We start from the raw sequence: 68,714 nt of genomic DNA, 5'->3' as shown, positions 1-68,714 counted from the left end.
CAGGAGTGAAGTAGAGGTGTCCCTGCGGGTCTTCAGCCTCCCAGCCCTGGCTCAGGAATGCTGTAGGGCACCACGCCTGGCAGGGTCTGTGACAAGTGCCGGTCTTGCTGTCACCCTGTCCACAAGCATGTCCACCCATGGGGTGGATGTCAGGGGGCCCAAGGCAGGATGTGTCCCTGCACAGCCAGGCACAGGGAAGACATGTACATCAGTGCCTGGGGCCCATTGAGGGGGGCCTGGCCTGGCCTGGCCCGGCCTGGCCCTAAGCAGCTGGGGTCGGTGGGAGGAGCCAGTGGCATGGTGCCTGTCAATCCCCCCACAGGTCCGTCTGTGCCTCCCCAGGCTGCGTCTAGCTGGCTGTGTCTCATGCCAGGCAGAGCGACCCAGACCCTGTCAGATCCATCCACCCCGCAAGGTCTGCCCCGCCCACCTGCAATGAGGGGCCACAACCAGCCCGGCTGATCTGGGGAGGAACCCCGCTATGTGGGGCCTCTGGCAGGGACTGAGCCCCAGCCATGCCCCAAACACACCCGCCTTCCCCCATGTCCCCATTCCACCATCTTCCTGTGGTTCCTCCCACCCCATCTCAGGCTCTACCCCTCCCCTGCTTGGCCACACCCGTCCGCATCTCAGCTCCTCCCCGGATTGCCCACTCCCACTGCTTCCCTTTGCCCTCCATTCCTCATGTCACCCCCCACTCCTCTCCTGCTTGGCCCCTCCCATTTCCCCTGTCATGTTCGGCCCCTCCCACTTTCTCTTTGACCTTCCTCTCTCCTCTCCCGCTTGGTCCCTCCCACTCACTTTCCCTTGCCCCGCCCCTTCCCTGGGCCCCTCCCCTCTCACCTGTGCACATGTGGGAGTAGAAGCCCTCATGCTTGAGCATGAGGAGCAGGGAGCCCCAGCCCAGCAGCACAGCGGAGAAGAAGAGGTTCTCCAGTACGGCGGTGCTTGCCATCCACCAGCGCCGATGGTACGACTGCTGCAGTGTCAGCGCCATCCCGGCTGCACTGGGGCCACGGGCTGAGGACACAGAACGACTGGCTCATTCTTTGCCCCTCCCGTCCCCTGCTTGCCCCCTCTCACTTTCTCTCCTTGCCCCTCCCCTCTCTAAATAAATGGCAAAGCACAGGAGGGGAGTGCTGCAGAGATCTGGTCGTATTTAACCTCTGCCGTTCCAGTCTGGAAGAGGGAGTAAACAGCACAGTATCCATCTGTCGAAGAGACTTACCTGGCCTGTCGTGTCTGAGCCCCTCCATGCCTTTGTATCCTCACAGAGACAGGCCAATTATCCATTTTGTACAGATGGGGAAAACTGAGGTACAGAAAAGTCAAGTGTTCTACCCCAGGTCTGTGGCAGAGCAAGGAACTGAATCTAGGTCTACCCAGTCCCAGGCTAGCACCCTAACCACTGGGCCATCCTTCCTCCTATTGAAAGTCACAGATGCTATGAGCCAGGCCAGGGAAATACCCACCAGGGCTGGGAGAGCTAGTCCACCTGGGCAGGAAATGGAGACTGGCTGTTTTTCTAGATCTGCTCTAGCTCAGCCGTGTTTGCAGGGTCGCTGTAGCTGTGCTGGTTTCTGTAGAGCTAGAAAACTGGACAGAAGTTGGTCCAATGAGCAGGGTTACCTCACCTACCTGGTCTCTCTCTTTCAAACACAGACTCGGTCAGGGCAGCTGGAGGTCAGACAAGCGGTTCGCAGTGGGCTGATCTGGCCTTGGGATCTGTGACTCTCAAATACCAACACGGGATTTCACATGGGAAAGCCAGTGCTTGATTTGTAATGAAAGAGTTGCCGGGGCTCAAGCAATTGTTTTGCTTTCTTAACTGACATGGCAAAACTCAGAGGTGTGGGGGCTATGATCTGCCAAGCCCAGCAATGTAGGGGCTATGATCTGCCAAGCTCTGAGGTGCACTGGGAAAAGCGGCAGCCAATCCAGTTGGAACAACCCGATCCCAAAGCCAGGCGCACCTCCCCACCCCGCCGGGGCTGAAGGCAGAGACTTTGAAAGAGACCAAGATGGGAGAGTGGGGCAGCACGCCATGAAATGAGGCACAAGTTTGGAAGCTGGAGTGAAGAGGCCGGAGCAACATGGGGCTGGAAACCACACCATCCCAGCCAGGCTTGCCCTTGGCCTGGTGCCAGGGCTCATTTCCAAGGGGAGACAAGATGTTCGGGACTCTGTTGAGTTTGCAAATTTCCAAAGATGGGATGAGAGAACATTAAGAAAGAGGAATTTAGGTGGGAAAATGGCTTCAAAGGGGAATAGCCCCCTGCGGGAAGGGCCAGGAGCCCCGTCGCTCCCTCACAGGGGGATGGATCCAGCCAAAGATTTGTGCCCTGGGGGAAGATCAGCCCCTAGACCAACCCATGTACCTGAGGGGCTTGCCCTGCCCCTGGGCTGTCCCACAACCCCCTGGCACGAGTGGAGGTGCTGGGCCTTCGCCAGCTGCCAGGATTCTCATGTCAGGCTTCTCTGACAGCACTCTGGGGTACCCCCATTGCAGGGATCTCCTCTTTGGTGCCCCCGTATCCCTCCAACATCCCAGCTCAGTAATCGACTCAAGCATCCTCTTCAGCATGGCCTCCCGCCACCCAGCAGCCTCCGTGAGTCCCCCTCACCTTTTCTTCCTGTTCCAGCACAGCCAGCCACATGGCCCTACCCCTCCCCAAAAATAGCCCAGAGTCAATACAGGGCTGAGCTGGGCTGGGCTGGGCCTGGCTGACCTGCCACGTGGACCGCACAACAATCGCTTTGCCCCAGTCACACATGTGTGACACACTCCAGTCCTCTTGGCCCAGCTGGCCCCCTCCCCAGCCACCGCCTCCCTTCACACCACTCCCCCTTGTCACCTCCCGTCCAAACTTACCCGCCTGAAGAAAGGGGTCGGGGCCGGGGGGGGCCCAGCTCGGTGATCCCGGGGCAGGGAGGGGTTGAGCGAACTCTCCCTCTGCCTCAAGCCACTGGCTAAGAGGGCTGTTTTTTCGCCTGCTGTTTGCCAACAGCTGGGGTTACAAACGGCTGCTCCGGAGTTGAAGAGCGCTTGTGTGTGTCTAGCAGTGCAGGAAGTGAAAAGAGCATGTGTCTGTCTGCTTTATAAGGGCATCAACTCTGCATGTGTGTGTGTGAGAGAGAGCAAGAGCCAGGAGAGGGATAAGAAGAATAAGGAAATATGAAGGAGCTAAAAAGGCAAAGAACAAAATAAAGAGGGAATTGAAAAATGAATAAAAGAATGAATGAGTTAAAGAAAGACTGAAGGAATGAAAGAACAAATGAGCAAAGAAAAAGTGAATTAAAGAAAGATCAAATTAAAAAAAGAACAGGCAAAAAATGAATTGAAGGAGGAAAGAAAGAATCATGAAAGAATTAAAGAAGGAATGAAAGACGGAAGAAATGAAAGAACAAACTAGAGAGGGAAAGAGAGTGAGTTACAAAAGGAATGAATTAAAGAAAGAACAAAAAAGACATGAAAAAAAGAATGAACTGAAGAAGGAAAGAATGTATGAGTGAAAAAATTAATTAAAGAAAAAAACAGCAACGAAGAACAAATTGAAGGAGGAAAGACAGAATGAGCAAAAGAATTAAAGAATGAATGAAAGAGAAGAAATGAAAGAACAAACTAAAGAAGGAAAGAATGAGTGAAAAAGAATGAATTCAAGAAAAAAACAAGCAAAAAATGAATTGGAGGAAATTCAGTGTTGATAAATGCAAAGTAATGCACATGGAAAACATAACCCCAATTCTACATATAAAATGATGGGGTCTAATATAGTTGTTACCACTCAAGGAAGACCTTGGAGTCATCATGGTAGTTCTCTGAAAATATCTGCTCCATGTGAACTGGCAGTCAAAAAAGTGAACAGTGTTAGGAACCGTTAGGAAAGGGATAGATAATAAGACAGAAAATATCATAATGCCACTATGTAAATCCATGGTAAGCCCACACCTTGAATACTGCGTGCAGCTCTGTTCGCCCCATCTCAAAAAAGATACATGAGAATTGGAAAAGGTGCAGAGAAGGGCAAAAAAAAATTGCGGGTCTGGAACAGCTTCCACCTGAGGAGAGATTAAAAAGACTGGGACAGTTCAGCTTAAAAAAGAGGTGACTAAGAGGGAACATGACAGAGGTCTATGGAATCAGGACTGACATGGAGAAAGCGAATGAGGACGTGTTATTTACCCCTTCACATAACAGGAGAACCAAGGGTCACCCAATGAAATGAATAGGCAGCAGGTTTACAACAAATGGAAGTATTTTTTTCATACAATGCACAGTCACCTGTGGAAGTCGTTGCCAGGCGATGTTCTGAAGGCCAAAAGTACAACTCAGTTCAAAAAAGAATTAGGTAAGTTCATGGAGGACAGGCCCATCAATGGCTATTGTCCAAGATGGTCAAGGGTTCAACCACATGTTCTGAATGCGCCTAAATCTCCAACTGCCAGAAGCTGGAACTGAATGACAGAGGATGGATCACTTGATAATTTCCCTGTTCTGTTCATTCCCTTTGAAGCATCTGGCACTGGACAGTGTTGGACAACAGGACACTGGACTAGATGGGCCATTGGTCTGACCACTCTGGCCAATCTTATGTTCCTGTGAAAGAATTAAAGAATAGACAAAAGATAGAAGGAACAAAATACAAAATGAACTAAAGAAGGAAAGAAAAATGAGTGAAAAAATGTTAGAAAGAACAAAGGAATGAAGGAAAGAACTAAAGAAGGAAAGAAAAAAGGAAGAAGAAATGAATGAGAAAAAGAATTAAAGAATGAACTATAAAAATAAAAGAATGCATTAGAGAAGGAAAGAATACAAATTAAAAGGGGAAAGAAAGAAGAAAAGAAAGAAAGAGTGACGGAAAGGAAAGAATGAATTGAAAAAAGGTGTGAGAGAGGAAGGAGTGGATAGAGGAGAGAGACTGGGAGAGAGCAGAGGGAGAAGGATGTGGGGAACAACAGACTGGAGATTTCCAAATGGGACAGAAGAGAAGAAAGTGAGGCAGGGAGAACAGAGGAAAAGACCAGGTTGGCTGGAGCATATACTAGGAGCACGCAGATCTCACCAGTGGGGGTTGCCCTTGGGAAACGCCAGGATCACATTTGTGCAGGGCATGTCTCACCCTTTCCTTTATGTCTCCCACAGGCCTCTGGTGCAGTTGGAGCCCTTCCCCCTCCCAGTTTCTCATTGGCCACTGACTAGCCTTTAGCTGCTGTGATGGGTCCAGCTGCGCAAACACAACTTACAACTCGACCTTTAACTCCCTGGGTGCCACCCACAGGTGCCCCCTCCCCTGGCTGGCCTACGTGGTTGTGCTGCATGTGCACATTCATACGTGTGTATAGTTGTGCTGGTGGTTGTGTGTGTGTGTACATATGGTTGTGCATGAAGAGTGGGTGTACATATAGTTTTGCACAGTGGGTGGTTGTACATGGTGTTTGTGTGTAAACATGCATATGTGACTGTGTGTGAGGTTGTGCATGTGTGGCTGTGCCTGGTGTGTGCGCACATGTGGCTGTGCCTGGTGTGGTTATGACAGCATGTATGTGGCTGTGCAAGGTGCGTGTCCCTGTGTGGTTGTGCTGTGGGGTGTTTATGGTTGTGTGTGACACTGCATGATGTGCAATTGCATGTGTAGTTGTGCATAGTGTATGTATGTCCCTGTGTCATTGTGTGATGTGGATCACAAGATCAGTGCTACACCCCCAGCTTTGGAACAGTCTCTTGGAGGAACCCTTCAGCGTGCCAGACCCCCGAAGGGTCTCACCTTCCTTCAGGGTAGGCCGTTGCGCCTCACCACCTCCTGTGACTGACCCTCCTGCCTCTCCCCATGAGCTCAATTCATTGAGCCCAGCTGGGACAGACTCCGGGCACAGCCTTGTATGCTCTTAATGCCCCTCAGCAGTATTTGCAGTGAGACTCACTGTTGTCCAAACAGCCGGGTTCAGTAGTCAGCTGTTGCACAGCATAGGAGGGCCGTAGATGAGCATAGAGAAGCAAAGGTTAAAGCATGGCCCAAGTCCGTCTTGCTCAGCCCAGAGCCCAGCCAAGCTGTGGTGAACCCCTTGTTTAGGCTCTGTCTCAGTCTGACCTTCGTGGTCAGTTCCCAGGTGAGAGCCCCGACCTCTTCCCACAGCCAATTCCTAACCCCACCTGCTGCCTTCCTGATCTTTTGTTCTCCAGCTGCGGGGTTTGCTCAGCCTCCCAGCTGAGAGGTGGGGAAATCCATCCCCCTCTGGGGCACAGGCTGCTAGGCGTTCATGTCCTGGTGTGTGGATTTGTTGTCTTAAGGGGCCGCCCTCAGCCAGTCCTTCCTTTTTAATGATCCACTCAAGCAGCCACATAACATTCACACTGAGGTCTCCCAGCCTGCCCAGAAAGCAAATTGTCCTTTTTCCCCATTGGGTAACAATGCAACATAAAAGGGGGTGTTTGTGACATTCTATACCTAGGGGGAGCATGCTGTAACCCCCATATTCCTCATTTTCATATAATCATGATCTTATGTATAAAGCATGCCTTGTAAGGTATCAGGGGAACAGTTATGATCTGCTGAAAGTCATTTCTCTGTCCATATATGTGTATCATTAATGCATATGAAGTTATGAGAATTGTGTTGTATGGGGGTCACTAAAGCATGCTGTAACTTGGGGGAATCAGCCAGATATTAGCTCCCCAGAGGCAACAGCAAGGAACCAATGCCCTGGTGGGGTGTCAAACAACCCATCAACAGCTATTGTCAGCAAGAGGGCTACAATACAATGACTCACCTGCATGTGGTCTCACCAGAAGAACTGCTCAACCTTGCTTGGAGAGACTCCAAGTAATGCTCATCTGACGCTGAAGGGGGTGGCAAAGGAGAGAACATGACAAAAGGAAGAGACATTTGCGATTTTCTTCCTTTATCTTCCACCTACATCTAAAGCAGGGATCTCAAACTCAAATCACCATGAGGGCCACATGAGGACTAGTACATTGGCCCGAGGGCCATATCACTGACACCTTTTCATACAAAGATACAAAAGCCCGCTCCCTGCCCCCGGCCGCGCCCCCACTCCACCCCTTCCATGAGGCCCAGCCCCTGCCCCACCTCTTCCCCAAAGTCCCCACCCCAACTCTGCCCCTCCCTGCCCCTTTTCCGACCCCTTCCCCAAATCCCCGCCAAGACCCCACCTCTTCTCCACCTCCTCCCCTGAGCATGCTGCATCCCCGCTCCTCTCTCCCCCCCCTGGAAAGTCCTATGCACCACCAAACACCTGTTTGGTGGCAGGAAGCGCTGGGAGGTAGGCGGAGAAGTGGGGATGCAGTGCTCTCAGGGAGGCGGGGAGCTATGGTGGACCACAGGAAATAACTCTGTGGGCCACAAGCGGCCTGCGGGCCATGCGTTTGAGACCCCTGATCTCCAGACACCACCACCAAGCAACTGAAGTGCTGATCAAAGGGGAGAGCCTGGCTGAAGAGCAACCAGCCAGCCTGTGGTGAGAAGCATTTAAGTTTGTAAGGACATTGAAAGCGTTAAGATCAGCTTAAAATGCATTTTGCTTTTATTTCATTTGACCAAATCTGACTTATGTTTTGATTTATAATCACTTAAAATCTATCTTTATAGTTAATAAATTTGTTTGTTTATTCTACCTGAAGAACTGTGTTTGGTTTGAAGCATGTCAGAGACTCCCCTTGAGATAACAAGCCTGGTACATATCAATTTCTTTGTTAAATTGACAAACTCATATAAGCTTGCAGCGTCCAGCGGGCATTACTGGACACTGCAAGACAGAAGTTCCTAGAGTTGTGTCTGGAACCAGAGATATTGGCTAGTATCATTCAGCTGCAAGTAGCTGGGAGCAGTTTACATGCCAGAGGCTGTGCGTGAACAGCCTGGGAGCAGGGTTCTCACAGCAGAGCAGGATAAGGCTGGCTCCCAGAGTCAATGATTGGAGTGACTTAGCAGATCACCAGTCCAGATAACACCAGAGAGGAATGTCACAGTGTTTAAGGGCTATAGGGGGCGGGTTCCCCAGTCCCATGACCAGAGACACTCAAGAGTATTAACTGCTAGGAAACAGACAGCTGTCCTTCCCAGGACAGCCTGTGGAACTCCCCGCCACTGGATTCCAGTGGGTTAAACGCTGTGGTGCGGTTTGTGGAGGAGCTGGGGAATGCTGTGAGCAGAAAACTCCTGCCCTGTAGTCTCAGCTGATGGCTGGGTTCAAGTGGGAATGGCCCATGGGTGGCATAAAATAGCTGGCAAGGTGCTCAGCTCCCAGATGGCACTGTCTCACCTGCAGGCATCAGCGCTATCCTGCAACAGTTCATGGCTCAGAGAGCATCCAAGTGGCCGTGCTGGGAGACTGCTCCTCCCCAGAGCCTACTGCACTGGAGCCAGTTAGTTCTCCTACCCCCTCTCAGGGTCTGTATGAAATCACCCTGGGGCACAGCATCTCCAATGCACCAGGAAGACTCAGAGACTGTCCCCATTACTGGGGCTGGCTCCCACAGCCGCCCACTCCTGTTGGGGCCTGGCCCTCTTGTCCCCTGTTCCCTACCCCCCCCCCACACACACACACACACCATCCTCCAAAGTAGACTTCTTTCCCTTGGTCTCCCCTCCCCACCACCGCAGCTTCAAAGCCCTGCTCTCTTCCCTCCTGGGTCTAATGCCAATGGCCTTAAGCCAAAGCAAATGAGGCTGGAACTAAGGGACTCATATTAGGCCATTAACCCTTGGTGCCCACTGAGTCACAGGACAGATTCCCCATCACTCTGAGCTCTCTCTTTCTCTCTCTCCAAACGCTCTGCTCTGTCTCCACCACGCAGGCAGCTCTGGCCTGGGCTAGCCAGGTCACACTCACAGATCACACCGCTGGCCTGGGAATTTAGGAACTCTGCCCCTCCACCCATCCAGCTTCACGCTGCTCCCTTGCTCCCAAACTGCCAGCCGTTGGCATCATTCCTGCAGTGCCTCCTTCTCTGTCCCTCCCCACAGCTGTTGCCCTCCTAGGCCGGCTCCTACACGTCCCGGGACAGAATAACCATAGCCACATGGCTGCCAGTATTGTTAAACCAGCACTACCCTCAGAACAGAGAGGTGCCTTACACCTGTACAACTTAGCCCCCTTCCTCTATAGCAGAGGTCCCTAAACTGTGTGGTGTGCCCCCAGACGTTCGGGGGGGCACAGTGGGCTAGGACAGCCCCCATCGGGTGCAGCGAGGGAAGGCCACCCAGCCCTGCCCTGAGCTCTGCTCCAGCTCCTCCCCACCCCTGCTGCATGCCTGACCCCGTCACCAGCGCAGCTCCGCACCTGGCTGGGGCCCAGCTGCTGCTCCGATTCCAGCTCAATCCCTAGCCACAGCTCCAGCCTTCTTATCCTGTCCATGCCCCACCCCCACAAGCCACAGACCTGCTCCTGACTGTGGCTCCAGGAGTGCACAGACAGAGGGAAGCGGGGCATGACCCTCAAAAGTTTTGCTCTCCAGGAATCCTATCCCAGTCTAAGCACCTTTCCACCACTGTAACTGCATCCACCCATCATGGCTTTGTACCACTTGAAGCCTGGTCTACACTTAACGCTTGCACTGGCAGAGCTATGTCAGCAGGGGTGTGGGGCAAAATTTTACTGGCATTGATAAGTCTTAGTGTAGACACACACAGACTGGGGAAAACATCCTTTTGCCAGTACAAATTGAGGATGCAACCCTGTGTCATAGAGCACCTTGAGATCCACTGATGGCAAGTGCTACAAACGAGTTAGACGTTAGGATTATATTACACCAGCAAAAGAACACTTTTGCTGGGTGAAGCTGGGTCTCAGCCAAAGCCCCACCGGTTTAATCTATCCCAGCAAACCTTTTATAGTGAAACACGGATTCACTCTACGGGGAGAGCTGAAGGGTCAAACGGGGTGTGTGCAAATAAGGCTGCTTCTGCTACCACTATGAATGCTTGCTTTGTCTGGCTGTCCTCCCACCTCAGGTGTGTCTGTCTATCTGCAGACCGTGATCAAAGTAGGGCAGGGACTATCCCTTCCTGAACATTTGGGAAGTCCCCAGCACACAGGGGTGTTTCCACAATCTAGCAGCCAAAGATCTAACAAGATGCAGTGACTGGAAGTTGAAGCTAGATAAATTCAGACTGGAAACAAAGCACAAATGTGAACAGCGAGGTAACCCCGGGAACAATCTACCAAGGGCTGCAGCAGATTCTCCATCACTGACAATTCTTCTATCAGGATGGGATGTTTTTCTAACAGATCTGCTAGTTCAACCAGGAGTTAATTCAAGGAAGTCCTCAGGCCTGTGTTATGCAGGAGATCAGACTAGATAAGCACAGCAGTGCCTTCTGGCTTTATAATCTATGACTCCTCGTTATTACAGCCCATTCCTCTAGCATTTTCCCCACCAAAGAGGCCAGCACCCAGACAAGATGAACAAAACCTCAAGTCAGTTAAAAATAACTCCCAGCTGGTGCCTTTTAATCCAATTCTGATCTCTAAGTAGCTGGGATGGGAGAATTCAGCCTCTGGCAAAACAGAGCTGCCATGTAATTAACCTGCAGTCAGCACTCTGAATGAGACAAAGGCAGGGAAACAACCCAATTAAAATCCTGGGTTGTTAAACATGTAGCACAGCCTGGAGCTGTTAGACCAACATGGTATTAAGGGCCATGTGCTCTGCAGGGAGTAGCACGCCCCCTGGTGGGCACACAATGCACCATCAGTCCACCGTGCTTGCCAGGATGAGTTGACTGAAATAAGAGACAAACTCTTTACACAGGCATATGGGGATCTGCAGCCACCTCTGGGGTGGGCAGTGATTAAAGGGGAAGAGTGACATCCCTCTACGAGGAGTTTCGGACAGGAAGTGAAAGGTTAACTGCAGGGGTGGGGAAGTTATCCAAACTTGATCAGGATCCTGCCATTCACACACTGATCCCAGTGACAGTACCAAGGATATTTAGTGTGCACAGCAGAAGAGGAGCTGAGCTTTACAGTGCACCAGGAAGATAAGCCCCTGCCCCAGCAGCACAGCACCCCCTAGAGCTACACTGGGGTACTAAGAGGAAAAAACAGCCGGATATCAACCTGGCCTCCTGCAGAGCTGCTCCCCACGCAGGAACTGACCTCCATTAACCCATTCCTCCCATGAAGTGGTAAAAGGAAAGAACTGGGCTCTTAGCCCCACCCAGACTGGCCTGCTAAATGGGAGGGTGAGCTGGACAGGGCAGAACTGGGATCCTATCCACTCAGGGATGGAGCAAGGTGGGGGGCAGGAAAGCGGAACATCCCATTGGTGTATTCCAGCCCCTGCTCTTTGAAATGTCCTTGCAGGAAAAGACCTAGCTTATACACAACTGCAGAGGTTTTATTGATGGGGGTCACAGGGTTGAGTCCAGGATGCAATGCTGGGGCCACTGGGCCAATCATGCATGCTGTCCATGTTCAAGAGCAAACCCCTACACTGGCCCTGCCCCCTGCTGCATCCTCTTCATCAGCTCCTCATCCTGAATGGAAAGCTCTGTCAGTTTCTTGCCCATGCGCTCGTGGATGTCCAGGTACTTGGAGACGCAGCGGTCCAGGCACACAGACTCCCCCTTGGAGAGCTCTGCCTCCTTGTAGTGGGGAGGGACGCACTTCCGGTGACAGGCGTTGGTCATTCTGGGCCACAGAAGGGGAGAGCATGAGAATCCACAGGAGCCCCTGTGACCCCAGTCCTGCCTCCTCCCCACAGACCCCTCTATTATCCCAGCCCTGAATTCCCTCCACACCCTGCCCACAGTTCTGCCAGTGCCCCTGAATCCCAATCCACAACCCCTGCTATTGCAGTTCTGGGCTCTGCCAATTCCTCTCAATCCCAACCCATGGCCTTTTGATGTTCCAGTCCTCAGCTCCAGCACACCCACAGCCCATCAGTTACCCTTCATTGTGACCCACATCCCATCTTGATTTAAAACTCATCACTGATGAAGAATACACCATGACACTTGGTAAGTTGTTCCAATGGTTAATTACTCTCACCATTAGAATCTGATGCCTTATTTCCAGTTTAAATTTATCTAGCTTCAATTTCCAGCCATTGGATCATATTAGACCTTTCTCTGCTAGACTGAACACCCCATTATTAAATATGTTTCGTTTCCCATGTAGGTACTTACCAACTGATCAAGTCATCACTTAACCTGCTCTTGGTTATGCTAAATAGATTGAGCTCCTGGAATCTATCACTAGGCGGCATATTTTCTAATCCTTTAAACATTCTTGTGGCTCTTCCTCGGACTGTCTCCAATTCGGATGAAGACAATGATCCCTGCTGGCTTTCAAACCTATGACACCTCAGAAAGCCGCACTCTGCGGGGGGGAGGGGGGGGATGCAACCCTGCCCTTGACAAGGAGCTGCCGCAATGGGGTCATTACCTGTTGTACATGTCAGCCATCATCTCCACCTCCAGCTCAGCTGCCAGCTGCTGGGCCCTGAGCGGATCCATCGCGCCCCAAGTGACCGAGTTCCCGGCGTTGGGGTGGGAGGCAGTGACTTGCTCCTGGAAACACACAGAGCCTGTCAGAGCTGCCACTCCCGCCCCCTAGTGCGGTCCCCCTCATGCCCCAAGATCGCAACACCCCCCCCCCGCCAGGGCTGCCCCTGGCCCCCCACCACTACACAGCGCACCCTCCCAGGGCGGCATCCCCCCCCCCGGGCGGCACCCAGCCCCCCAACACCACCCTGTGCAGTCCCCTCCCACATCCCCAGGGCGGCAGCACCCCCCGGGCGGCCACCCCCTACACACTCCCAGGGCAACGCCCCCGCCCCGCCGGGCCAACCGACCCCAGCCAATGCACTGGGGGGGCTCCGGCCCGCCGAGAGGGCTCGCCCCGCACCTCAGAGCTGCCCCCGACCCTGTGCGGGGACCCCTCGGGGGATCACGGAGCCCAAGGGTCAGAGGTCAGGCCCCAGGCCGCCCCCTTTCTCCCGGATATAACGTGACTCGCCCCCGCCCAGCCGCCAACCGGAAACACGCCAGGAACAGGCGCTTCCGGCATAATGGGCCCCTCTCTCCTCCAAGGTACAATAGAGTCAGGTTTGGGGGGGAGAGCGGTCCACTTCCGGGATGTGGCGGACTCAGCTACCACAGAGTTACCCGCAAGAGAGCGGGAGAAAATAGGCAGGCGACTAGAGGGGCCAGTTCCAAACCATAGAGATGTGCCGGGACTGGAGCTAGAGCGGAGAGGAGCTGCCGCCGGAGGAAGGCGGGGAACCCAATTAGAGCATAGAGCTGGGGCCGGACCTAGGCTAGAACATACCGGATGGGAAACGGGACGATGGACGCAGCCATGTTACCATAGAGATCTAGCTGTTGCTAGACAAGCTAGGAGGTCTAATGACCCTAGACTAGCTGGAGGGTCAGTGGCCCACCACAGGGGGAGGAGAGGGTGTAGGGGCTCAGCCCCAGAGAGTGCAGGGGAGGGAGAGAGGCTCCTGGGTCACCTGCCTCAGGCTGGGATCCCGCAGGGCTTCGGGGACAGCGGGGATGAGAGCAGCTGGGAAGAGTGTGGGGTTGGGGGTGATCACAGCGGGGGCCTGTCAGCTAACAAGGGCTGTGGGAGACACGGGGTGGGGGTCATTGTGGGGTCTGTCAGGCTGTGGAGGTTCCAGGGCTGGGGGATGATCACACTGGGGGGCCAGCGGACAGGGGGGCTGTGCTGTTATTTGCAATATGCCCCCAGAGTCCCCTGGAACCAGGACAGGAGGGGAGTTGCCAGAACCCAGACACAGCCTGGCTCCGCCAGCCACTGTCTCCATTTGACCCCAGGCAGCACCTCCCGCCATGAGCCCTTGGGAGAAGTGGCGGCACCACAGTGTGGGACCTGGGACCGACCCCACAGCCAGTGGGGCTGGAGCGGGCCCTGTCCGATCGCCTCCCAAACACATCACAAAAACGTGCCCTACCCTGGCTGCCAGTCTTACCACCTGCCTGCCACTTACGAACGACCTGGGCTCAGTGTCCCTGTGGCAGTGCCTGTCTCTGCTGCTGATGATTTTACATGGAAAGGGGCATCTGCCTCTGAGCCAGTGATGGTCTGAGCCTCCTGCTAAACAGAGCCAGGCAGCTCGTCCTAGGCAGTGTGTATGCCCAGTTTGTCACACCCCACCACCATATTACACATGGGGAAATTGAGGCACAAAAAGAGGCAGAGACTTGCCCAAGCTCAGAATCAGGACAGAACCCAGCTCTCCTGACTCCCAGTTCCTGGCTCTACCCGTTAGAGCACATAGCTTTTGCCTTTAGAAGGGAGGCAGCAGCACAGTTGAGCCTGAGATGCCAGGGGAGGCAAGGAACGGCTGCAGGGGAGCCACCCAAGGCCTGGATTAGGTGGGACCTACCCTGTCTTTTCCTTCTGCCTCATAGATGATGCCCACATGACTACCTAGCACCCCAACATCTGGCTGGGTTGGCATGCCAGGCCCCAGAGCTGCCCTGGGGACTGAGACAGGTTCTACTACATAGAGTGGCCTAGATGCTCCACAGAGACATTCATGAGGATTGGGAGGTGGGGCAGTCTCCTTCCTGGTTGGCTGCCTGTGCAGTGGGGAGCAACCCCCAAATCCCTGATGCTCCAGCAGCCAAGTGCCTGCATCTCACGGGCTCAGGAGGGGGACCCTGCCCAGTATTTGGGCACCCCCAGCAGTGCAGAGAGGAGATGCCCTGTGGTCCCCCTTGCACTCCCTCATGGCTCTGTTAGCTTCAGCCCTGGGATGCCAAGCTGAATGGCTGGTACCCCCTGGAGCAGGGACAGTACCCTGGGGTGGAGGAGGGAGGGGCTCCAGGTGCTGTCAGGGTGGGATCCCCTGTGGCTGTTTGTCCTTTCAATTCACTCCCCATTTGCTACCTCTCAGCATGAGAGTCCCCTGCCAGGGTTAGTGGCTGCACTTCCTGCCTGGTGAGGTCCCCCCTTAGCCCCTCAGGCTCATCCCAGGGGGTCTCACCAATGTGACCCTGGGAGAGTGAAACACCCCCTCCCCCAGAGGACCAGGGGAGCTGGCATTGTGGAGGAGTATAAATGAAAGTGGCATCTGTTCCTCTCCTGGTAAAAATAGGCTGTGCTGCCCCGAGAGTGGGGCTGTGCCAAGGGCGGTGACACAAAGAGTGGGACAGACGGGGACCGAACCCAGAACCAGCCCGCCCCATGGAGCAGCCAGCAGGTGGGTGCAGCCCTAGCCAGAACCCCATGCCAGGGAGGGCCCGTAGCAGGTGTGGGGGGGAAGTGGGGCATTGAATGAACCTCTCTGGTAGGGGGAGCTGGGTCAGGCTGGAAACACCACCTACCCTGGCTTATGGGACTCAGAGTGCAGGTCCACTGCCCATTGCCCCGGCTCAGGATCCCCCTGGAATCCCCCCAACCCGCTTTCCTCTCTCAGGCACTGGGGGAGCCCCTGGAATCCCCCCAACCCGCTTTCCTCTCTCAGGCACTGGGGGAGCCCCTGGAAACACCCTAACCCTCTTTCCTCTCTCAGGCACTGGGAGAGACCATCTGAATTAAAGGCAGCTCATGGGAGCCCAGGTCTGGAATAACAGGGGCTGCAGGTTGGGATCACAGGGCTGGACTAGCAGGGGGCAATGCGGTGGGACTGAGGGGCACTGGAATAACTGGGGGGAGCCTGGGGCTGGGTAGCTGAGAGAGGTGGGTCAGAATAGAGGGGCACTGGAAGAACTGGGGGAACTGGGTAGCAGGGAACATCTGGGTGGAATTGGGGGGCACTAGCAGAATGGGGGGAGCCCAGGGTGGAGTAGCAGGGGGCAATGGGGTGGGATACAGGGGCCCTGGCAGAGCTGGGATGGAAGCCTGGGGCTGGGCTAGCGGGGGCAGTGGGGTGAGATTGAGGGGCACTGACAGAGCTGGGGGGAGCCTGGGGCTGGGCTAGCAGGGGATGGCAGGTTGCAATAGAGGAGCACTGGCAGAGCTGGGGTGGAAGCCCGGGGCTGCAGGTAATTTACCATGAGGGGGGTGGCAGGTCCGTGGTTGGCAAATCCCCCATTCCCTGGGTCTGGCAGAGCGGTAAATGTCAGGGGTATATTTAGCTGCTGAGGAGGGGGTCACCTGCCCCATCTCCAAGGTGCCCTCCCCTCACTGCAGGTTTGGAGCCTGAGTCAGAGGCCTGTTCCAGCCCCTGGGGATTGTTTAGGAGGGGTTGGGGGGTGGGGCATCTTGCTTTAAAGGGCCAGCATTCAGCCTGGCCTCCTATTTCACTTGAAAGGGTTGACAGCACAGCCAGCCGCAAGGGCACTCTCCCTGGCTGCCTCCCCAGCTCTCTCGGGTTTAGGTAGGTCCTACAGTATTTACCGCATAGTCATACCTCGCTGGTGTTCATTGCATGAACCAGGGGCTCCCGGCACCCCTCCATACCCCCCCACAAGGTCCCTGGGTGCAACCCTCCATTGCAGGGACACCCTGCAGCTCCCCTACACCAGGGGCTGTGTGTGCCCCCATTTCCTCTCCTTCCAGGTTTCCCCAATCTCTCCCCCACACCAAGGTGTCTGTGTGCCCCCCATTCTCTCTCCCCCCCTCAATCTCTCCCCCAGGCTGTATTCCCTTCCCCCCACCCCCAAGAAAAAGAACTGCATTGGAGCTGATGTAAGCTGCCTACTGCAGGCCCCACAATGCCATGGTATGGCCAGCAGAGGGTGAGCCGATGCCTCCTGCCCCCCCGCCCAAACTTGGCAATGATGGAGCTCAGGGGTGGGAGTAGACAGAGCGCTGGGGGGATCTGGTAGGCCGGTCCCTAGGCAGGCCAGTCGGGGGGGGTCTCTCACAGCCCCTATCCAGGTCTCTGCTGCCCCCATCTGACCCACATGCCTCTTGTCTCCTTCCAGAGATGGAGGTGCAGGAAGGCGCCCCTCGCCCCAGGCCGACAGCAGAGGAGCCCGGGGCTGTGGCTAAGGAGACTGAAGGGGTGGCTGGGACTGGAGCCAAGGAGGTGGCTCGGGATGGGGATGGGTTGGGGGAGAAGGGGAGAGCAGGGGATGCTGGGAGTGATGCTATGGGGGGCGGTGAGGCTGGGAGAGCAGGGGATGCTGGGAGCGAAGCTAAGGGGGGTGGTGAGGCCGGGAGAGCAGGGGATGCTGGGAGCGATGCTATGGGGGGCGGTGAGGCTGGGAGAGCAGGGGATGCTGGGAGTGATGCTAAGGAGGGCGGTGAGGCCGGGAGAGCAGGGGATGCTGGGAGCGATGCTAAGGGGGGCAGTGAGGCAGGGGGAGCAGGGGATGCTGGGAGCGATGCTATGGGGGGCGGTGAGGCCTGGAGAGCAGGGGATGCTGGGAGCGATGCTAAGGGGGGCAGTGAGGCAGGGGGAGCAGGGGATGCTGGGAGCGATGCTATGGGGGGCGGTGAGGCTGGGAGAGCAGAGGATGCTGAGAGCGATGCTAAGGGGAGCGGTGAGGCCGGGAGAGCAGGGGATGCTGGGAGCGAAGCTAAGGGAGGCGGTGAGGCTGGGAGAGCAGGGGATGCTGGGAGCGATGCTAAGGGGGGCGGTGAGGCCGGGAGAGCAGGGGATGCTGGGAGCGAAGCTAAGGGGGGTGGTGAGGCCGGGAGAGCAGGGGATGCTGGGAGTGATGCTAAGGAGGGCGGTGAGGCTGGGAGAGCAGAGGATGCTGGGAGCGATGCTAAGGGGGGCGGTGAGGCCGGGAGAGCAGGGGATGCTGGGAGCGATGCTAAGGGGGGCTGTGAGGCCGGGAGAGCAGGGGATGCTGGGAGCGAAGCTAAGGGGGGTGGTGAGGCCGGGAGAGCAGAGGATGCTGGGAGCGATGCTAAGGGGGGCGGTGAGGCAGGGGGAGCAGGGGATGCTGGGAGCGATGCTAAGGGGGGCGGTGAGGCAGGGGGAGCAGGGGATGCTGGGAGCTATGCTAAGGGGGGCGGTGAGGCAGGGGGAGCAGGGGATGCTGGGAGCGATGCTAAGGGGGGTGGTGAGGCAGGGGGAGCAGGGGATGCTGGGAGCGATGCTAAGGGGGGCGGTGAGGCAGGGGGAGCAGGGGATGCTGGGAGCCATGCTAAGGGGGGTGGTGAGGCCTGGAGAGCAGGGGATGCTGGGAGCGAAGCTAAGGGGGGCGGTGAGGCAGGGGGAGCAGGGGATGCTGGGAGCGATGCTAAGGGGGGCGGTGAGGCAGGGGGAGCAGGGGATTCTGGGGCTGGAGCACAGGAGAGGGAAGATGGGGGGCAGGGGGCTAGGGCAGAGGAAAGGGAGGCAGTAGGTGGGTCTGGGCCTGAGCCCCAGGAGGGGGCTGGAGGGGCCGAGCCAGAGAAGAAACGGACTGAAGCCGAGGAGGCCAGCAGTGCCGTGGCCAGAGAGGTGAGTGTCCCCCTGGGTCAGATGCAGTAATGGGAGGGAGGAGGGAAACCCCCCCCCACATACCTCCCCACAGGGCCAGCATGCCCAGAGGGTGCTGCGGGTGCCCATGTGCCCTCCCTGATGCTGTGGGGGCACAAGCATGCCCAGGCCATCACAAGGAGCGGCTCAGGGCTCGGGATGGGCTGTGGGACTCAACCCCGGTGGTAACCCCCAGGGCAGGTGGGTTCAAATATCACCTGAGGGGGTGGGGAGGCCATGCAGGGGAGGACAGGAGCTGGGGCTAGCAACAGGGGTCTAGGATTTGGGGGGCAGGGGTCTGTTAAAGGGCTTTGTTCCCTCCCAGGGGCATGGTGGGAGCACCTCAGAGGAACCACTGTCCCCAGAGATGGGGGGCGAGGAGGAGGCATGGGATGAGCCTGCACCCAGCTCCCCCGGCGAGGGGCTGGCCAGCCCCACAGGGGACACTGCCTTTGGGAAGGAGACTGGGGCCCCCCAGCCGGGTAAGGCCAATTGAATCAGGGAATGAGGGTGGGGGAAGAATACAGGGAGGGGACACCCCCTCACCATAGCCCCGCAGAGTCCCCCCAGCACAGCCCCCCAGTCCCCCCTCCCACTCACACAAGGTCACCCCCCCAGCACAGCCCCCCAATCTCAGATACCCAGTTGAGCTTGTGGTTTCTGTTTTTAACATCAAAACTTTGTAAATTCCTTTCAGGAGGCACCTCCCAAGGCCGAGAAGCCACTCCAGGTGGCAGCGCCAGGTGAGAGCACCCGCAGGGGTCCCCAATACCAGGATAAGGGGCTCCTACCCCCAGCACAGCACCCCCTGGTGCCAGGCAGGGAGGTGGAGGCATACAGCCAAGGATGGGGAGAGCCTGCCCCCCACCTCGCCACAACACACCAACCCCTCTCTTCCTGGCCCATTCTCTGATCCGCTTCCCACCTCTTCGCAGCACTGGAGGGACAGCCCACCAGGACAGCGGACAGAGCCCTGCACCTGAAGGAGCTGTGCCCCCCAAAGAGAAGCCAAAGAGACCAGCGCTGGATCGGAGGGAGCTGACCCGACCCCGCCTGGCACCCAGGGCCCAGTCCCGCAAGGCCCTTGTGGAGAAATTTGGGGGGTGCGCAATCCCATATTAACCTTCCCCAGGGGCTACGAATGGGCTGGCCTTCACACGAGTGGGCGGAGCTTGGAGCATAGGCCCTGGTCGGTCAACCAATGGAGAGTGCCCAGTGCCATTAAAGAGAAACATGCCAAGAGAGGGTGTAGGGAGGGGCACCTAGTCACCTGTGGAACTCACTGCCACTGGACATTAGGGGCAAAGTGCTCAGGGCAGCTCTTGTGGCACCAAGGGTACCATGGAGGTTAACCCCTTCAGCTCCTGACCCCATGCAGGCTCAGGGGCTGGTGGGACAGGGAGGGAAGGCCGAGGGATGCGGGAGGGAGGGGACCTGGCCAGTCACTGCCCCAGCTCTGGGGCTCTGCAGCAGAATGCGCATTGTTCCTTCTCTCTGTGACACTGGCCCCTCCATCCCCCCTCCCCCCTGCAGGGCAGCCAGCGGCCCTGCCCCCAACATCAAGAAGACAGGAGGTGCCAACGCCATCAAGAACATGCTGCTGGAGTGGTGTCGTGCCAAGACGCGCGGCTATGAGGTGAGAGCCTGGCAAGGGTGAGGTAGGTGCCTTTGTGGGGGTGACTAGACCTGGCCCCGGGGGGAAAGATGGCAAGGGGAGGCAGCTAGGATAGCCCCTGGGAAGCATTGGGGCAGGTGGCTGGCCCAAGGGGTACAGCATGGGGGGTTCTACCATCCCCGGGTGAGCAGCTCTGCCCCAAGGCCCTGGGTCACCAGTGCTGACTACAACATGGAGAGGAGGAAAAGCAGGAGACCGCCTGCGTGCAGCAGGCAGGCCTCTGCCACGTTGGACACAGCGCTGCCGCCCATCCACTGTGGAGATGGCTAGAGAACATAGCTGCCAGCTTTCTGCCCCAGCCTCTCTTCCTAGTGCATGGGAGGGGTGGGCAGCCCATAGGATCGGGCACCCCCAGACCCTGCAGTGCCCACAAAGAGACTAGAGGGGAAGTCCACCCTGTGCTAGTGGGGCTGACTGGCTCTCCCTCCTTGTGTCCCTACTCTACTGCCCGGCTGCCAGCATGTGGACATCCAGAACTTCTCCTCCAGCTGGAGTAGTGGCTTGGCCTTCTGCGCCCTCATCCACAAGTTCTTCCCTGATGCCTTCGACTACACGGCTCTTGACCCAGCCAACCGCAGGGAGAACTTTGCCCTGGCTTTTGCCACTGCTGAGTGAGTGCACCCTACACCTCACCCCCCAATGCCCAGGGTAGCCAGCCCCACCCAGGGAAGGGCTTCTGCCATCCATCCGACATGGGGCTTGGAGGCAGAATAGGAATCTGCAGTTGCCCAGTAGGGGTGCTGTGACACCAGGGATGGGGAGGAGCCTGCACTGTCCAGCCCCACCCTCCCCAGCAGCGGGCACTGGGTGTAGCACCCCACCCTACGTCAGCTGGTGTAGGAGACCCTGCTGGGTACTGCATCCAATAATTGAGGCTGTTAGCTAATTAGCGGTACTCCCTCTGCAGCTTGGCCACCCTGTGGCTTCTGGTAGCTCTGCCATCGCCGCCGCCCCCCCCCCAACTTCCTGAGGCCAGAGCACAATGACCCTGACAGCGTGGGCCCAGCTTCACAGCCAAACCCAATCAGGGCAGGGCACGGCCCCGCTGGGACAGGGCTGGAAGCAGCTCCAGGAACGCACCCTCCAGCCTGGACTGGACGTTGAGCCCTTCCCTAGGGCACCAGCTTTGTGGTCCCTTCCCATCCCGTCACAACAGGCACATCCCGGGCCACTTTCCCTTTGCCCACTGGCATCAAACACTGCCTGGTTTGCAGAGGGGTCATGGCTCAGGGTAGGGGGTCTTTGGCCGGGGAGGTCAGTGGGACAGCCATGCCCAGGGGACACATAGAGCAAACCAAGGGTGCCAAGCTGAGTGGCCGAGGGTAGCGCTGCTGTGCTGACCCCTTGCCTCTTGCCCCACAGGCAGCATGCTGACTGCGCCCCACTGCTGGAAGTGGAGGACATGGTGCGCATGAGCTTCCCAGATTCCAAATGTGTCTACACCTACATCCAGGAGCTGTACCGCAGCCTGGTGGACAAGGGGCTGGTGAAGACCAAGAAGAAATGAGGTGGGCAGGGGGAGCAGCCAGCTGGGGAAGCAGAGAGAGTGCCCGGCAGCATGGGTGAGGAGGGACTGCCCAGACATTCAGCCTGGCACAGGGGGCATGGGTGAGGAACTGCAGGGGGTGCTACCGGAGATGGGAGCGCTCATGTGCCCAGGGGTTTACATGTTCCATCCTTTCTACCTTCCATCTCACTGCCTACATGGGAGCGAGGGGCTCCCTGGTGCCTGGATATCACCTCCTCCCAGAGGGGCAGATCGGGCTAGGTATGGGGGAGTGGGGTGCTGCACCCACCCCAGCAGTCCAACCCCACCAGGACACCACCATGGGGCGTGTGTTCTCCCTGCAGGCCCATGTAGGATGGGGCACCTCCACCCCCGTTTGTCGGCCTAGCCCAGCCCCTGGCTGAGCTGGGAGCCTATGTCTGAACACTCCATGGGGGCAGGGTAGATGTGGGCATGGGTGGGGAGAGAGTTTCCTGCTCTGGAGAAAGGCCTTACCCCCCCCCACCCCAGAGCATGATGGGAAGGAATTATCCCCTCCCTCCCCCAACCTCCTGAATAAGAAGTGCAGGAAGCTCAGCACTGCCCCTGTGGTGGTCCCCTCCATGAGGGGGGGGGGGGGGAGGGAGAGAGAAGATGGTCCAGCAGGGCAGGGCAGTTCCAGGGGCATCTTCTCTCCACTGCCCAAGATAGGGAAAGGGGCATGGGGGGGTTACAACCTTTTCTTTCTAGTGGCCTCTTTTCAACAGAGCCCACCCCCCAGCCTGGTTCAGCCTTGTGCGCAACGACTGCTCAGCAGACCCGCTATGGGCAGGATACGCGGGCCTGGCCCCTGGCCCCTCTCCCAGCCCCTGGAGTCCTTGGCTGAGGATGCCCCAGTTAGTGGGAGACAGAGTAAGCTTCCAACAGGTGCCACTAACGCCTCGCTGGGGTGTGTGGTAAGTGGCAGGGACCCCTCCAAGGCAGAGTTCCTGAAACAAGGCCCCCGTCAGGCATTCGACTTCCACAATACATGCTCCCACTCTCCCAACAGGTCTGTCCTGGAGCTCTCCTCAAACATGGCATCTCTTCTGCTTGTAATCCTCCACGGCCATCTCCTGCCTACCCCCTTCCCAGCCCTGCAGGAGCCCCCGGCTCAAGCGTGCATGAGAGACCCTGGCAGATCCAGTAAAGCATAACTGCTCCAAGCTCAGGCAGACCAGGGCGGTTTCTTGTGGTTAGCTCGGAAAGATCAAGGGCTCCATCAGCATTGGCCACATTCCTTGGCCAGGGCGCGACAGATGTGTCTGTGGCTGCAGCCCAGTCAGGAGCGATGCCCATCAGCAGCAGGAAGTCACCTCTGCCCCCTGCCAACGCCAGATGAGCACATTTCACCATAGGGCTGGGGCCAGCGCTCCTCGTGGATCCCAGCTGGCAGCGGGTGTCTGGAATGCGTCTTTGGCTGACCGCAGTAGGGGTAGTTCTCCTGGCACTCCCAGGGTCCATTACAACCAAGCTCCCCACACGTAGGGCTACCCCCACAGCAGCTGCCTGACTCCAAGTGACAGTGAACCAGGGCTGCCTTCCTGCTGGTGCCAATGTGACAGCCAGCTGGGTACAAATGATCTTCCAAGCTCTGAAGGGCCTTGTCGAAGTGCAGGCTTCTGCTCTGGGCCTTGGCTCAGCTCTGCCAAATCCCACAGCAGGTGCTCAGCAGAGGGCCTGGAAGTCATACGCTAGTGCACAGACCCCTGCTCCCTTCCAGCCCATAACCACAGGCCCCATAGCTCTGTGCTGCCCTCTGGTGGCAGAGTCTTGTTAGTGCTAGATTGTGGATGGTCCCGACCGATGACAGCACCAACAGCAGCCACTTCCCCCAGCTCCAGGGCACAAGGCAGCAGCTGCTCAAGGGCCATCAGAGGTGGCCCTGGCCTCTGGAGGTGCAGGGTCAGGGTGCTGAGGTGACCTGCATTTAGGACAAAGTGGAGGAGTGGACCATACCAAGGGAGGAGAGAGAGGGGCAGGGTGTGATCACCCGCCTGTGAGATTTTTAATGGGCACAAGCAGCCAAAGACCTCAGTTTTATGTCCCCTGGGAATGCAGCCCCCCCTGCACTGTCTGGGGGGCCCTATAGGATCACACACATGGCTTTGGCAGCTCTCAGCTGGGCAACTCCATGGTCTGAACCTCAAGCCAGCCCATGATAACTGGGGAGGGAGGGGCTGGGGGGAGCTGACTAGGAACAGCACCCAGCTCCACAGGAACATGCTGGCCCAGGGAGCTGGGACAGGACTCAGAGCCCTTCCCCTCCAGTGTGGTGCGTGGGGCGGAGATCAGAATGATTCATCCTCAGGGCATCTGCTCCAATCCCACCTCAAAGGGGGAGGGGGGAAGTGGCTGGGGCAGGAACAGCAGGAAAGAGGAAGAGTCTAGAGATAGTCCGAGGTCCCCAGGGATTGGCCCCACACCAGCTTGTGGCGGGGGAGCAGCTGCCTGGGAAATCATCCAAGGGGGGGATCTGCACTTGGGAGTGGAGGGATCACGGTCCATTTTTATTGACCAGAAAAAGGAAGTTATTTCACACACAACCCCCCACCGACAAAGGGGCTATTTTAAAAAAAAAAAAACATTTCTCATCACACTACCAACCCAGAATCACCCTCCAGCCTGACACCCCCCCCCCCCACGCAGCCCCAGTCACCTGCCCAGCTGCAGAGCTCCTGGGGGGTATTCCCCCCCCATCACTACCTGTCTGCATGGGCTGGGTGCAGGGAAGGCATTTGGGGCTGCTCTCCCCACCCCCCCACCCTCCCCTCCAGTCTTTGCAGCTGAGGTTTTAAAGTGCCAGGCGACAAACCAAAACAAGATCAACAGAGGCAGTGGGGTTCGTGGCATAAAGCTCAGTGCCCAGGGAGTGGCCTTTGGCCCGGCCACTCCTGGCGGGCCTGGGGGCCCCCAGTGAAGATGGGGTGAGCAAAGGAGTCAATCAATGAAGGGAAGGGAAAAGCCCACGCACCCAACTTCAAAACCCCCCAGGGCTTCAGTGCCCCCTCACAGTTGAAAGGCTCCTACAAGTGACAACAGTGCTACCGTGAGGTGCTGGGTCCCCCCTTAGCCTGGGCAGGGGTGGGGCACATGCCCCAGAATTCCGTGGGGTGCATCGCCATGACAGCATGCAAGGGTGGGAGAGGCCACTTTGGCCCCACCCACTAAGTGCATAGGCCCCACCCCTGCCTGGAACAGTGAGTCTTCCCCACCAGGAGTCGGCAGCGGGGTGCCAGAGCAGGAGCAGGGTCACTCGCAGGGCCGCTTCTCACTGAATTTGCGGGTGTGATCCTCGGCATTGCGCAGGAACCTCTTGTAGTCACGGGTGAACTCCTCGGCCAGGTCGGCACGCAGCGGGTGGCCTGGCTCAGGCTCGTTCACCAACGCGATCAGAGCCTGGATCACTGCACAGAGGGGCAGGGAGGGGGTGAGCACGGCATGGAGAGGGGCAGGGTGTGCCTGCTCCTGCACACTGGCCCCGGCCCCCAGACACCCCACACAGTAGCAGCCTCACCCACCCATGCTGTCCCCTGGTACTGCCAGCTGTCCCACAGGGTACCAGCCTCACCCACCCATGCTGACTGCTGCCAACGCCACCCACCCCACAGGATACCAGCCTCACCCACCTGCACTGGTCCTGGCACATAAACTGCCCCAGCCCGCCATCCTCACTCACCCCTATAGCCACATCACTGCCACCCTTATTGTAACCCCCCAGACTCCACAGACCCAGCGCTTCTGGTCACCACCCCCACTAGCTTCTTGGAGGCATGAACATGTGGCAGGGGGGCATGTACCTTGATCCGTCTTCGTGGCGGGTTTCCAGTTCTCAGCACTGATGATGGGCAGGCAGACCTGCCCCTTCTCGTCCACATTGGGGTGGTAGATTTTAGTTTTGAAGGTGACCTTGGGGGGCTTGAAGGGGTACTCGGCTGGGAAGCTGATCTCGATTCGGAAAGCACCTTTGTTGTACGGAGGATTGTCCTGGTCATCGGGCAGGAGAGAGAGGACTGAAAGCTACAGAGCCAGCAAACACTGATCCCTGGGAAGAACTGGGGGCTTGCCCCATCTGCCTTGGACAGCACAGACCCCCCCTGGGGCAAGCAACCACTGCTGAACCCCTGCCCCCACCCCTCCAATCTCCCAGTCCCCACACTCACCGGCACCAGGAGCCCTTTCCACAGGAGAACGTTGGTGTCGTCCACCTCAATGTCCTTCAAGCAACGGGACCCAGACCTCTTCAAGTCATCCAGCTCCTGCAATGGAGAGAGCCGAGCCATCAGGGACCACACCCCGTCCCCACCTCAGAGCTGCCCCCCAATTGGCCCCAGCCTTCTGCTCACTAAAATTGCCACCCCAATAGGCCTCAGACTCCCACTTCCCCATCCACCCCCATGTAGCAGCACAAACCAAACCACCAGGGGCACCAATTCAGATCTTTCTGAGGGGAGGGAAGGGGTGAATTCCAGTTCCTTACACACATACACACCAGGAACCTGCTCTAGTCCCCACTTGTCATCCCCTCCACTGGGTAAATTTATAAGTGCAGTTGTATGACAAGGCTGCTTGTGATGGCAAGGACTGGGTTCGGCAGCCCTGGGGCTCAGTTCCAGTTTATGTCTTGTGTTCCTGATGCTCATGCTTCAGGGTTTCAGCCACAGCCATCCACAGGGGTACTGTGACCCTATGTGCTAGGTTGCAACGTCACTCACTGAAACGTGACCTGGCCACCCTCCCGGCAAGACAGAGGGACAACCGGGGCAAACCTGAGCGCTGCTGAGACCCTGCAGCCAAAGCGACGCTCCGGCAGCAGCTGCATTGATTTAGTACAGGACCACTGCTTAAAAGTGGTCAGCCATAGCCCTCCCCGGCTCCGGGAAGTATGGAGCATTGAGCAAATGTAAACACCCTGGGGCGGTGTTCGCCCATCCCGTAAAGCCCACACAACTGGGACCACTGCGAGCCACCCTCTCTCGCCCATAATCTCCCCACACCAGCGCTGCAGCAACCAAGAGCTGAGCTGGGCTCTGCCCATCTCTGCAGGTGGCCCAGGCACATTTCTCAGAAACTCACTGAAAGGAGGGGGGGACACAATAAACTCACTTCCTGCTCCCAAAGGCAAATAAACAACAGAGCCTCCTACTGCTAGCAACCCAGCCGCTCACCTCCCCCTAGTGGGGCATCCCAACTCCCAGGGACTGGAGGGACCCTTGGGTTACCCAGTCTCCCCACCTCACTCTACTCTAGGGCTCCCCTCCCCAGAGAGAGTCCACTCCCTCAGCTCAGCCCGCATCCCCTGAGGCTCCCCATTCATCCTCTCCCTGCACTTTTGGTTTCCAAGAAACCAGCCAGGGACTTCCGTCCGAGGCAGCAGCCATAGAAAGTGAAAGCACCTGCCTGGTCCTGACACTTACTTTTAGACATTGCTCTATTAAATTAAATGCTTCCTTTCTTCCTGCTTCATCCTCACTTCGACCAGAACCACCCCGCCCTCCCCTCCCCCACAGCTCCCCCTCCATGGCAATCTGGCCTGGATCCTTTGTAAAGCTGGCACCACCAGGGTCAGCATGGTGCATTTGTCCGAAGTTGGCCAAGACACAAAGGGTGAACTTGTGTGTCATCCCCCAACACCTTGCCCTAAGGGGGTCCAGGGCCCCACTTGTTTCTGTAGGTCACTCCAGCCACCCCACCCCCACCAGCGTGATTTTGATACATTACAAGTCATTATTTTAAATCTAGGTTTTATTCCCGTCTGGTCATGGGGTTGGGCAGCCAGATGCTGACCAGAGCTGGAGACAACCACCCAACCCCCCTTGCACAGGGATCACAGCTTTACCTTTGATCCGGCTCCAGGCACATGACAAGCAAAGGGCAGGGGCAGGTGTGACGGGATGGGGGGGTGGAGGGAGAGACACAGGAAGGGGTTAACCTCATTGCAGGGGGCCTTTGGCGCCACAACGGGACCTGGAGCCACAGCAGAGACCTAGGGTGGGTCCAGCACCCCCCGGGCTAGCCAAGGGCACCCAAACAAAAGTGAAAGTAATGCAAAGCTCCCACCACAGCCTTACCTTGTGTCCCACAACCAGCCCCCTCACCTCACCCAGCCGCACACCCTGCAACTCCCCAGCCCCCCAACTCCCCAGCCCGGTCCCGCCATCATCCACAGCCCCCAGGCGCTTCATCCCAGCCCCCAACTCCCCCCCCCGCGCTTCATCCCAGCCCCCAACTCCCCCCCCGCGCTTCATCCCAGCCCCCAACTCCCCCCCCCGCGCGCTTCATCCCAGCCCCCAACTCCCCCCCCCGCGCTTCAACTCCCCCCCCCGCTTCAACTCCCGCCCCGCGCGCTTCATCCCAGCCCCCAACTCCCCCCCCGCGCGCTTCATCCCAGCCCCCAACTCCCCCCCCCGCGCGCTTCATCCCAGCCCCCAACTCCCCCCCCGCGCTTCAACTCCCCCCCCGCGCGCTTCATCCCAGCCCCCAACTCCCCCCCCCCGCGCGCTTCATCCCAGCCCCCCACTCCCCCCCCGCGCGCTTCATCCCAGCCCCCAACTCCCCCCCGCGGCTTCATCCCAGCCCCCAACTCCCCCACCCGCGCGCTTCATCCCAGCCCCCACTCCCCCCCCACGCGCTTCATCCCAGCCCCCCAACTCCCCCCCACCGCGCTTCATCCCAGCCCCCAACTCCCCCCCCGCTTCAACCCCCCCCCCCGCGCGCTTCATCCCAGCCCCCAACTCCCCCCCCGCGCTTCATCCCCAGCCCCCAACTCCCCCCCCCCCCGCGCGCTTCACTCCCAGCCCCCAACCCCCCCCCCCCCGCGCGCTTCATCCCAGCCCCCAACTCCCCCCCCGCGCGCTTCATCCCAGCCCCCAACTCCCCCCCCCGCGCGCTTCATCCCAGCCCCCAACTCCCCCCCCGCGGCTTCAACTCCCCCCCCCGCGCGCTCATCCCAGCCCCCAACTCCCCCCCCCGCGCGCTTCTCCAGCCCCCAACTCCCCCCCCACCCAGCGCGCTTTCATCCCAGCCCCCAACTCCCCCCCCCGCGCGCTTCATCCCAGCCCCCAACTCCCCCCCCCGCGCGCTTCATCCCAGCCCCCAACTCCCCCCCCCGCGCGCTTCATCCCAGCCCCCAACTCCCCCCCCCCGCGCGCTTCATCCCAGCCCCCAACTCCCCCCCCACGCGCTTCATCCCAGCCCCCAACTCCCCCCCCGCTTCAACTCCCCCCCCCGCGCGCTTCATCCCAGCCCCCAACTCCCCCCCCGCGCTTCATCCCAGCCCCCAACTCCCCCCCCCCGCGCGCTTCATCCCAGCCCCCAACTCCCCCCCCCGCGCGCTTCATCCCAGCCCCCAACTCCCCCCCCGCGCGCTTCATCCCAGCCCTCCCCCCGGGCCGGTGCGATCAGCCCGCGGGGGGCTGGGAGGGCCAGAGACCCGGCCCGGCCCCCGCACCTTGCCCACTCTCCTGCTCGCCGCCATCTTCCCAGCCCGGCCGGCTCAGCGCGGAGCAGCGACTCTGCGGGGCGGTGGCTAGAGAGGAGCCGCCCCGCGGCCGTGCACCAGCAGCGGCCCCCTCCCCCCCCGGACCGCGGCGAGGGGCGGGGCTAGAACGCTCCCTCTCCCCCGCCTCCTCAGGGATCACGGAGGTGGGGTGTGGAGGGGCTAGAACGCCCCCTCAGGGATCATAGAGCGGGGTTGGGGGCTAGAGTGCCCCCAGGCCTCCTCAGTAAGGCCGCCAAGCCTCCTGGCTTGGCCTAGGGCTGCCAACGTTCTAGGGTCGCGACACCGAACGCTCTAGCCCCGCCCCTTCCCTGAGCCCCTGCCCCCCCCGCTCATTACATTCCCCCTCCCTCCCTTTCCCTGGGCCGGGGCCGGGGCCGGGGCGAGGGCTCTGGGGTGGGGCCAGAAATGAGGGGTTCAGGGTGCAGGAGGGAGCTCCAGGCTGGGGCAGGGAGTTGAGATGCGGGAGAGGGTCTGGGCTCTGGGGTGGGGCTGGAGATGAGGGGTGCAAGAGGGGGCTCCCAGCTGGGGGGTGGAGCCTAGGGATTCAGCGTGCAGGAGGGGTTGGGGTGCAGGAGGGGATACAGGCTGTGGGTGTGGGCTCTGGGATGCAGCCAAGGATGTGGGGTTTGGGGTGCAGGAGGGAACTCCAGGCTGTGGGGTGGGGCCGAGGGATTCAGAGTGCGGGAGGGGGCTGTGGGTTGAAACAGAGGGTTGGGATGCAGGAGGGGATACAGGCTCTGCGCTGGGGGTGCGGGATCTGGGATGGGGCTGGGGACGAGGGGTTTGGGGTGCAGGAGTGTGCTCCAGATTTGAGGGAGGGCTCAGAGTTGGGGCAAGAGGGTGGGGGCATGGGCTTACCTTGAGCAGCTCTCGGTCAATGGTGCAGCAGGAGGGGGGCTAAGGCGGGCTGCCTGCCGGTCCTGGCACCGTGCTGCGTGCGCCCTGGAAGCAGCCACCTGGTCCGGGTCCTAGTAGGGGGAGGGGGCAGGAGGCTCCATGCACTGCTCTTGCCCACAGAAACCATCTCCCCCAGCTCCCATTGGCTGGTTCCTGGACAATGGGAGTTCAGAGCTGGTGCTTGTGGCAGGGGCAGTGGACAGAGCACCGTGACCCCCGCGCCTAGGACCCAGACCTCCTGGCCACTTCTGGGCAATGGGCTTTGTTGCAAGGATAGGTTCCTGGGTTGGTGGTTCTGTTGTGTGGTGTGTGGTTGCTGGTGAGTATTTGCTTCAGATTGGGGGGCTGTCTGTAAGCAAGGACTGGCCTGTCTCCCAAGATCTGTGAGAGTGACGGGTCATCCTTCAGGATAGGTTGTAGATCCTTGATGATGCGTTGGAGAGGTTTTAGTTTAGCCCATTGCCAACTCTGTCCACATATCTATTCAGGGGACACCATCATAGGGCCTAATCACATCAGCCACACTATCAGAGGCTCGTTCACCTGCGCATCTACCAATGTGATATATGCCATCATGTGCCAGCAATGCCCCTCTGCCATGTACATTGGCCAAACTGGACAGTCTCTACGTAAAAGAATAAATGGACACAAATCAGACGTCAAGAATTATAACATTCAAAAACCAGTTGGAGAACACTTCAATCTCTCTGGTCACTCGATCACAGACCTAAGAGTGGCTATCCTTCAACAAAAAAGCTTCAGAAACAGACTCCAACGAGAGACTGCTGAATTGGAATTAATTTGCAAACTGGATACAATTAACTTAGGCTTGAATAGAGACTGGGAATGGATGAGTCATTACACAAAGTAAAACTATTTCCCCATGGTATTTCTCCCCCCCACCCTACCCCACCCCCCACTGTTCCTCAGATATTCTTGTTAACTGCTGGAAATAGCCTACCTTGCTTGTCACCATGAAAGGTTTTCCTCCTTTTCCCCCCCTGCTGCTGGTGATGGCTTATCTTAAGTGATCACTCTCCTTACAGTGTGTATGATAAACCCATTTCAGAGTAGCAGCCGTGTTAGTCTGTATTCGCAAAAAGAAAAGGAGTACTTGTGGCACCTTAGAGACTAACAAATTTATTAGAGCATAAGCTTTCGTGAGCTACAGCTCACTTCATCGGATGAAGTGAGCTGTAGCTCACGAAAGCTTATGCTCTAATAAATTTGTTAGTCTCTAAGGTGCCAAGTGAGCTGTAGCTCACGAAAGCTTATGCTCTAATAAATTTGTTAGTCTCTAAGGTGCCACAAGTACTCCTTTTCTTTTTGATAAACCCATTGTTTCATGTTCTCTGTGTGTGTATATCAATCTCCCCTCTGTTTTTTCCACCAAATGCATCCGATGAAGTGAGCTGTAGCTCACGAAAGCTTATGCTCATATAAATTTGTTAGTCTCTAAGGTGCCACAAGATCTTAAGATGGTTAATGAAAATTTAGTTTGATATCATTCTGTCTGTCAAGAAATCACTTACAAATAGTTATGGTTGTGAAATCTTCATTTTTTCATTGTTTTGTCATAATGGTCCCCACTTCCCTATTGTTTATCTGTATGAAGAATAGGAGTACTTGTGGCACCTTAGAGACTAACAAATTTATTAGAGCATAAGTTTTCATGGGCTACAGCCCACTTCATCGGATGCATAGCATGGAACATATAGTAAGAAGATAAATATATACATACAGAGAAGGTGGAAGTTGCCATACAAACTGTAAGAGGCTAATTAATTAAGATGAGCTATTATCATCAGGAGAAAAAGACTTTTGTAGTGATAATCAAGATGGCCCATTTAGACAGTTGACAAGAAGGTGTGAGGATACTTAACTTAGGGAAATAGATTCAATATGTGTTATGACCCAGCCACTCCCAGTGTCTATTCAAACCCAAGTTAACGGTATCTAGTTTGCACATACTAACCCACAGAATCCTTCCTACCAACACTACAAAAAGAAGGATTCTGCGTGGACTCCTCCTGAAGGTCGAAACAACAGACTGGACTTCTACATAGATTGCTCCCATCCATGTGCTCGGACTGAAATTGTGGAAAAGCAGCATCACTTGCCCCATAACCTCAGCCATGCTGAACACAACGCCATCAACAGCCTCAGGAACAACTCTGACATCCTAATCAAAAAGGCTGACAAAGGAGGTGCTGTCATCATCATGAATAAATTGGAATATGAACAAGAGGCTGCTAGACAGCTCTAAGGGTATGTCTACACTATGCAATTAGGTCAAATTTATAGAAGTCGGTTTTTTAGAAATCGCTTTTATATAGTCGATTGTGTGTGTCCCCACACAAAATGCTCTAAGTGCATTAAGTGCATTAACTCGGCGGCGTGCTTCCACAGTACTGAGGCTAGCATCGACTTCCGGAGCGTTGCACTGTGGGTAGCTATCCCACAGTTCCCACAGTCTCCACCACCCATTGGAATTCTGGGTTGAGATCCCAGGGCCTAATGGGGCAAAAACATTGTCGCGGGTGGTTCTGAGTACATGTCGTCAGGCCCTCCCTCCGTGAAAGCAATGGCAGACAATCATTTCGCGCCCTTTTTCCTGGGTTACCTGTGCAGACGCCATACCATGGCAAGCATGGAGCCTGCTCAGCTCACTGCCACCGTACGTCTCCTGGGTGCTGGCAGACACGGTACAGCATTGCTACACAGCAGCAGCTCATTGCCTTGTGGTAGCGGACAGTGCAATAGGCCTGATAACCATCATCATCATGTCCTAAATGCTCTTGGCTGCCTCGGTAAGGTCGGTCAGGAGCTCCTGGGCAGACATGGGCCCAGGGCCTGAAATAGGAATGACTCGAGCAGGTCATTCTCTTTAGTCCTGCCGGCAGTCGTATTGCACCGTCTTCTGGCAAGCAGCCAGGAGATGAGGATGGCTAGTAGTCCTATTGCACCATCTTCTGCTGAGCAGGCAGGAGTTGAGGATGGCTAACAGTCCTACTGCACCATCTGCTGCCGGCCAAAGATGTAAAAGATAGATGGAGTGGATCAAAACAAGAAATAGACCAGATTTGTTTTATGTTCATTTGCTCCCCCCTCCCTCACTCCGTGAAATCAACGGCCGACAGTCATTTTGGTGAGGTCTGTCAGCGGCACCTTGAAAAGTTTAATGGAGATTCAGTCTTGCCTGGAATAACAGGGGAGGGATAGCTCAGTGAGCTGAGCATTGGCCTGCTAAACCCAGGGTTTTGAGTTCAGTCCTTGGGGGGGGGCCATTCTGTGTGACAGTTGTTTCTGTTTCTCCTTGATGTAAAGCCACCCCCTTTGTTGATTTTAATTCCCTGTAAGCCAACTCTGTAAGTCATGTCATCAGTCACCCCTCCCTCCATCAGAGCAATGGCAGACAATTGTTCCGCGCCTTTTTTCCGTGCAGACGCCATACCATCGCAAGCATGGAGCCTGCTCAGATTAAATACCACGCGCATTATTCAGCAGTATATGCAGCACCAGAACCTGCCAAAGCGAAACCGGGCGAGTAGGCAACGTCAGCACAGTGATGAGAGTGTTGAAGACATGGACACAGACTTCTCTCAAAGCATGGGCCCTGGCAATGTGGGCATCATGGTGCTAATGGGGCAGGTTCATGCCGCGGAACGCCAATTCTGGGCCCGGGAAACAAGCACAGACTGGTGAGACCACATAGTGTTGCAGGTCTGAGACAATTCCCAGTGGCTGCAAAACTTTCGCATGCATAAAGGCACTTTCATGGAACTTTGTGATTTGCTTTCCCCTGCCTTGAAGCGCAAGAATACCAAGAAGAGAGCAGCCCTCACAGTTGAGAAGCGAGTGGCAATAGCCCTGTGGAAGCTTGCAATGCCAGACAGCTACCAGTCAGTCGGGAATCAATTTGGAGTGGGCAAATCTACTGTGGGGGCTGCTGTGATGCAAGTAGCCAACACAATCAAGGATGGAGGGAAGGACAAGGCCACACAGCACTTTAAAACTTATTGAATGCCAGCCTTCTGTTGCTTGGGCAATCCTCTGGGGTGGAGTGGCTGGGTGGCTGGAGGCCCCCCCACCACATTCTTGGGTGTCTGGGTGAGGAAGTGATGAAACTTGGGGAGGAGGGTGGTTGGTTACACAGGGGCTGTAGCGGCGGTCTGTGCTCCTGCTGCCTTTCCTGCAGCTCAATCATACACTTGAGCATATTAGTTTGATCCTCCATCAGCCTCAGCATTGAATCCTGTCTCCTCTCATCACGCTGCCGCCACATATCAGCTTCAGCCCTCTCTTCAACCCGCCACCACTCCTCCCTGTCATTTTGTGCTTTCCTGCACTCTGACATTGTCTGCCTCCACACATTCGTCTGTGCTCTGTCAGTGTGGGAGGACAGCATGAGGTCAGAGAACATTTCATCGTGAGTGCATTTTTTTTGCCTTCTAATCTTCGCTAGCCTCTGGGAAGGAGAAGATCCTGTGATCCTTGAAACATATACAGCTGGTGGATAAAAAAAATGCGACAGTGGTATTTAAGGTATTAAGGTATTTAGGGGATGAGGTGGATGAGGCTTTCTTCCGGCAACTCACGGAAGCTACTAGATCGCATGCCCTGATTCTCATGGGTGACTTTAATTTTCCTGATATCTGCTGGGAGAGCAATACAGCGGTGCATAGACAATCCAGGAAGTTTTTGGAAAGCGTAGGGGACAATTTCCTGGTGCAAGTGCTAGGGGAGCCAACTAGGGGGAGCGCTTTTCTTGACCTGCTGCTCACAAACCGGGTAGAATTAGTGGGGGAAGCAAAAGTGGATGGGAATCTGGGAGGCAGTGACCATGAGTTGGTTGAGTTCAGGATCCTGACGCAGGGAAGAAAGGTAAGCAGCAGGATACGGACCCTGGACTTCAGGAAAGCAGACTTTGACTCCCTCAGGGAACAGATGGCCAGGATCCCCTGGGGGACTAACATGAAAGGGAAGGGAGTCCAGGAGAGCTGGCTGTATTTCAAGGAATCCCTGTTGAGGTTACAGGGACAAACCATCCCGATGAGTCGAAAGAATAGTAAATATGGCAGGCGACCAGCTTGGCTTAATGGTGAAATCCTAGCAGATCTTAAACATAAAAAAGAAGCTTACAAGAAGTGGAAGGTTGGACATATGACCAGGGAAGAGTATAAAAATATTGCTCGGGCATGTAGGAAAGATATCAGGAGGGCCAAATCGCACCTGGAGCTGCAGCTAGCAAGAGATGTCAAGAGTAACAAGAAGGGTTTCTTCAGGTATGTTGGCAACAAGAAGAAAGCCAAGGAAAGTGTGGGCCCCTTACTGAATGAGGGAGGCAAGCTAGTGACAGAGGATGTGGAAAAAGCTAATGTACTCAATGCTTTTTTTGCCTCTGTTTTCACTAACAAGGTCAGCTCCCAGACTGCTGTGCTGGGCATCACAAAATGGGGAAGAGATGGCCAGCCCTCTGTAGAGATAGAGGTGGTTAGGGACTATTTAGAAAAGCTGGACGTGCACAAGTCCATGGGGCCGGACGAATTGCATCCAAGAGTGCTGAGGGAATTGGCGGCTGTGATTGCAGAGCCCTTGGCCATTATCTTTGAAAACTCGTGGCGAACGGGGGAAGTCCCGGATGACTGGAAAAAGGCTAATGTAGTGCCCATCTTTAAAAAAGGGAAGAAGGAGGATCCTGGGAACTACAGGCCGGTCAGCCTCACCTCAGTCCCTGGAAAAATCATGGAGCAGGTCCTCAAAGAATCAATCCTGAAGCACTTAGAGGAGAGGAAAGTGATCAGGAACAGTCAGCATGGATTCACCAAGGGAAGGTCATGCCTGACTAATCTAATCGCCTTTTATGATGAGATTACTGGTTCTGTGGATGAAGGGAAAGCAGTGGATGTATTGTTTCTTGACTTTAGCAAAGCTTTTGACACGGTCTCCCACAGCATTCTTGTCAGCAAGTTAAGGAAGTATGGGCTGGATGAATGCACTATAAGGTGGGTAGAAAGCTGGCTAGATTGTCGGGCTCAACGGATAGTGATCAATGGCTCCATGTCTAGTTGGCAGCCGGTGTCAAGTGGAGTGCCCCAGGGGTCGGTCCTGGGGCCCGTTTTGTTCAATATCTTCATAAATGATCTGGAGGATGGTGTGGATTGCACTCTCAGCAAATTTGCGGATGATACTAAACTGGGAGGAGTGGTAGATACGCTGGAGGGGAGGGATAGGATACAGAAGGACCTAGACAAATTGGAAGATTGGGCCAAAAGAAATCTAATGAGGTTCAATAAGGATAAGTGCAGGGTCCTGCACTTAGGATGGAAGAATCCAATGCACCGCTACAGACTAGGGACCGAATGGCTCGGCAGCAGTTCTGCGGAAAAGGACGTAGGGGTGACAGTGGACGAGAAGCTGGATATGAGTCAGCAGTGTGCCCTTGTTGCCAAGAAGGCCAATGGCATTTTGGGATGTATAAGTAGGGGCATAGCGAGCAGATCGAGGGACGTGATCGTTCCCCTCTATTCGACACTGGTGAGGCCTCATCTGGAGTACTGTGTCCAGTTTTGGGCCCCACACTACAAGAAGGATGTGGATAAATTGGAAAGAGTACAGCGAAGGGCAACAAAAATGATTAGGGGTCTAGAGCACATGACTTATGAGGAGAGGCTGAGGGAGCTGGGATTGTTTAGTCTGCAGAAGAGAAGAATGAGGGGGGATTTGATAGCTGCTTTCAACTACCTGAAAGGGGGTTTCAAAGAGGATGGCTCTAGACTGTTCTCAATGGTAGCAGATGACAGAACGAGGAGTAATGGTCTCAAGTTGCAATGGGGGAGGTTTAGATTGGATATTAGGAAAAACTTTTTCACTAAGAGGGTGGTGAAACACTGGAATGCGTTACCTAGGGAGGTGGTAGAATCTCCTTCCTTAGAGGTTTTTAAGGTCAGGCTTGACAAAGCCCTGGCTAGGATGATTTAACTGGGACTTGGTCCTGCTTTGAGCAGGGGGTTGGACTAGATGACCTTCTGGGGTCCCTTCCAACCCTGATATTCTATGATTCTATGATTCTTAAAAAGACACATTTTATAGAACAATGGGTACACACTTTCACGGTAAACCTTGCTGTTAACATTACGTACACAGCACATGTGCTTTCGTTACAAGGTTGCAATTTGCCTCCCCCACCGCATGGCTAACCCCTCCTCCCTCCCTCTTCCCCCCCACCGCGTGGCTAACAGCAGGGAACATTTCTGTTCAGTCACGGGCAAACAGGCCAGCAGGAATGGGAACCTCTGTATGTCCCCTTAAGAAAAGCACCCTATTTCAACCAGGTGACCATGAATGATATCACTCTCCTGATATCCTAATGATATCACAGAGAGATAAAGAACAGATTTTGTTGGAATGCCAGCAAACATACACTGCAATGCTTTGTTCTACAGTGATTCCCGAGTACGTGCTACTGGCCTGGAATGGTAAAGTGTCCTACCATGGTGGACGGAATAAGGCTGCCCTCCACAGAAACCTTTTGCAGAGGCTTTGGGAGTACATCCAGGAGAGCTTTATGGAGATGTTCCTGGAGGATTTCCGCTCCATCCCCAGACACGTTAACAGACTTTTCCAATAGCTGTACTGGCTGCAAATGCCACTGCAAATTAGTCATTAAACACGCTTGCTTTTAAACCCTGTATACTGTTGAAAAAGGTACATCACCAGAGGTCCCTTCTCTGCCTGGCGGGTCCGGGTGGCAGCCTTGGGTGGGTTCAGGGTGTACTGGTTCTAGGTCCAGGGTGAGAAACAGTTCCTGGCTGTCAGGAAAACCGGTTTCTCTGCTTGCTTGCTGTGAGCTATCTACAACCTTGTCATCATCATCTTCCTCGTCCCCAAAACCTGCTTCTGTGTTGCCTCCATTTCCATTGAAGGAGTCAAACAACATGGCTGGGGTAGTGGTGGCTGAACCCCCTAAAATGGCATGCAACTCTTCATAGAAGTGGCATGTTTCTGGCTCTGACCCAGAGCAGCCATTTGCCTCTCTGGTTTTCTGGTAGGCTTGCCTCTGCAGCTTAAGTTTCACGCAGCACTGCTTCGGGTCCCTATTATGGCCTCTGTCCTTCATGCCCTGGGAGATTTTGACAAACGTGTTGGCATTTCAAAACCTGGAACGGAGTTCTGATAGCATGGATTCCTCCCTGTAAAGGTTCCTTCCCCACTCTGAACTCTAGGGTACAAATGTGGGGACCTGCATGAAAACCTCCTAAGCTTATTTTTACCAGCTTAGGTTAAAACTTCCCCAAGGTACAAACTATTTTATCTTTTGTCCCTGGACTTTATTGCTGCCACTACCAAGCGTCTAACAGATATATAACCAGGAAAGAGCCCAATTGGAAACGTCTTTCCCCCCCAAAATCCTTCCCAAACCCTACACCCCCTTTCCTGGGGAAGGCTTGATAAAAATCCTAACCAATTTGCATAGGTGAACACAGACCCAAACCCTTGGGTCTTAAGAACAATGAAAAAGCAATCAGGTTCTTAAAAGAAGAATTTTAATAGAAGAAAAAGTAAAAGAATTACCTCTGTAAAATCAGGATGGTAAATACCTTACAGGGTAATTAGATTCAAAATATAGAGAATCCCTCTAGGCAAAACCTTAAATTACAAAAAGACACAAAAGCAGGAATATCCATTCCATTCAGCACAGCTTATTTTCTCAGCCATTTAAACAAACAGAATCTAACGCATATTTAGCTAGATTACTTACTAAGTTCTAAGACTCCACTCCTTTCTGTTTTCGGCCAAAGCATCACACAGACAGAGAGAGCCTTTGTTTCTCCCCCGCTCCAGCTTTTGAAAGTATCTTGTCTCCTCATTGGTCATTTTGGTCAGTGACAGCAAGGTTATCGTAGCTTCTTAACCCTTTACAGGTGAAAGGGTTTCTCCTCTGGCCAGGAGGGATTTTTCAAGGTGTTTACCCTTCCCTTTATATTTATGACACTTTCCTCATACAGCGATCCGATTCCATACCTCCCGTTCAGTCCATGCTGGAGCTCTTTTGCGATTCTGGGACTCCATCATGTTCACCTCTGCTGATGAGCTCTGCACTCACCTGCAGCTTGCCAAGTTGGCCAAACAGGAAATGAGATTCAAAAGTTTGCGGGCCTTTTCCTGTCTACCTGGCCAGTGCATCTGAGTTGAGAATGCTGTCCACAGCAGTCACAATGGAGCACTCTGGGATAGCTCCCGGAGGCCAATTCCGTCGAATTGCGTCCACGCTATCCCAAATTCAACCCGGCAAGGCCGATTTCAGCACTAATCCCCTTGTTGAGGGTGGGGTAAAGAAATCGATTTTAAGAGCCCTTTAAGTCGAAAAAAACGGCTTTGTCATGTGGACAGGTGCAGGGTTAAATTGATTTAACGCTGCTAAATTCGACCTCAACTCCTAGTGTAGACCAGGGCTAACTCCATATTCTACAGGCCATTATTCTCTGATCCCACTGAGGATTACCAAAAGAAACTACACCATCTGCTCAAGAAACTCCCTGAAAAAGCACAGGAACAGATCTCTGCAGACACATGTCTAGAACCCCGACCAGTGGTATTCTATTTGTTACCCAAGATCCATGACGCCCCATCATCTCAGGCATTGGCACCGTAACAGCAGGATTGTCTGGCTATGTGGACTCTCTCCTCAGGCCCTACGCTACCAGCACTCCCAACTATCTTCAAGTCACCACTGACTTCCTGAGGAAACGACAATCCATCAGTGATCTTCCAGAAAACACCATCCTGGCCACTATGCATGTAGAAGCCTCTACACCAACATTCCACACAAAGATGGATTACAAGCCGTCAGGAACAGTATCCCCGATAATGTCATGGCAAACCTGGTGGCTGACTTTTGTGACTTTGTCCTCACCCACACCTATTTCACATTTGGGGACAATATATACCTTCAAGTCAACGGCATGCTATGGGTACCCGCATGGCTCCACACTATGCCAGCATTTTTATGGCTAACTTAGAACAATGCTTCCTTAGCTCTCTTCCCCTAACGCCCCTACTCTACTTGCGCTACATTGATGACATCTTCATTATCCTGGACCCGTGGAAAAGAAGCCCTGGAGGAATTCCACCATCAACCTCAGCCTAGACCAATCCACACAAACGGTCCATTTCCTGGACACTACTGTGCTAATAAGCGATGGTCACATAAACACCACACTATACCAGAAACCTACTGACTGCTATATTTACCTATATGCCTTCAGCTTCCATCCAGGACACACCACACGAACCATACAGCCAAGCTCTGAGATACAACCGCATTTGCTCCAATCCCTCAGACAGAGACAAACACCTACAAGATCTCTATCAAGCATTCTTAAAACTACAATACCCACCCGCTAAAGTGAAAAAACAGATTGACAGAGCCAGAAGAGTACCCAGAAGTCACCTACTACAGGACAGGCCCAACAAAAAAAATAACAGAATGCTACTAGCTGTCACCTTCAGCCCCCAACTAAAACCTCTCCAGCGCATCATCAAAGATTTACAACCTATCCTGAAAAATGATCCCGCACTCTCACAGATCTTGGGAGACAGACCAGTCCTCGCTTACAGACAGCCCCCCAACCTGAAGCAAATACTCTCCAGCAACCACACACCACACAACAAAAACACTAACCCAGGAACCTATCCTTGCAACAAAGCCTGATACCAACTCTGTCCACATATTTATTCAAGTGACACCATCATAGGACCTAATCATATTAGCCACACCATCAGGGGCTCGTTCCTCTGCACATCTATCAATGTGATATATGCCATCATGTGCCAGCAATGCCCCTCTGCCATGTACATTGGCCAAACCAGACAGTCTATACGCAAAAGAATAAATGGACACAATTCTGACATCAGGAATTATAACATTCAAAAACCAGTAGGAGAACACTTCAGCCTCTCTGGCCACTCAGTAAAAGATTTAACGGTGGCAATTTTGCAAAGAAAATCTTCAAAAACAGACTCCAACGAGAAACTGCTGAGTTTGTGTAAGGGGCTTATTCCTTCACCCACTTACTTCCCTGGTCCTTCTTGCATGAACAGAGAGCAATAATACCCAAAGTCTAAAGGTGCAAACAATTCAATGTTTATTGGGGTGAACTTCCAGCAAGCATGATTTTAGTTTCCTTCCTTAGTGTCCCCCTTCCCAGCTCGAAACCACAGAGCCTTACCTGTGTCCCTGTTCCCATTCCCCGCCCCTTAGCAAAATATGATTCCAATTTTCCCATCCCCATTCCCTGATCCCACTCCCTCCCTTTCTTCCTGATTGACTGCAGACTATATAGTAAAACTTGAGTTCTGCTTAGTTATACCTTAACCAATCATTTTCCTGAAATTTAACTAACCAATCCTAACATATTGTAACATGATTATTTAACCAATTATATCCCACCACCTTAATTAGTTTACACCCAGCAAACTTAATTATACAGCAGACAGAAACAATCACAGAACCAGACAGAGATTATGCAAATAAATAATAGCAAATTGGGAACTATAATGACAAAACAATACAGAAGTGAGGATTTCACATCCCAACTCTTGATAAGTGAGTTCTTGCCAGACAGGATGCTATTGAACTAAGTTTACTTTTACATAGAATCATAGAATATCAGGGTTGGAAGGGACCTAAGGAGGTCATCTAGTCCAACCCCCTGCTCAAAGCAGGATCAATCCCCAACTAAATCATCGCAGCCAGGGCTTGTCAAGCCTGACCTTAAAAACTTCTAAGGAAGGAGATTCCACCACCTCCCTAGGTAACGCATTCCAGTGCTTCACCACCCTCCTAGTGAAAAAGTATTTCCTAATATCCAACCTAAACCTCCCCCACTGCAACTTGAGACCATTACTCCTCATTCTGTCATCTACTACCACCGAGAACAGTCTAGATCCATCCTCTTTGGAACCCCCTTTCAGGTAGTTGAAAGCAGCTATCAAATCCCCCCTCATTCTTTTCTTCTGCAGACTAAACAATCCCAGTTCCCTCAGCCTCTCCTCATAAGTCATGTGTTCCAGTCCCCTAATCATTTTTGTTGCCCTCCGCTGGATGCTTTCCAATTTTTTCACATCCTTCTTGTAGTGTGGGACCCAAAACTGGACACAGTACTCCAGATGAGGCCTCACCAATGTCGAATAGAGGGGAACGATCACATCCCTCGATCTGCTAGCAATGCCCCTACTTATACAGCCCAAAATACCATTGGCCTTCTTGGCAACAAGGGCACACTGTTGACTGATATCCAGCTTCTCATCCACTGTAACCCCTAGGTCCTTTTCTGCAGAACTGCTGCGTAGCTATTCGTCCCTAGTTTGTAGCGGTGCAAGAGATTCTTCCGTCCTAAGTGCAGGACTCTGTACTTGTCCTTGTTGAACCTCATCAGATTTCTTTTGGCACAATCCTCTAATTTGTCTAGGGCCCTCTGTATCCTATCCCTACCCTTCAGCGTATCTACCACTCCTCCCAGTTTAGTGTCAACTGCAAACTTGCTGAGGGTGCAATCCATGCCATCCTCCAGATCATTTATGAAGATATTGAACAAAACCGGCCCCAGGACCGACTCTTGGCGCACTCCACTTGATACTGGCTGCCAACTAGACAGGAAGCCATTGATCACTATCTGTTGAGCCCAACAATCTAGCCAGCTTTCTATCCACCTTATAGTCCATTTATCCAGCCCATACTTCTTTAACTTGCTGGTAAGAATACTGTGGGAGACCGTGTCAAAAGCTTTCCTAAAGTCAAGGAACAACACGTCCACTGCTTTCCCCTCATCCACAGAGCCAGTTATCTGGTCATAGAAGGCAATTAGATTAGTCAGGCATGACTTGCCCTTGGTGAATCCATGCTGACTGTTCCTGATCACTTTCCTCTCCTCTAAGTGCTTCAGAATTGATTCCTTAAGGACCTGCTCCATGATTTTTCCAGGGACTAAGGTGAGGCTGTCTGGCCTGTAGTTCCCAGGATCCCCCTTCTTCCCTTTTTTAAAGATGGGCACTACATTAGCCTTTTTCCAGTTGTCCGGGATCTCCCCCGATCGCCATGAGTTTTCAAAGATAATGGCCAATGCCTCTGCAATCACATCTGCCAACTCCTTTAGCACTCTCGTATGTAGCGCATCCGGCCCCATGGACTTGTGCTCATCCAACTTTTCTAAATAGTCCCGAACCACTTCTTTCTTCACAGAGGGCTGGTCACCTCCTCCCCATGCTGTGCTGCCCAGTGCAGTAGTCTGGGAGCTGACCTTGTTCGTGAAGACAGAGGCAAAAAAAGCATTGAGTACATTAGCTTTTTCCACATCCTCTCTCACTAGGTTACCTCCCTCATTCAGTAAGGGGCCCACACTTTCCTTGACTTTCTTCTTGTTGCCAACATACCTGAAGAAACCCTTCTTGTTACTCATAACATCTCTTGCTAGCTGCAACTCCAGGTATGATTTGGCCTTCCTGATTTCACTCCTGCATGCCCAAGCAATATTTTTATACTCTTCCCTGGTCATTTGTCCAGTCTCCCACTTCTTGTAAGCTTCTTTTTTGTGTTTAAGATCAGCAAGGATTTCACTGTTAAGCCAAGCTGGTCACCTGCCATATTTACTATTCTTTCTGCACATCGGGATGGTTTGTTCCTGTAACCTCAATAAGGATTCTTTAAAATACAACCAGCTCTCTTGGACTCCTTTCCCCCTCATGTTATTCTCCCAGGGGATGCTGCCCATCAGTTCCCTGAGGGAGTCAAAGTCTGCTTTTCTGAAGTCCAGGGTCCATATTCTGCTATTCTCCTTTCTTCCTTGTGTCAGGATCCTGAATTCAACCATCTCATGGTCACTGCCTCCCAGGTTCCCATCCACTTTTGCTTCCCCTACTAATTCTTCCCAGTTTGTGAGCAGCAGGTCAAGAAGAGCTCTGCCCTAAGTTGGTTCCTTCAGCATTTGCACCAGGAAATTGTCCCCTACACTTTCCAAAAACTTCCTGGATTGTCTGTGCACCGCTGTATTGCTCTCCCAGCAGATATCAGGGTGATTGACGTCTCCCATGAGAACCAGGGCCTGTGATCTAGTAACTTCTGTTAGTTGCTGGAAGAAAGCCTCATCCACCTCATCCCCCTGGTCTGGTGGTCTATAGCAGACTCCCACCACGACATCACCCTTGTTGCTCACGCTTCTAAACTTAATCCAGAGACACTCAGGTTTTTCTGCAGTTTCATACTGGAGCTCTGAGCAATCATACTGCTCTCTTACATACAATGCAACTCCCCCACTTTTTTTGTCCTGCCTGTCCTTCCTGAACAGTTTCTATCCATCCATGACAGTATGCCAGTCATGTGAGTTATCCCACCAAGTCTCTGTTATTCCAATCACATCATAATTCCTTGACTGTGCCAGGACTTCCAGTTCTCCCTGCTTATTTCCCAAGCTCCTTGCATTTGTGTATAGGCACTTGAGATAACTCGCTGATCGTCCCTCTTTCTCAGTGTGAGACAGGAGCCCTGCCCTCTCGCACGCTCCTGCTCGTGCTTCCTCCCGGTATCCCACTTCCCCACTTACCTCAGGGCTTTGGTCTCCTTCCCCCGGTGAACCTAGTTTAAAGCCCTCCTCACTAGGTTAGCCAGCCTGCTTGCAAAGATGCTCTTCCCTCTCTTCGTTAGGTGGAGCCCCTCTCTGCCTAGCACTCCTCCTTATTGGAACACCGTCCCATGGTCAAAGAATCCAAAGCCTTCTCTCCGACACCACCTGCGTAGCCATTCGTTGACTTACACAATTTGACCGTCTCTACCCAGGCCTTTTCCTTCCACAGGGAGGATGGACAAGAACACCACTTGCACCTCAAACTCCTTTATCCTTCTTCCCAGAGCCCAGTAGTCTGCAGTGATCCACTAAAGGTCATTCTTGGCAGTATCATGGGTACCCACATGGAGAAGCAGGAAGGGGTAGCGATCCGAGGGCTTGGTGAGTCTCAGCAGTCTCTCCGTCACATCGTGAATCCTAGCTCCTGGCAAGCAACAGACTTCTCGGTTTTCCCGGTCAGGGCAGCAGAGTCCCCTGAGGAGAGAGTCCCCAAGTCCTTCTCTTGGGAGCGGTGGTCGTGGAACCCCTGTCCCTCTTCTAGGCGCTTCCCTTTCTCTGGAGGCGATAGGCATTATCAGGACAGGATTATATTCCTAACAGTCCAATAGCACCTTATTTCAATGTGACTAGGTTGGAATGTGAGGATGCCAGAAGCCTTAGCCTGAGAACCGGGCCTCAGACTGTCACAGTAAGAGAAGGCCCTTACACCGGCAGACAGTGATTTTGATTCTTTCTTTTATAACTAGCTAAGTGATAAGAATACACCTAAATTCTTAGAGTATAGGCCTTTGCAGACAGGCCTGAATATCTATATCCTAACAGCTTGAATTAATATGCAAACTAGATACCATTAACTTGGGTTTGAATAGAGACTGGGAGTGGCTGGGTCATTACACATATTGAATCTATTTCCCTAAATTAAATATCCTCACACCTTCTTGTCAACTGTCTAAATGGGCCATCTTGATTATCACTACAAAGGTCTTTTTCTCCTGCTGATAATAGCTCATCTTAATTAATTAGCCTCTTACAGTTTGTATGGCAACTTCCACCTTCTCTGTATGTATATATATATACATCTTACTGTATGTTCCATGCTATGCATCTGATGAAGTGGGCTGTAGCCCATGAAAGCTTATGCTCTAATAAATTTGTTAGTCTCTACGGTGCCACAAGTACTCCTGTTCTTTTTGCAGATACAGATCAACACGGCTGCTACTCTGAAATTTATCTGTATGGTCTCTGTCTGGTTCTTTTCTGTCTGTTACATAATTAATTTTGCTAGGTGTAAATTAATTAAGGTGGTGGAGTAGGATTGGTTAAATAATTTTGTTACACTATGTTAGGATTGGTTAGTGTTGGGGACTCGAACCCCAGATGGCGCGGTTCGTTGTCTGATTGCAGAGAGACAGGCAACACCAGCAAGGTCCAAGTATAAGTTCTTTATTGAAGAGTGCACACAACAATAAAGAGCAGCCTGTCTCCAAAGAGAACCAGCCTGCTCCTAGGCAAAACTAATAGGTTTTTATAGACAGGTTATAAACTTTAGTATATCACATTTTCCTGATATTATCCAAACACTTTGTATTCCAAGTTGAATAAAACAAGTATCCGCATTTTGATTTAACCCTTTTATTTAGTTTTAAACTAAACTGTTCTATAAAAAATTAAATACAGCAATTCTGGCCACAAGACAGAACATAGAACACAGAACATAGTTCCTATTGTGCCAGTAAATTCATGATATGTTGAATTGCTTTTCAGCTGGCATCAGTTTTCTCTGATTTTCTGAAAGACAAAAAGAACATAGATCTACCCCTTCTGGGCAGTCAGTCTTTGCTTAAAATATTTCCTTTTTATACAAATATCCTTGTTAATTGCAGGCAAAACAGAGGAATTATCCATATTTTCTTTCAGAGTAGCAGCCGTGTTAGTCTGCATCCGATGAAGTGAGCTGTAGCTCACGAAAGCTTATGCTCAAATAAATTTGTTAGTCTCTAAGGTGCCACAAGTACTCCTTTTCTTTTTCCATATTTTCTTGTATTTGTTTCATAGGCAGCCCAGAATTCAGTGGCTTCTATCTTATCAGTTAGGTAATTTACATTAAAACAAATGCTTTCCAGCTTGCTTTTGGATCCACAGCTTAAAGATTCTTACTTTAAAAGGGGCACAATAAACTTTGCCAGACTTTTGATTGCCTTTTACTTTTAACTCCTGCTGTCAAACACACAGCTACCTGAAAAGGAAGACACCACCTATTGTAGCCCCTTGGAGCCTAATAAGATAGTAATTAAGTAGCACTGTATAATTGCATTCCTTTGGAAAAGGGTCCATTTTCCTCAAAATGGCTGCAAAGAAACCAAGAATTCTTTTTCTTTCTATTATTTTACAAAGTTCAACTGCTTAATTCCCTACAGCAACTACAGAGTTAACTTCTCACTTTCCTTTCTTAAATCACTTGCTTATCTCCCAAAATGATACCCAATCAAGTCAGATTTTACCATTTCAAGTATTATTCCGGGATTTACATTTCCCATTCCTGTAATTATTTACTCCTCTTTTTTACTATGCCCTCCAAGTTTTTATGCTCTGTTTTCCAATCTCTCTATCTGTTGCCTGCCCGCTTGGGCCCGATCCTGTTTTTCTCTCTGAACTGTCCCTTCCATGAGCACCAGCTTTATCCCACTACCAATTTAACAAGGAGGGTTGGCTTCTTAACTAGCCCGCAGCCCTCCTGGTCTCTTCTCTTAAATATTCTCACTCACAAGTGCTACCCGAGTCTTCCCCCATGAGGCTTGTCACCTGGACAGAACGCACGGCCAACTGGCAGTTTAACTATTTAATTTCCTCTTATGGCAGACACATTGCTGTTATGGCGTATGCTGAGCACAAATGATTAAATTTTGACAAGTCTCTGAAGGACTGGTACTTGCTTAGCCAGTGCTTCCTTTTCTGCCTGGAAGTCCTGTCTTAAAGCTTATAGTTATACCACACAAACAAATAATCCATTTGTCCCATAAGATCGATCAAAATATCTTTTAAGGAATCCATCCTGTCTGCGGAAAAAGTTCCGCAGGCTGGCCAATCTTTAATCAGGGACGAATGAGTGGTGAAGGCTGGCCACTGAACCTGACACAGATTTCTCATTTTGGATATAGTTAAACCAGTGGTTCCAGAGATTCCCTTCCAATCTCTGAGTATTAGAGACAACGGGGCCTCCCCTGGGCATTTCCTGCCAAATTGTCCCATCCTGGGTAAAAAGGGGACTCAAACCCACAACCCTTATTATCAAGCGATTGCTTACCTCTCCAGGGACTCGAACCCTGAAGACCCTCTCCAAGGACTCGAACCCCGAAGACCTGGATCTGGAGCCTACTCAACGGGTAGGTGGATGTTGCTGGATTTCTACAGGCTTCAGCTGGTTCGCAGGACACACCTTATTGCCGACGCAGGAATCAGATCATCGGCAAGGCTCCTCGAAGCCGGAGGATGCGCACTGCATTGCTTTTAGAGTCTGAGCCTACGCCGGAGAGTCAGACGGGTCCTGGCGGAGTCACCAAATTTGACTCGAACCCCAGACGGCACGGTTCGTTGTCTGACCTCAGAGAGACAGACAACACCAGTAAGGTCCAAGTATAAGTTCTTTATTGAAGAGTGCACACAACAATAAAGAGCAGCCCGTCTCCAAAGAGAACCAGCCTGCTCCTAGGCAAAACTAATAGGTTTTTATAGACAGGTCCGTCGCGTCACAGATTATTCATGAAATAGCCCAAACCCCCTCCCCCCCCTTTGCTAGTTAAAAGTCTTTTATCATGCATGCATACCTATCTCCTATTGTATATAGCTTTTGCAAGTCGTTATGCCTCCCCAACTTTCTTATCAATCCAGTTGTCAAGCTGGAGACAAGGAGTTAAGAACATACATGAAACAGAAACAGGGAGTGGAGACAGTGTGTCTCCTTCTCATTCTCAGAACATCTGGTATGATAATGCAGGAATGCAGGTCTCCTCCTTAATTCATTCCTTGCACTTAACGAGCATTCTTTCATCCTACCTATTTCAGTCAGGAACCTTCCCAGCATTCCTGCATTGGCCTAACTTTTGTTCGGTTGACATAACTGGTTCATGTTAAATTTTTTCCTAACATTAGTAAAATTTTAGTATAATGATTCGTTAAGGTATAGCTAAAAAGGACTCAAATTTCACTACATAAACTGGGATCCAAAAGGAAATTCTTTGGGAATCAACTCCAGGACACAGCCCCAAAAATCAGAGCTGTCAGATCTCAACACTCGGCCAATGACACCATGCAGAAATTGGAGTCCCCCAGATGGACCTGGTCCTGACTGGCCATCAAGCAAAGTTCATCTGTCTTATTGGGAGTGGTGAGCACTGTATGTGTAGCATGTGCAGTCTGGTTTTGGTGATTGTTAATAAATAGAGGTTATGTAGTATATTACTGTGTACAGCTCTTTCACTAGTAAAAGACTCCGTAAACCCACAAAAGATTAAGCTCTGAGTCCACAGGGAAACGGTGTTTGCCCGGAGCCCATGGAGGATTAGAGCCTGGAACCCATGGAGAGGTAAAGTTAGGTGCTTTTTACCTGGAGCCCTAGGAACTGGGAAAGGGTGGGGGTACCTAAATTAAGAGGGCTACACCTTGAGCACTAGGAACTGGGTAAAGGTGGGTGCCCTAGAGTGTGTGAGTAACAGAGAATTTTGTGTGTGTAACAGTGGATTTTCAGGTTTCAGAGTAGCAGCCGTGTTAGTCTGTATTCGCAAAAAGAAAAGGAGTAGAGTCTCTAAGGTGCCACAAGTACTCCTTTTCTTTTAGTGGATTTTCAGCAACTGTTGCTGATCTCACATGGGTAGCACGTTTCTCAGTTGTAATACACACACAGCAGTGGGGGCCAAAACCATCATGTGACTTAGATATCCAATCAAACTTCTCAGATATTAACCCTTGGCAAACTACTCCTGAAGGAGCCTCCTTGCCTGGAAACCATTTACAGGGGGATTCTAATGTATTTGAGAAAACTCCAACCTCCTCTGAGAAATTTGCAGAAATTTAGAGAAAAGCTAGAAAAGGGGACCTGACTGCAATCTAAGACCAAGACAGCTCCATCTCTTTCACTGACCAGCCTTCCCGAGGTGGCAGAAAGCTCCAACTATGACTTGCTTCCAATTCTGGGCCCTACTGGCATGTCATTTATTTGATGTAGATTGGTAGATTGATACATTATGATGAGGCTCTCTGAGTTTCACCGGAAGAAACAGACGTCAGGCAGGTGTAAAAATAAAACTCTGGACATGAGAGGACTTACACTTCAACTGCTCACAGACTATCTCAAGATGCAAAGAAAAATGTCTGATAGTTCTCTTTGAGCTCAAGGTTTAATGTGTCAGTGTATCGCTCCCGAGCAAGATCTGCTATACATACAGTGTTGGGTTTGCACAGGTATAACTACGTCAGTTAGGGGTGTGATTTTCTTCTGATATGGTTATATTAATACAGCTACTAGTGTAAATGATATCATTCTGGTATAAAGGTATCTCATACTAATGTAGTTTATTCCTCTTCCTACACAGGAATAGCTATTCCAGTGTATGCACCTTTATCCCAGTGTATAATGGTATAAGCACCTTTATAGGAGTGGATATAAACTGTATATACCGTTATAACTCCGTCCACTCCTTTAACTATCCAGGATGGCTAACCCACTGCAGCTTTTGTGTCTAGATAAGGCCTGAGTTCTTATCGCACTCATGTGCACTTTCATGCTGTTCTTACATTGTTGAGCTGTTTTCCCCCCTGTAAGCTCCAGAGGCTGTCACAATGGCCCTGTTTTCAGAAAGGAGGGTCAACAAAATCAGGGCATTTCCATTAGGGTCAAAGCAGAAGGTGCACAAGGAAAGGCCCAGAGACAAGATCCAGCCTCAGATTGGGAATTGGGCCCCTTGCACAGAAATACTCATACGTGGCTGTGGCTTTCTGACCTAACCAGAAAAATGGAGCTCTGATCCCAGCAGCAACAAACAGGGACAGTCAACAAGGACAGGAGTTTTACACCATCAGTTACTGTCCAGGGGCTTAGCCTCTGGAGATGGGACCCCAGCAGGGGCTCAGGGACAATTTGTATAATGGGGGTGCTGAGACCCATTGAACCAAACTGCAAACCCTGTATATGATTGAAACCACTTCAAGCCAGGACCTTTGGCCTCCAGTTGGTGCCCCAGGGAGCTATACTCACGGGGGGAGGGGCCAAGGTCCCTGTTTCCACCTTCGGCAGAGTTGGACAATCCACCCGCTGCCTCCCCTGCGTCAGCTGCTGCCCACCCTTCTTGCCCCCTGATTTACGGGAAATCACACCAGGAATCAATCATCCTTAATTTTTAACAGGCTGGGGCCAGAGCCAGCCAATGGGTGCATCCCCTCCACCCCATGCTCCACCCTCAACTGCCCTCTGTGCCCTGAGTGCCTGGGCTCGGGTTTGGACACTGATCACTTTGGAACACAGGGAGCAGGTGGGGCTCTGGGTTTGGGGTCAGATATGAGGCAGACTGCAGCCCTTTTTCACCTCTGTCAGCCCTTCTCTCTCTCTTCTGCATCTGGTGTCTCTTCCTCCTTCTCCCTGGCTCAGCCTCTCAGCCCCTGGCTTTCAGCGACAGGGGTGGGGAGCTGCTGGGAGCGAACCTAGCATCCCACACTGGCCATGTGATGAGAGATTGCGAAAGAGACAGAATGGGAAGACCCAGAGTCAGACACAGAGAGGGGGAGGCAGACAGACGTACGCACAAAGAAAGGTGCATAGACAGACACAGGGACAAGTGGGGAGGGTGGGGGACAGACAGACAGACACAGAAGGGTGAGAAAGACAGACTGAGAGAGTCACAGAGTGGGGAGACAGACACAGAAGGGATGGACAGACAGAAAAGCAAGGAGATGGGGGAAGAAAAGACAAAGGGTGTGGAAGGACAGACAGGCAGGGAGATGAGGGGGACAGACAGACAGAGGGGGAGGATGGACAGACAGACATAGAGATGTGGGGAACAGACAGGCCCTAAGATGAAGAAACAGATAGGCACAAAGGAAGGAGTCAGATAGACAGACACAGAGATGGTGGACATATAGACAGGCATAGAGAGAGTGGATGGACAGACTGAGGGAGTGGACAAACAGGCAGATATAGAGATTGGGGGGCAAACAGGCACAGAGGGGGTGAGCAGACAGACATGTGGAGATTGGGGAACAGAGACAGGACAGACAGACTGGCACAGAGGGGTGGCCAGACAGACAGAAGCCAAGGGAGTGCAATTGGGCAGAGCAGGCTGAGGAGGGGGCACTGTGCTTCAGTGGGGTGGGGGTACACCTAGGAGTGCCAGCCTGGCCCATCCAGGCCCAGCACTGTGGGCAGCTGGGCCAGGAGAGGGCAAAGGTGGGAAGGGTTTTCACTGACTTCTGGGCATTGCTTTGGCAGGATTCGTTGCCATGAAGAGCTGGCTGATCCTAGTGTGGCTGGTGACCTTCGCAGGCGTGAGTCCATCCTCCGTGCTGGGGGAGCCTTGTCCTTCCTGGGGAGGGGGGAGTTTAACCCATTGAGTGTTGGAGATGAATGCTCCAAGGATCGTAGGGCTGGAGATACAGAGGTGCTGAGCACCAGGGACAAGCACTGATGTCAGTGGCAGCTGTGGTTGACCCACAGCCCTGAAAGTCAGCTCCCGAGTGAGGAGTCAGTGCCTCTCAAGTGGGCAGAGTTGGGCTCCCAAACAGTGGAAGTAGCCAGAACCAGGGACTGATCTGAATCATGGGGTGCCACCACATGCCCACCTCTGCTCAACTCTGCCCCAATCCTGGCACATACTGGAGCTGCCTGGGGGTTGCTCTGAGCTATGCCAACTGGTAAGTGCCCATCTGGGGATGGTTAGCGCTGTGGATGTGGAGGATGTTTGGTTTATTAAACCTGCAAAACAATTGGCAAAAATATCCGTTTTCTTTCATTTTTGCCTATATTTTTCTGCAAAACCTTTTGGGTTTTTATTAACAAAAAAAGAAAAATAAATTCCATGTTTGGCCACCAAAACTAGAACATTTTCCCAAAATGTGAGGGTTTAAGGCACTGGAAACCCAAACATTTTCACCTGCTTCGGCAAAAATTTGGGGGTTTAGTGAAAATTTTCCAACTGAGATGTTACTTGTTTTCATGCTGAAAACTGTAACGTTTTCTGAAATTTCATTTATTTCAGCAAAAACCTAAAACTGGAAAAAATGATGGGTTTTGGTGACTGAAAATGTTTTAGTTTCTGATAACTGGAAAGCAAAAAACTTTAGCCAGTTGGACAGAAATATTTGCTTTCACTGAACATTTTCACCTAAGCCCTGAAATTTTTCAGTTTTTGGAGACTGAAAAAATGGGTTTTTAACTGAGCCATGTCATCCAAAAATGGAGATCCCCCCCCAAAATGCCATTTTGATTAAAAAGCCATTTTTTGTTGAAAAAACATTTTGAACAAAGAATATTGACCAGAATGGTGTGCTCTGGCCACACCCACGCCCCCAGAGCTCCACCTCCTGGGAACTTCCCCCCAGTTCGGCCTCCTGAAAACTCCGCCTCCGAGGAACTTCCCTGTAGCTCCACCCCTTGTGGATTTCCCCACTCAGCTGAATCTCCAGCTGGGGAGATTCAGGCAGTTCCTGAGGGGCAAGGGGCAGTAAATCACCCCTTAGTTGGTACCAGATCCAATTCCCCTTGATGCTGCCCTGTGTGTTGGTACCCAGGAGCCCACACACCCCTTGGGCCTTGGATCTTACTTATCTGATGGATCCTTCTCCTTTCCTCTATGGTGTTGGCACAGCAGGATTGGCTTGATGGCGCAGAAGGGGACAAACAGCACTCTGCTTCCAAGTTCCCCTCACAAGCTGCTAGCCAGGACTCCACAGGAGGTGAGGAAGCCAACAATGAGACCCACCTTCTGTTCCATCCCTGCTAAGGGGACAGGGGGGAGGGATAGCTCAGTGGTTTGAGCATTGGCCTGCTAAACCCAGAGTTGTGAGTTCAATCCTTGAGGGGGCCATTTAGGGATGTGGGGCAAAAATTGGGGATTGGTCCTGCTTTGAGCAGGGGCTTGGACTAGATGACCTCCTGAGGTCCCTTCCAACCCTGATATTCTATGATTCTATGTGATTTGGCAGGAAGCTCTGCAGACCCGGGAAGGGAATGGAGGATGGGAGAGAGATGGAGGGGCAGGAGACCTAGGAGGAGTCAGGGAGAGAGGAGTTTGCAGGTTGCAGAGCTGCCTCCAGCATGACAGAGAGAGAAGGGGAGGCTGATTGTGCTACTGGCATGTGTGGCCCAGGAGGGGTCCCTGAGAGACATGTACCACCAGGCTGGGCAAGGGGCAGCAGGGGAGGGGGGGCACATGTGATGGCAATCCCCCCGGCACCTACCAGAGGGGAAGCAAGGGGACTTGCTGGACCTGAGAGGGACCCTAGGAGCATGTGCAGTGACAGTGGTGCAAGGTGAGTGGGGTGCGGGGGGGGAAGAGGGGGACTCTGCCCTGGAGCTCGCTGCTGCCAGCTGGGAGAGGGCTGGGAGGAGTCCTTCTCTCTGGCCTCCTCAACCCCTGTCCGCCCCCACCCCCAGCCAGAGCCCTCACTCCCCAACCCTTGCCTCAGCCCTGAGCCCCTCCCAAACCCCCCAACCCCATCCCATAGCCCTCATCCCTGCACCTCAACCCTCTGCCTCAGCCCCTCCCACACCCCAAACCCTTCATCACTAGCCTCACCCCAGAGCCCTCACATTTTTACATTATTTAAAAAAATATACAGTAACTCCTTGCTTAACATTATAGTTATGTTCCTGAAAAATGCTACTTGAAGCTAAATGATGTTAAGCGAATCCAAGTTCCCCATAAGAATTAATGTAAATATGGAGGTTAGGTTCCAGTGAATCTTTTTTTGCAAGACAAAAGATATATATATATATATATATATATATATATATACACACACACACACAGAGTATAAGTTTTAAACAAACAAATACTGTACACAGCAATGATGATTGTGAAGCTTGGTTGAGGTGGTGAAGTCAGGGAATGCGATATTTCCCAGGGAATGACTTGCTGCTAAATGATGAACTAGCACTCGGCTGAGCCCTCAAGGGTTAACACATTGTTGTTAATGTAGCCTCACACTCTACAAGGCAGCAGGAATGGAGGGAGGGGAGACAGCATGGCAAAGAGAGACAGAGACACACAACCTGTGTGTGTGTGAGAGAGAGAGAGACGCGCATTGTCCCTTTAAGTACGCTGACCCCACTCTAAGTCCATTGCCATTTTAAGGAGATCAGCAAGTTGACAGGCAGCTGCTGCCAGCATCCTGAGCCCTGTCCTGTTTGCCCTGCTCCCCCCCCCGCTCTGTGAATGGGGTAAAAGAACAAGGGGCAGGAGTGGGGGGGACACACCATGACATTAGCACCCCTCTTCCCCCCCACCCCATGCACAGCAAGCAGGAGGCTACAGGGAGCAACTCCAAGGCAGAGGGCAGGAGCAGCGCAGGGCAGTGCGGGGAGGGACAGTTGAACTTCCTAGCAATTGCTAGCCTGCTGGGCGGCTGCCACACAGGGAACTCAGGGGAGCTGCCGGTCCACCCTGGTTCCAAGCCCCACCAGCTACCGGCAACAGGCTGCTCTTCCTGCAAGCAGTGGACAAAGCCGGCGGTTGCCAAACAACGTTATAAGGGAGCATTGTGCAACTTTAAATGCGCATGTTCCCGAATTCAGAGGTTCTCAAACTGTGGCCCGTGAGCTCCATTCAGGGGGTCTGTGGGTCGTTTCTTCTAAGGTGCGCGCCTGGGCGGCCACACATGAGAGAATGAAGGGCACCCACCTAATGAGTGGATTTGTGCGGGTATGGCTCCACTAATTAAGTGCCTGGACCCTGGAGAAAATGCGCTTGTAAGGTCAGGTGGTGGTCTTGTGGGAAATAAGGGGTAGGTGGGAGAGGGCAGTCATGTGAGAAAAGGGGGCAGGGGGAATTTGTGTCGTGCAGGGCTGTGGCGGCCAGAGAAAGAGGCGACTTTCCCCAGCTCCAGGGCTGCGGCTGCCGGGGAGAGACAGCCCTCCTTCCCAGCCCCAGCTCGGGGCTGCTGCGGCAGGAGAGAGAGGGCACATCCATCTCATTAGAAAGGTTAAGACTACTAAATTTATTAGAGCATTAATGCATCCGATGAAGTGAGCTGTAGCTCACGAAAGCTTATACTCTAATAAATTTGTTAGTCTCTAAGGTGCCACAAGTACTCCTTTTCTTTTTGCGAATACAGACTAACACGGCTGCTACTCTGAAACCTGTTAAGACTACTGTGTGACAAAGTGGGACTGTTCTTAATGTTTCCTCTGAATAGTGTGGGGGTGCCTCAGTTTCCCCTATGCAGTTCTTAAGTATCTAGATGGTGAGATAAGGGTGTTTGATCATTGCGGAGCCCTAGAGGGCAGGTGTGTGTGCAGGGGTCTGGACACAGAGAATGGCCGACACCCTGTTTCCTGGCAACTGATGGCCTGGGCCCTTCCCTCCTGGAAGGTGAGAGCTAAAGGGTTGGAGAACAAAGGTATCTGGTGACCTCCTAGCCCGGGAAAGGGACAAAACCCAGAGGAGATGGGGCTGGAGAGAGTTTCAGTTTGGGGCTGCTAGGGACATGGAGTGAAGTGCAGATGTGGTTTTCTGGCTCACTGCCCCCCAAAATGGACCCAGCTGAGGGGTCCTGTTCTCTGCACCTACAAGCTCTGTTTTAGACCATGTTCCTGTTGTCTAATAAACCTTCTGTTTTACTGGCTGGCTAAGAGTCACGTCTGACTGTGAAGTTGGGATGCAGGACCCTCTGGCTTCCCCAGGAGCCTGCCTCGGCGGACTCGCTGTGGGAAGCGCACGGAGGGACAGAGGATGCTGAATGCTCCGAGGTCAGACCCAGGAAGGTGGAAGTTGTGTGAGCTGTGTGTCCTGAAGACAGTGTGCTCACAGAAAGGAGACTTCCCCAGAGTCCTGACTGGCTTCGTAGGGAGCAGTTCCAGAGCATCACCCGGGGACTCCGTAACAACTGGTGGCAGCAGTGGGATGTACTGCACCCTGCGGATGGCGCTTCCCGCAGTAAGTAACTGGGGAGCAGTAAAACGAAGGGGGATTGACGAGGACCAGGCGTGCTGAAGGCTCAGAGAGGAGCGGTTTCGGGGGGCAGTTAACCCCTGGGAGTGTGTGACCAGCGAGAAGGACTGTGCAGTAATGGGGTCCTCTGGGGACTGCGGTGAGCAGTCTCAGGGGCGGAGGAGCCTGCGGCTTGACCCTGGGAGAGAGAAGGACTTTTGCAGTAACAGGGTTCCCCTGGGGATTGCAGCGAGCGGTCCCAGGGGCGGAGGAGTCTGCAGCTTGACCCTGGCAAAGAGGTGGTGACCTCGAGAAGGGCTGGCACACTAGGGGTTCTCCCTGGAAACCGTAGGGAGCTAAGAGTGCACAGGTCTGTGAGTCCACAACAACTTGGGAAGAGCAGAGTAATGGCCTGTCACCATCTTCTTAAGAAGAACATTGTAACCCTGTGCAGAAAGAGAGGGTTACACATTGGCAAGTTCACCAAAGCACAGTTAATCGTGCAGCTGGAGGAGGATGATCACTCTAAGGAGCAGATTCCTGACCCCAAATGGGGCTATAGCAGGATCTAGAAGCAGTTGGAGTAGTAGCCAGGCATCCCCAAGACTCCTGTCCCCGACCAGATGAGGGTCTTCATGATCGGGTTCCCCATCGGGGGATCGGAGACGGACGGGATTGGAGCTGAGTCCAAGAGAGCGAGAGGACTGTGAGAGACAGCGAGATCCCGAGAAAGAGCTACAGAAGCAGCAGCAGCGTGAACTGGCGGTGGTGGAGCGGAGAGGCATAGGGGACCTCCCGGGGTGAGTGGGGATAGATCCCGGGGTGCCAGTTCCGCAGGGAACCTCGAGACTAAATTGCTGCCCCTGGTTAAGGGGGGGGATGTGGATGCCCACCTCACTGCCTTCGAGCAGGAGGGCGATTTGAACCAGGGGGACCCTGCAGAAAAGCCCCGGTGTCTAGCTCCCTTGCTGGGTCACAAGGCCATAGACTCCATCAGCCAGATGGATGGGGAGGTGGACAGCTCCTACTCCTGGTCCCAGCCTATATGTCTGTGCGGAGTTTCCTGGGGTCAGGTCCCTTGGACCTCCAGTGGGAGCGGAAGGTGATGGTCAATGGGGAGACATTCCTGGGGTGGCGAGTTCCTGGCACGGAGAGAACTGTTGTCAGGCCCCTGGTGGTGCAGCCTCAAATGCTGAGGGGCTGTGTGAGCTGGGTGAGGGTCCCAGGGTTGAAGCCCCTCACCCTGCCTAGGGCCCAGATCCCTATGCAGACCCAGGAGGGGTGGGGCTGGCTGGTCGTTGGGGTTCTCCAGGATATCAGCTGCGAGACCCAGTTGGGGAGTGACTGTGTCTCTTTCGTACAGGATCCAGGCCCTGCTCCTGTAATGGCCAAGGGTTTGAATTTGAATCCAGGGAACCAATCGGTGGAGAGGGAAATGGTCAGTGAAAATGCAGATGACCTGGCTGGCAGCGGGGATGAGCTGCTACGCTTAGGCTACATGCCTGCCTGTAACCAGCCCCTGGGGCTGGGTGGGACTGAGAGATGCTCCCCACCCCCTTGCACACCGGAGAGGGGGCTCACGCTGGCTCTGATGCAGTGAGGAAAGCAGCGAGCTCGCTGCCTACCCCCACTGGGACAGTAAGGGCAGCACTGAGCACAGTGGGAGCTGAGACCCCAGCTGAGGGGGGGAGGATACAGGCAGGGCAGGGCAGGTTATCTCTTGGGAGTGGCAAGGTGCTTGGTAAGAAAAGTTTGGATGAGCCTAGGCAGCCTTGTGAGCTGATGGCTTTGTCAAGTCAGCAGGTGGGAAGGCGAGGAGAGTGGAAGATGAGTGTCCCTGCACCTTACCTGTTACCTGGTGGAGAATTGTGACAGTGAAGGAAACGTGCCTGTGTCTGTCAGGGGTATTGACTTGCCTGTGGAGGAAGCTACCCCGGTCTCCAAGCAGTTGTCTGTGAAAGCCCTGTGTGCTGGGATAAGGGAATGAGATCTCAAGCTGTGTGTCTGGTAAAGGAGAAAGTGTCCAGCTCTTCTTTGTCTGTGGAGCAGACAGAAGGGGCCTTTCAGCCTGTGATGGTTGAGGGTAGCGCAGTTGTCTCAGAGTTGGTTCTGGATTCAGCTAAAGCCCAGAAAGGGAATGGTCCTAAGTTTGTGTCTGCTCGGGAGAATGGCACTTTAACTTGGTCGCATCCAGGTAGTGTCTATGTAAAATCCCAGAGACTAGACAATTCTGGTGCTTGTATTTTGCCTGTTGCTAGCGTGTTGTTGGAAAAGGGTGTAGCAACTCTGTCTAATCAGGGTGAGATCCTAGTCAGGGCACAAGGAGAGCATAAAGGTGATTTGATTGTGTTACCTACTGAGGGTGTGGAAACCTGTAACAAGAAGGAAAAGATTCCTGAACTTGTGTGTGGCAAAGGGAAGGAGAATGCTTCTAACCTTTTATCTAGGAAGTCTGCAAGTTTGCCTGAAAGGGGATTGTGTAGGAATCCGCCTGATGGGCCAGAGGTAATTCTGGATGTAAGTGAGACCCAGAAAGAGTCTGTTGTTGCTCAGGAAAGTGTTCCTCTAGAGGAAGCCCTAGGTAAAGAGGGTAAGGGCAGAATTTCTGTGAAAGGTGAATTGTTGCATAGAAAGCCCCCACGGAAAGAAATCCTCATGGTAGTCTTTGCAAGCAGTTTACTGCAACTGAAGGGTGTGAAAGTGATTTAATCAAGAAAGGTTTCAGAGTAGCAGCCGTGTTAGTCTGTATTCGCAAAAAAGAAAAAGAGTACTTGTGGCACCTTAGAGACTAACAGATTTATTTGAGCATAAGCTTTCGTGAGCTACAGCTTACTTCATCGGAAAGTTTCAGTTCCTAACAGCCAGAAATTTTCTGTTGTGAATGAAGCCACTGACTTTCCTGTTGAAAGATCCAGTGTTGATAGCTTTGAGAAGGTCTCAGATGGAGTGAAAGCTGTTAAGAAAGTTAAACAGTCCTATAACCAAGTGGCTGTGTTTGGCCAGTTTGTTGGGGCTACAAGGTTGTTGAGAAAGGAATGTCTCCATGCTCGTTCTGTAAGTGAACAGTAGGTGGCCCAGGTCAAGATGGGGGCTCTTAACCAAGAGAGCCCAAATTGCAGCCCTCCAGACTGGAGTGCTGGGGGAAGACTCAATACCAGTTTGATCCCTGGGGGTTTTGGGGTGGCAAAAGGGCACGGGCCGCATAAACCTTCCCACACGCGGCATGTGAGTGCTGTCGACCACCCCTGACGTAAGGGAGGGCGTGAAACTGGAAGGGCCTGGTGTAACTCCCATCAAGGAACGGGAGAGATGCTGGGGCATCCATGGGAACGCTGGTGGCTTCGAACTTCCCCAGGTCACCGGCGAAAGTGACCCCGCTCAGTTCGGTCTCAAAAGGGGGAGAGATGTGACGAAGCAGGACTGTTCTTAATGTTTCCTCTGAATATTGTGGGGTGCCTCAGTTTCCCCAATGCAGTTCTTAAGTATCTAGGTGGTGGGATAAGGGTGTATGATCCTTGCAGAGCCCTAGAGGGCAGGTGTGTGTGCAGGGGTCTGGACACAGAGAATGGCCAACATCCTGTTTCCTGGCAACTGATGGGCTAGCCCTTCCCCCCCCTGCAAGGTGAGAGCTAAAGGTATTGGAGAACAAAGGAAATAGGGTGACCTCCTAGCCCGGGGAAAGGGACAAAGCCCAGAGGAGGAGGGGCTGGAGGGAGTTTCAGTTTGGGGCTGGCTGGGGACATGGAGTGAAGTGCAGACATGGTTGTCTGGCTCACTGCCCCCCAAAATGGACCCAGCTGAGGGGTCCTGTTCTCTGCACCTACAAGCTCTGTGTTAGACCATGTTCCTGTCATCTAATAAACCTTCTGTTTTACTGGCTGGCTGAGAGTCACGTCTGACTGCGAAGTTGGGGGGCAGGACCTTCTGGCTTCCCCAGGAGCCCACCTGGGTGGACTCGCTATGGGAAGCGCACGGAGGGGCAGAGGATGCTGAATGCTCCGCGGTCAGACCCAGGAAGGGGGAAGCCAGGTGAGCTGTGTGTCCTGAAGACAGGCTGCTCACAGAAAGGAGACTTCCCCAGAGTCCTGACTGGCTTCGTAGGGAGCAGTTCCAGAGCATCGCCCGGGGACTCCGTGACATACTGATATTAAAATATGAGTTGTGTGCTTTTATGTGTAGAACAAAAAAATGTTAATTATTATTAAGGGTTTTTTTATCCAAAGCGCTTTACATTAGTTAGCTAACAGTACAAACAACATTTGGAAAGATCATTAAGTGGTCCACCAAGACCCGCAACAATTTTCAAGTGGTCCGCGAAAAAAAAATGTTTGTGAACCACTGCTCTAATTGATGAGCAATGTAACAACAAAACAACGTTAACCAGGACGACTTTAAGTGAGGAGTTACTGTATATTGGCTTACAAGGCAGGTGTAGGGGGCAGTGGGGGAGGCGGTACTGTTCTGGGCCCCACCAAAAATTATACAAACCTGTCGCCCCTCTGTACCAGAGATCCAGAATACCACAGAGCTGGCCAAGGATCTAGATGAGCCACACAACAAATCAGACAACGAGCCAGTCAAGGAGCTAGACAAGGAATCAGACAAGGAGCCGGCCAAGAAGCCAGACAAGGAATCAGTCAAGGAGCTAGCCAAAGGGCTAGACAAGAAGCCAGTCAAGGAGCTAGACAAGGAGCCAGCCAAGGACATAGACAAGGAGCCAGCCAAGGAACTAGACAAGGAGCCAGCCAAGGAGCCCACTACTGCACCCACCACTGAGGCCACTACGGCACCCATCACAACACCCCAGCGGTGCCCACCCAGCGACCCCTGGGGAACCTGTGGGGACGACTCCAAGGAGGAGAGCCCCAGGGTTGCAACGGCGCTGACTGATTTTGCACTGAAGTTCTATTCGAAATTGGTCAAGGTGGAAAACACTGGTTCCAACGTAGTCTTCTCGCCCTTCAGCGTGGCCCTGGTGCTCTCGCACCTCTTGCTGGGTAAGGGCAGTGCACACATACACAGCAGTCACACACGCAGTCAACGCATACGCAGATGCAACTGTCACACACACACCTGTCATACATGCACCCATCATGCATATCCACAACTGTCACACACACACCTGTCACACATACACCCATCACGCATACTCACAGCTGTCACACACACCCCCTATCACATATACACCCATCACACATACTCACAGCCTTCATACAGACACCTGTCACACATACACCCATCACACATACCCACACCTGTCACACATATACCCATCAAACATATCCATAGTCTTCATACACACACACACCATACATACACCTATCATTCATACCCACACCTGTTGCACACACACCAGCCACACATACACCTACCACATGTACCACAGCTGTCACACACACACACCTGTTACACATATACCCCAGCTTTCACATACACACCTGTCACACATACACCCATAGCACATACCCACAGCTGTCTCACACAAACACACACACACACACACACACCCCTGTCACATATACACCCATCACACAGTCACCAGACATGTCCACACAAACATCATAGGCCCAAACAACCATCATGCATGCACACACTACCATCGCATGCACAACCATTGTGCACATAGCCATTGCATGCGTAGACACAACCATTTCACACATGCACAACCACTGTGTACATGCACACACACAACTGTTACACAAATCCAGTCAGCACACACAGAGCCATCTCACACATACACACAACCATTGCACACACAAAACCACCACACACACACAGAGCTGGTCACACAATGATTGCGCACACATTCAACCTCGCAAACACAGCCATCGCTCACACCCACCTCTCTCTCAGAAACACCCATTACACATACCCCTTCACTCACCCCCCACAATCCCCCATACTCACTCCCATCTTGACGGGGCCATGCCCAGCTCTGCCTCCCTCAGGGATGGTGCACTGAGAGCCTTCTCCCATTGGCCATGGGCCAAAGCAACACTGCTGGGTGGCTGGGATGGGATGCTGTTACCAATGGTACCGGGAGCCCCTGATGAGAAGGGGAGGCCCGGCCACCCAAGGAAACCTCAGAGACCAAGCTATCCCATGGGGATGAGTCTCCAACCCAGCTCCCAGTGCTACCCACACACGGAATTATCCAAGGCCAGTCCCCCTGCAAGAGTGGCCCTTGCCCCTTTCCCCAGCCCTGTCAATCTTCATCCTCCCATCTGAAAACTTGTTCTTCTCATGCAGGGGCCCGGGGCGAAACCAAAGAACGGCTAGAGTCCATCCTCTCCTACCCCTCAGATCTCGTCTGCGTCCACACTCCACTGCAGCGGCTCCTCAAATCCCAGGCCTTGATCTCGGCCTCAAAGCTCTTCCTCCGCCAAGGTGAGTGGGTATGAGGGCTTCACATCGGCACTCAGGTCAGCAGAGAAATGCCAGTGCTTTGCTTTTCCCTCTGAGGATCTCAAAGCACTTTCCAACTCCCCCTCTGCAGCATGCCTTCGGGGAAGGAGGTATTGTCATGGCAGGGGTCCCAAGGCAGTACTGTTGCAGAGAGCCTCACAAGCTCTTTTTTTTTTAGCGTGTGAGCAAGTGTTCAGGCTTTGGAGACATTCTGTGTTGCCGTTAGTTTTGTAATGCAGTTTCTATTTGGGAGGAGCTGTTACAAACAGTAGAAGGCTTTGCTCTCTGCCTTAATGTCTGTAACTAGAGTCAATTTTGGGGACAGACTTGCTTCCTGGGAAGTGGGCATTGGAGTCTGGACTGGGATCTCTGAAAGAGGGGATTAGCCTGAATGCTCTTTGTGACCACCTCGTTCCAGGACAGGTGGAGATGGTGTAAATAAACAAGTTATCCCCTTGCAATTTCCCCTGCAGGGCCCTGATATATAATACTGCTCAGCAGAGAGGTGATCTTACAGATGGGGAAATTGAGGCACCGGACGGGGCAAGGGGTTGTCTAACTTCCTATGGTCAGGAAGAGGGTTTGCGACATTGTTAAGGGAGTAAGGGGAGGTTGGTGTTGCCCAGGTGGCAGAGGGGAGTTTGAGGGCTTCACAGGGCAGCAGTGGCTTTCGGTTCCTCATCCCCTTGCCTTCCCGGCTTGCAGGCCTGCCCCTGAATGAAGCCTTCCTCAACCAGTCGCTGCGCTTCTACAACAGCCGGCCCCAGGAGCTCAGTGGCAACAAGACCCAGGACCTGCAACTCATCAACAAGTGGGTGAGAGACGTGACCAAGGACAAGATCAAGAGGCTGCTGAAGGAGCTGGAGCCTGACGTCCAGCTGGTGCTGCTCAATGCTGTCTATTTCCAATGTAAGGGAGGGGGGCGTTGCACCGTGCCATGCCCAGGACCTGCTCCCCTGCCCCCCTACATCCCCTCCAGAAACCCAGGTCCCTTGGACGCTTTCCCCTCCCCCCTCAATATCCGAATCTCCAGGGACACGCTCCCTCTGCCACTCCTGTTAGACCCACCCCTGCGATACTTGCACCCACTGAGACCTGTCCCCTGAGATATCCAAGCTCCCAAGGAGCCCACCTGGAGCTCTCTGCCTCAAGGGACTCCTCCAGGCTGCTCATCCCCTCAAATCCCCTGCCCTCGGGGGACTCCTCTGGGATACCCCTTGTGGCATGCGCTGAGGGTGCTCCCCAGTTATATCTCCCTGTCCTTTCGCCCTCCAGCCAAATGGAAGACGACCTTTAAAGTGAAGAACACCATGAACGAGACATTCTACCGCCCGGGCCAGGCCCCAATCAGGGTGCCCATGATGACCAGCAAGAAGTACCCACTGGCCTTCTTCAATGACCCCAGCCTGCAGGCCAAGGTGAGCCCCCGCGGGTGCTCTGTGCCACACACCTCCCTTCTTGGCCCCTGTCTTGCCTACCTTCCAAAGGCAACTCCATTTTCCCCTCCTTCTCCCCTCCGCTTTCTCCTTCTTGTTTTCCACCCCATCACACTTCCTCCATAATGCCACTTAGTGATGTCCCCTCTGCCCCCTTCTCCACACTCCTCTCCCCTCCCCACCTCCCATCTCATCTGAGTGAAGCCAGCATCTCAGAATAGCAGGCTCAAGGTGCAGGTGGGGTGTGGGGATCTCAAGCTGAGGACTCTCAACTCATGGCATCCAATATCCATGGCTCCAAAGAGCGTGGATCCAGTAATTTCCCGGGAAGCTTTTTCTCCAGCACAGCATTGGTTCTACATGCAAGATACCCAGATATTCTGGTACTGGGTGCTGGGATAAGAACCTAAGAGAGATGGTCAGCATGACAACTGCAACTCCTTATTGTTCCACATTTCCAACTGACCCTAGCATTATTTGATGAGCTGGTCACAAAACACCAAATTTTTTTGTGGGAAAAGTCCAAAAATGTTTGTTTCCTTCATGATTTTCAGGCAACACATTTTTCAGAGATTTTTTGGGTGGCAGGAGGGGTGGTTTGTTTGTTTGGCCGTGACTTTTTTAAACGAGAAACTAACACATTTCAATTTGTCAGCAAATCAATTTTTTTGTTAGAAAGCAAATCAGTTGTTAGCAGGGAAAACACTGAGTTTAGTGCTCTAAAACCACTGTGTTTTGTTTCGAAAGAAAATTGGTTTCTGGCAAGAATTTTTTTTTTTAATTGGTTTTCTTTAAGAAATTTTTTTGTCCTTTTGATTAGTTTTTGGGTAGAAAGTAAACATGTTTTTGGTAAGAACAACAATCTAATTGCCTTTTGGTTAAAAAAAAATCAGTTTTCTGTTAAAAAGGAAATCAGTTTATTGGGTGAAAAATTTTCAGTAAGAAACCAAATTGTTTTTTTGTTTGAACAAAACAGGTTTTGGTTAAAAAAAACAGTTTTACATAAAAAAAGAAAAGTGTTGTTTGGTTTTAAACACATTTTTTCATTTGATTTTGGCAAAAAATATTGGTTTTCAGTTTTTTGAAAAAAGTCAGTGAGCAACATTTCTGGCTTTTGAAACCTGAAACCATTTCATGGAAAATGTTCATTTTCCACTGTTTTGTCCCAGAATATGTTTGGCGGGAAGTTTTGGAGGAAATGTGGTTGAAAAATGCCAGCTGTCTTGGGGAAAAAAATGGTTTGATGAAAAAGTGTCGCTCGGCCCTAATTGCCCAGGCATGGGAGTGGACAGAATGAAGAACGGGAAGGGGGCGGGACTTGGGGACACAAAAGCATGTGGGAGAAATGGATACTGTCCCAGGGATGGGGAGTGGGGCAGCAAAGACACCATATACCCATTCTCTGGCTCGCAGGGGTTGCAGTTGGTGGAGCAGGGTAGGTGTAGGCACAAAGGGCCTGATCCCTAGCTGACCAAGACTGCAGTCAGTGGCATAATGCTGGTTCACGCTCGCAAGTGTCTTGGAGGTCCCATTGAAAGGACTCCAGGAATAGGGGGATGGGGTGATGAGGGCCCAGCTGTGGCACAGGAAGGGATGGACGGGGGAAGGGGACGTTTGATCGGGGCTGAGGACAGGTCCTCAGCACAGAGAGGCCTTTGTGTCATCTTTCCCCAAGGTTGGCCGGCTGCAGCTGTCCCACAACATGAGCCTCATAGTCATCGTGCCCCAGCATGTGTCCCAGATGCTCGCCGAGGTGGAGCGGAAGCTGACCAAAGAGACCTTCACTGCGGTGATGAAGAAGCTGATGAACTCTCCCTTCAAGCCCACTGTGGTGAGCCTGCCCAAGTTGAAGCTGGACAGCTCCCAGAACCTCATGGACATCCTGGGGGAGATGGGTAAGGATGGTGCTGGACAGGTGGTGGATGGCGGCAGCGGGGGCTGGGCTGGGGGGTACTAGGTGTGGGAGGGGAAGAGGCAAGAGAGCCCACTCCCGCTCTGGGCAGGAAGGGACATCAGAGCAGGGGTGTTGGTTGTGACATCACTTCCTGGAGGGGAATGGACGAGCAATGATGTCATTTCCTGAGTGGTGGAGTCAGACCACTGCTTCTGAGGGACCCATTCCCATGGCTAATCCACCACGCCAGTGTCTACTGGGTCTATGAGACCAGTGGACAGACCATGGACCGCCCCCTGCAGCTTCCTGGTTCTGAGTGACCCATTTCCTTGATTGATCTATCCCATGTCTGATGGATATGTGAGACTGTTGGATGGACCATGGATGCTTGGTTCCGAGAGACCCATCTCCACGACCAATCCAACACACCAATGTCTATTGGCTCCATTTGACTTTTGGACACATCACAGGCTCCCTTGGTTTGGAATGACCCATTCCCATAGCTGATCAGTCCAAAGTCTCTTGGTCCCATGAGACCACTGGATGTATCATGGGCTCCCCTGGTTCTGAGTGGTCCATCTCCATGGCTGATCTCTGGCACTGGTCTCTACCCGGGGTGAGGGTGGGGTCTCCAGGACTGGGACAGACTCCTGGGCACTGAGGAGTGGCTCCTACATCCCCCCGTCTCTGCCTGTTCTCCAGACTACGGCATTTTCTATGACTCCAACCTGTGCGGCATCTCAGAGGCAGAGGATCTGTTGGTGACAAGTGCCCAGCACCGGGCCATGCTGGAGCTGAATGAGGAAGGGGTGGAGGCCATGGCTGCCACGGCCTTTTCGGTGGCCCGCACTGCCTGGGTTTTCGACGTGCAGCAGCCCTTCCTCTTCGTGCTGTGGAATGACAACCACAGCTTTCCCATGTTCATGGGCCACGTCAACGACCCCAGAGTCTGACCCAACCCCCTCCATGCCCAGTTCCACTTGCATGGTATGCCCTGGTGCCACAGGCACTGAACAGGGTGCCCACGGAGTGCTGCTTGGCTGTGACGCTTTGGTGTGGGGGGGTGTCTGTCTCTGTCTCTCTCTCTCTTTCTCCCTCCATACATAACCATCCATGCATCCCCATGCACTCCGTTCTACCTCGCTATCAATCCCACACACAGCAGCTATCAAGGGACTGACCTGGGAGACAGTGTAGCTTAGTGGTTAGCACAGTGGATTGGGACTCACAGAGACCTAGGTTCTGCTGCTAGGCGACCTTGGTCAAGGGACGATCAAGCTCTATGCCTCAGTTTCCCCATCCACAAAATGGGGTTAATGAGCCTGACCTGCTTTGTAAAACACTTTGAGATCTTCTGATGGAAAGGACTGTAGATGAGCTAGGGATTATTATTATCTATCCATGCATCCCCAATACGTAGCCTCTATCTAGCTATCTCACAATACACCCCATTCATCACCACAGTCTGTTCTCTCTGGATTTTCCTTCCATCTCCCTCTCTCTTCTCCCCTTATCCCCTTTGTTCCTCCCTCTCCCCCTTGACTGTCTGTAGCCTGTGACCATCCCAGGCTCGGACCTTCTGAAATGTACAGGGAAGAGCTAATCTGTTGGGGGGTCCCTTTTCCCCATTCCCTCGACTCTCTCCCCCTCACAGCAGCCGCTGCCTCTTTCAGCAGTAAATAAAGTCTGAAAACTTTGGCTTCCTGGCCTCTCCTTCCCACCTCCCAGAGAGCCTGCAGCCAGAAGGGCTGCGTGAGGACAAACACTATGGAGTGGAGGGGGTAAGGCTAATTTCACTGGTCCGGTTACCTCCCTGGGTGGTAAATGTAGGGGCAGAAGGGTAAATAACACCTTGAGGGGTCATTATCCAGATCTGCTTTCCCCCCACGCAAGTTGTTGTCACATTGAATTCCCTGGAAGGACCTGGCTCAAGGATTTTCTAGGCCAAGATCCTAATATGATCTACATACATGTACGTGAGAGATCCCATAACACCAGCAGATTCCTCCCTCTGCCCCTCACTGCCCCCCACTCCTTCTCTTTTCTTGCCCTAAGGAATCCCCATATTTAGCACCATGTCCAATGGGGCCGCCCCACTCCACACAGACTAACACGGCTGCTGCTCTGAAACTCTCCAGGTCGTATAGTCCAGCCAGCAGTAGCTTGACGGCTGGGGGCGCCACCCATTGGAGGCAAGGGGAAATTAGCATGCAGCGCTTGGATTGGCCAAGCTGAGGACTGAGCATATTCTGCTGTGGTATATCCAACCAGCCA

At 53.1% G+C, this 68,714-nt stretch overlaps 5 protein-coding genes across 9 annotated transcripts in view; 2 read left to right on the top strand and 3 right to left on the bottom strand.

Moving 5' to 3' along the window:
* Positions 1–3,307, bottom strand: part of SLC43A1 (solute carrier family 43 member 1) — a 17,229-nt gene extending 13,922 nt beyond the window's left edge. The window contains exons 1-3 of one of the 3 annotated variants that reach the window (XM_043516325.1): positions 2,873–3,307; positions 1,473–1,596; positions 844–1,020 (exon numbers count right to left, since the gene is read on the bottom strand). In XM_043516325.1, the coding sequence (XP_043372260.1) occupies positions 844–997 (154 nt within the window). In that variant the 5' untranslated portion in view covers positions 998–1,020; positions 1,473–1,596; positions 2,873–3,307. The remainder of the gene's footprint in view (positions 1–843; positions 1,021–1,472; positions 1,597–2,872) is intronic. The other 2 variants (XM_043516326.1, XM_043516327.1) reach the window with 2 other exon arrangements.
* An 8,031-nt stretch (positions 3,308–11,338) lies between these two features.
* TIMM10 (translocase of inner mitochondrial membrane 10) lies at positions 11,339–13,076 on the bottom strand. Of its 3 annotated transcripts, none has more exons than XM_043516323.1 (3): positions 12,922–13,076; positions 12,409–12,533; positions 11,339–11,652 (listed from the first exon to the last, which is right to left on the bottom strand). In XM_043516323.1, exons 1-3 carry the CDS (start codon positions 13,030–13,032, stop codon positions 11,451–11,453), a joined length of 438 nt encoding a protein of 145 aa, XP_043372258.1. In that variant the 5' UTR covers positions 13,033–13,076; the 3' UTR covers positions 11,339–11,450. The 3 variants fall into 3 exon arrangements, with proteins under 3 accessions (XP_043372258.1, XP_038262716.1, XP_038262717.1); XM_038406788.1 differs by having other exon boundaries at positions 12,871–13,032; XM_038406789.2 differs by lacking the exon at positions 12,922–13,076 and adding an exon at positions 12,818–12,839.
* A 535-nt stretch (positions 13,077–13,611) lies between these two features.
* SMTNL1 (smoothelin like 1) lies at positions 13,612–23,242 on the top strand. Its single transcript, XM_043516324.1, has 12 exons — positions 13,612–14,363; positions 15,089–15,193; positions 16,247–16,312; positions 16,863–17,812; positions 18,149–18,334; positions 18,678–18,834; positions 19,050–19,095; positions 19,288–19,455; positions 19,886–19,988; positions 20,487–20,638; positions 21,390–21,589; positions 22,565–23,242. The coding sequence occupies exons 2-11, from the start codon at positions 15,178–15,180 to the stop codon at positions 21,532–21,534; spliced, it is 1,989 nt and encodes a 662-aa protein (XP_043372259.1). The 5' UTR covers positions 13,612–14,363; positions 15,089–15,177; the 3' UTR covers positions 21,535–21,589; positions 22,565–23,242.
* A 792-nt stretch (positions 23,243–24,034) lies between these two features.
* UBE2L6 (ubiquitin conjugating enzyme E2 L6) lies at positions 24,035–29,267 on the bottom strand. The gene is made up of 4 exons (XM_038406786.2): positions 29,003–29,267; positions 25,716–25,811; positions 25,353–25,539; positions 24,035–24,959 (listed from the first exon to the last, which is right to left on the bottom strand). Exons 1-4 carry the CDS (start codon positions 29,027–29,029, stop codon positions 24,805–24,807), a joined length of 465 nt encoding a protein of 154 aa, XP_038262714.1. The 5' UTR covers positions 29,030–29,267; the 3' UTR covers positions 24,035–24,804.
* Positions 29,268–50,990: 21,723 nt separating this feature from the next.
* On the top strand, positions 50,991–68,138 carry SERPING1 (serpin family G member 1). Its single transcript, XM_043516627.1, is given in 10 exon segments — positions 50,991–51,021; positions 51,024–51,095; positions 52,049–52,104; positions 53,424–53,511; positions 61,214–61,702; positions 62,955–63,092; positions 63,816–64,019; positions 64,386–64,528; positions 66,222–66,441; positions 67,143–68,138. Coding segments are annotated over 10 exon segments (1,692 nt in total). The 3' UTR covers positions 67,394–68,138.
* The last annotated feature ends 576 nt before the right edge of the window (positions 68,139–68,714 follow it).

Source organism: Dermochelys coriacea, chromosome 6, assembly GCF_009764565.3.
Source record: "Dermochelys coriacea isolate rDerCor1 chromosome 6, rDerCor1.pri.v4, whole genome shotgun sequence".
Lineage (NCBI taxonomy): Eukaryota > Metazoa > Chordata > Testudines > Dermochelyidae > Dermochelys > Dermochelys coriacea.
Note: the sequence above shows the minus strand (reverse complement) of the source record. Positions and strands in the feature narration are given on the sequence as shown.

Excerpts from the sequence above, each read along its gene's own strand:
- TIMM10 (XM_043516323.1), bottom strand. The coding sequence starts at position 13,032 with ATGCCGGAAGCGCCTGTTCCTGGCGTGTTTCCGGTTGGCGGCTGGGCG. Across the intron at positions 12,534-12,921 it reads GCCTGACCTCTGACCCTTGG|GAGCAAGTCACTGCCTCCCA; the intron begins GCTCCGTGATCC and ends GTGTGTTTCCAG. Across the intron at positions 11,653-12,408 it reads ATGGCTGACATGTACAACAG|AATGACCAACGCCTGTCACC; the intron begins GTAATGACCCCA and ends TCTGTGGCCCAG.
- UBE2L6 (XM_038406786.2), bottom strand. The coding sequence starts at position 29,029 with ATGGCGGCGAGCAGGAGAGTGGGCAAG. Across the intron at positions 25,812-29,002 it reads CGAGCAGGAGAGTGGGCAAG|GAGCTGGATGACTTGAAGAG; the intron begins GTGCGGGGGCCG and ends TCTCCATTGCAG. Across the intron at positions 25,540-25,715 it reads GGAAAGGGCTCCTGGTGCCG|GACAATCCTCCGTACAACAA; the intron begins GTGAGTGTGGGG and ends CCCGATGACCAG.
- SMTNL1 (XM_043516324.1), top strand. Across the intron at positions 18,835-19,049 it reads GACTGGGGCCCCCCAGCCGG|GAGGCACCTCCCAAGGCCGA; the intron begins GTAAGGCCAATT and ends AATTCCTTTCAG. Across the intron at positions 19,096-19,287 it reads ACTCCAGGTGGCAGCGCCAG|CACTGGAGGGACAGCCCACC; the intron begins GTGAGAGCACCC and ends ACCTCTTCGCAG.